Genomic DNA, 71,903 nt, shown 5'->3' with positions numbered 1-71,903 from the left:
GTTTAAATAGTTTTTTATTAGATTTGTTGGTTTCTTACTTTTCATCTTCTTTAACTCTGTTTATATGCACCATGTACACCAAGACAAATTCCTTGTATGTGTTACTTACTAATAAACCTGTTTCTTATTCTGATTCTTTCTGAAGTGGTTAGCTCGATAGCATACAGCATTCATTGTAAACAATCGTAAAGACTGCAGCTCCTTCTCCAGAATACGAGAAGAATATGCTCCAAAAGAGAAAGTGACCCAGAGAATTTAGGTATTTTAAACAGTGTGGTACCAGTGAGCTGTGACCCTCAGAGTGCAGGTTTAAGAATGTGTCTGGACACTTTGCACCCCTAGGAGATGTCTGCACAAAGTAATTACTTTAACCAAGTCGCTGTCAGCTTGGCGCGAAGGAAATTATTTATTTGCAATTTGTTTAACTATCTATCAAATGTAAGGAAAATGTAGTCTGGTAATATGGGGATTATTGATATGTGTATTAACAGAATAAATGATTGGAAGAACTGAGCGTGAAGATTAGTTACTCCGTCAATTAGTTGTACCTGTCTATCTCCAGCCCCCCCACTCCATCCACGAACAGGTGGATGCTGTTGAAAATCGCAAAGAGCGAACACAAACACACAGAGAGAGGACAAGAGCCAGAGCTGTCATCCTGACTTTCAGATGAAGTGGGGGATTAGGATGGAGGTGAAAGCATGCTGAGGACCATGGTGACAGCAGATGAAGGGAGATAGCGCAAACTCTCGTGGAATTCACAAGCATTCATAGGCAGAGTTTGGGGGTTGGGGGGCTTGAGGGGTTGCTACGAGAGAGCCGGAGCATTTGAGGTACCGTACATTTCATCACAAAATGTCAATAGTAATGATTGAGTAAGTTTTCGCTGCAGAGAAAATTGCATTTTGGAAAAGATCTGAAAGGTTAAATATGCTTTTCAGATGACAAAGTCCTCCAGGGAGCATAACAGATTGTTGACAATCCCTCTCTGTTTTGAACTGTTATGAAATGCACAGCATGTGTGTGTGTGTGTGTGTGTGTGTGTGTGTGTGTGTGTGTGTGTGTGTGTGTGTGTGCGTGTGCGTGCGTCTGTGTGCGCGTGTGTGGGACCTGAAACCAGGAACTCCACCAGTCACCACCACTGACAACACTGATATTAATACCAAAAATGATGTCTTACAAATTACAGCTTGTGCTCAGGGTATTCTTGTGTGTACGCATGTGTGTGCGTCTCATATGTCTTTGGGGTGTTATGGCTGTGCAGGAATGTGCTTCTCAGTGTGTTTCTTCTCCTGCCGGGTCTAGCTGCGGTGGTCCCGCGACACCAGCCATTCGTCCTTCCACAGACACGCTGACTAGGCCAGCCTGGGCTCAGGTATCTCCACTAACCTCTCCTTTGTCCTGCCTTAAAATAGGCTCTTTTGTCTGCTGTTTTCTGCAGGTCATTGTGAGGAGCGCTTCTTAGTGTCAGCTTTAATTCACACTGTAACCTTAGCCGAGATGCCTCCCAACTATCCACGCTGCCTGCCTGGAATTCAGCTGCTCCTTGGAGAGCTGAGGCAGCATTAACCCCCCTTCCAATAACTGCACCCAAGGGATGACTTGCAAACTTTGTTGCTTAAATAATTTAAATAGCCCTTTAATTGACATCCGTCGGACCTCACCCAGAGCTCCAGCCTCATAGGAGCTCTGTGAACATAAGAGAACATGCTGGTGCTGTAAAGATTTGAATATAGTACTTGTTTTCCCAGGTCCCCACAGATCAAATAACCAAAGCTATAATTGATCACTTCAAATTGATCTGTGTTGGTTTGGTTGCAGTGCTTCTGTCTTCTCTTTGAGGCAATTTTTTAAATGGCAGCAGGAAGAAAAGTGAGCTTGTTTTCAGTCAAGCAGGTCGATTTTGTTACCTCTGAATGACACTGACTGCAGCTAAGCAGCTTGCATCGACAGTGTTTTTATAACCCCCGACCTTAGAATGAACTGACGTCAAAAATGGCTTTAATTAAAGGAACCTCAGTGCAAATTACAACAACAAAGCCATGTGATGGGAATCGTCCAGTGGGTAATGTGAAATAGAGTTGCACATGAAGGAAATGCACCAAAAAAGTCAACATCGTGGTATTTTTCACTTCGGAGCTTAACCCAAGGTCTCAGCTGGGGAGATGCAGCCCCTGGGCTCTGTCTGCCTGTCTACTCTGGAGAGGAGGAGAAACAACAGGAGCAAAGGAAAAAGAGACTCATGTTAAAACAGCAAACATCATAACCTGATATCGACACTCAGCTGGGGTCCGCTTCACTTCTGCAGTCTCTGTTTATCTCTCCTGGGAGGGTGCAATCTATCTATAAGGGCTTCCTTAAACTATCTCCATGGCTAAAAATAAATCAGAAATACAGTATAGATGCTGTCAGGAAGTTTAAAAAGTGATCCGGTGAAAATTATATCCTTGTTTTTCAGATTTCAGTAAGAAACATGATAAGCTAGCTTTCTGGCCGAGTACCTATTTAGTGATGCAAAGTTGCAAAGGGAAATATCTAACGGGAAAACATTAAATGTTAACGTTGATCAGCTCACTGTAAATGTTGCCTGCAAAGCAATGTCCCACAATGTCAACCCTGTGTGACATCTATACTAATAAGACATTATAGTCAAAATATGATCAACTATTATTCATGTCAATATTAACTAGAGTCAATTTCAACTTGGTGGTCACATGTGCCACTTATCAGTCTCAAGGGATGAGTCTTGCAATTATCTAAATTATTGTCAGAAAAAAATCCCATCACAAGACCAAAAGCCAACAAAGCATTACTCTGTATCTCATTTGTTTCTATCTGTCAGTATATAGCCAAATGTTTACAACAGGCTGAGTAATGTCGTTAAACAGCTGGATCACGAAGTAACGGTAAACAAATCTGAGTATATTATGCATTTGTTGGGCACTATTGGCCGCTGCGGATTAAAACACACAATCTGAGGCCTCTAATGAGGCCGATGCATTACAGTGGCCGTGTTCTTTGTAAATGAAGAACCATGTCACCTAAAGTGCATAATAGTATTTCAACGCAATAGAGTGTATGGCAGAAATGTACAAGTTGCAGCCTTTTACTAAAGATACCTAGGATACGTTTACTGTTGGTGTTGGTCATTTTGGTTTTGTCACAATACTTATACTGCAAATACCAAACAACAACTCTGGCCAGCTTTAACCTAGGACCAGCTGAATTCTTGCCACCGTACATATTTCTTCTTTTTTTTTCTTTACCTAAAATATACAAACACTACCAAGTCAGGACATATTCAGCTGATTTTAAATGTGCACCAATTGTGACAAGATAGTAGATTTAGATGTAAATCAGGTCCCAGTAAGAAACCACAGCGAGGTAGAGTTTCCCCCTGACAAGCGAGAGCGGAGATGTCTTGAAGAATGGAGTGGAGGTTTGTGGGAGCCCGTCTCGGCCCAGTTCCCCTGCTCAGCTCACATTCTCCGGGTGAACCCGTGTCCCGGGGCCAGTTGGGCGGCACAGTCTCATGTCTCAAGTCCTCACAGTTCACTGGGCCCTTTAAAGTGAGCACACCCACCAGGGGCCCTCAGGACCACAAAAACTACAAACACTGGGCTGTCCAGGCTCCTATCTAAGGCACACAGATGCACACTTGCACACACACACACACACACACACACACACACACACACACACACACACACACACACACACACACACACACACACACACACACACACACACACACACACACACACACACACACACACACACACACACACACACACACACACACACACACACACACACACACACACACACACACACACACACAGACACACACACACACACACACACACACACACGCACGCACGCACGCACGCACGCACGCACGCACGCACGCACGCACGCACGCACGCACGCACGCACGCACGCACGCACGCACGCACGCACGCACGCACGCACGCACACACACACACACACACACACACACACACACACACACACACACACACACACACACACACACACACACACCAACTGTTAACAGCCTATTTATCTTAGATACAATGGAGAGACAATAGCAAAGACAAAGATATTATCTGCATCGGTTGTTAGCAGCATGGGTTTGTATGTTTGCCCTGAAGTGGAAGTCAGTTTTCGGCTATATTTATCTTATATTTTTTACGACATTTCTTTTGAGAAGAGATCCTGAGATGGTTATGCGAGAGAAATGTCAGAGAGCGGATCAGTTTACAGACACGGCACACTCCGGTGAACATACGCACTGAGATCAAAGCAACCTCTTTGCCTACCGCAGTGCATCCCCAACAGATCTGACAAAGTGCCCCCATTGTGTGACCCTGACCCATTACTGATAATGGATCGCCTCCAGAACCTTCCCCTCGGAGGCCGAACTGGTCCAGCACACGGAGCTGCGGTCGGCGCTCCGAGGAGAGCACATTGATGAACACACATGATATGACTTGTCAACTTTCATGCACTATGACAGCCTCAAACAGACTGGGAGTTTTTCTTTCTCTTCAGCATCCCTCTAAAAGAATGTGACTCTTAGATCTCAACGTGTGTGAATCAGACTCCTTCCATCATGATTCATTTCTAAAACTCTGTAGTTATTTGAACACTTCAAAGACAAAGAACAATTGCCAAGTTTTTGATATTTATGCTACAGCAGCAATGCACAGGATTTGGCTTCTGTCCGAGCTATTTCGTCCACTTGCTACAAAAGAAACCCACTAATCTGTGACCGCTCAGTTGTTTGAAATTTATTTTTTTCATTTAGTTAGTCAGCAAATTGTTCCAAATGCCAAATGTGGTGTCACTATGTGTCATTATGGCGTATGTAACCTAACTAGTTGTACTTGAACTAATTAGTCATCAGTTTAAGTGTGAAATATGTACATTAAGTGGTGTGCTTGGGTGTTGTGTTTGTTAAGACAGCAATTATAGGCACACACCCATTCTCATGTATACATATTTACACAAACACATTGTGTTCCTCTATTCTGCCATGCCCATAGCCTCAGGCATGTTCTCAGTACCTCCCTCCCTCATAATTACTTTGGTGATCAAGGTTAGAGCAGTGGTAGAGCACACTAACCCTTTAACCTTCTGTGAACTCTCCCATTAGTCCACCTTGGAAGCCGATGCACGGTGTCAAACACTGTCGCCCACAACAAGACGCTGAATTAGTCTTGGCATGAATCTAAGAGACATCTCCAAAGGGCCGCCTGGGCCTCCACGTGAATCAGACGCTGCGGCATGAGACAGCGGGAGCGTTAGGGGGTCAAAAATGCAGCGTTATCAAACAACCCCCACTTTCCTCTGACCCCCTGCCTGGGCTTACAGAAACAGGACAGACTCCCACAACGCACCCTGCCATTCTGCCAGCCCGAGGGCTCGTCCAGACAGCTCAGGAATTCAAGGAGAGGGATCCAACAAGGTCTACAGCTGGGAGGAGAATTTCTACCATCCTCTGTTTTGGCCCTCTTATTGTCTGGCACTGGCATCCCGGTGTTCCCTGTCTGGCTTTGTTGTCCTCCCAGAGCAGTGTTTTGATATTGTTTTTGCTCAAGGGCAGCGGTCATGTGTGACATCTGAGTTCGACAGAAAATGATCATCATAAAAGTTCAATCTGAAAACTGTCTGACAAACAAAGGGATGGAAGGGACCTCTGTTATTAGAAAGTGTGCTAATCATAATGATATCACACACTGTTATTAAAGATATAACCACAGTTTAGCTTTTATAGTGTGGTTTAGCAGCTGTCCTAGCATCACTGTTTCCTAAAATGTACTTAATCTACATTGCATGGCCAGAACTTCTCTGGAGGCTTTGGGAGAACTAAGTGATCAGTCCAGGGGGCTACCATCTTTTACATCCTGTTCCAGCTTTGTTCCAGGTACTACACTGAATATTTTCCAGGGGGCACTATTGAGCTAAGAGAGAGACACACATGAGCCAGAGAGAAACACTTAAGAAGGTTGAACATGGAGGTTAAACGTAAATAATCAAAACCCTATTGATAATTTTCAGCATGTATATATATTTTAAACATTTATACTATTTCGGCAGCTGAAATTAGTATTGGAATCCGCTTACTCACATCATAGCCTTCATCATTTCACTAAAACAACTTTGCTGAGATATAAGCTTGGCTTTCTTCGATAGAGCAGAGTGAAGAAGTTTGATAAGTAAAACGCTTGGGTGCGACTGTATGTATCTGGGAGCACTGATCAGATCCAGCACACTTATAACGCAATAAAGTCACACCTAATTGTTGCTTAGCTTAAGAACATAATTGCTCAATTGACAAGCATGACAAGTCTCTTAAAGATACATTTTTGGAAGAGCTATAAATGATTTGACATCTCTACTCTTTTAAGTTGTAATGGGTTAAGAGAAAAGGGCAGGGGGGGGGGTTGATGTGATGGAGCTTTTATAATAAATTATATGAAAGAAAATTAAAAACCCAACAACAAAATTAGACAGCAAATATTAGTTTTTGTCTAGGGGACATTCAAATGGGCCTTGCTGGAAAAACCTGTTTAAATCACAATCTGAGGAGAGATAAAAGATTGAACCAATCATTGTCACTGCTGCATCTGAAAATCAGCTCGGCAGCAGCTCGGTGACACGATGAAAGGAGAGTCCACAGCTGAGGCCATAGTGTTGCCGTCACACAGACTTTAGGCTGCCTGATGGACAGATCAGATGGACTGGGAAGATATTAGGAGTGGGAGTAGGATATGACTGGGATACAGATGAGGCTTGTCAGAGCGGGGGTGGTGGTTGAAGTGGAGATGGGGGGTGGGGGTTCATATCCAGGGAGACTGGGCGAGCAGCAGTATGCAGGTGGTGGCTGGCTGGTGCTCCTCAGCTGGGCCTGCCGCCAGCTTGGCCCCTGGGTGCCCCGCTTTGAATTCAGTCCTTTGTGCTGCCCTGGGGAGGTCAGACAAATTCACGTCTCATCATACACTGAGATAGCAATGATACAGGGTAATGACTCAGCTGCAATTTCAACCCTGTCGCCTCGGCAGTAGAAAATATTCATCAAAACAGCTTATCTGATGTGTGAACAGCTTATAGATTTTTTCTTAAATAAATATTCTTATGTATTTTAGATGACCTTATTTGCATGTTTTTAATATGAGTTGAAATCACCAGCAACATCTTTGTATGTCGTCACCAAAAGCATATATTTTAATACAGAGACAATGTGTGTTACATGTGATATTTCATATAATGTAGACAATTTCAGCCTTTCGAATCAATTTATTGCTGCTCAGCTTGGTCAATTGAATTAACAAATGGATATTTTTGTAAGAAACCAGTCAAATATTTCCTCATTGTAATGTTGTCACATGCCAAACTGTTTAATTAGTGGAATTACAATTTCAGTAAAATATGCAAGCAAGCATATTAATCTGTCAGTAAATTGAGATTTCTTTTTTAATCTGATTTAAACGCTGACATCTTCTTCACTGATAAACTTGCTCGGATACTCCTACAGGCAGACTGCACACATACACACACAAAGTATTTTATACGTTTTTTTTTTTTGAGGGGCAGTGCGTCAGTGGCCTGGGTGGCGGCCTATTTAGACCCAAGTCAGACTAGTGGACAGGCTCTAATGAGAAGCAGGAGCAGTGAGGTGGGAGTGGGACTGGCTCTAAGGGAGGGTCACACGGGGTTAACTATCAAAGATGAGTGCAAACCTATCCCTGTGGAAAAGACTCAGAAGAAAACATCACCCTGCACATGCTAAGCTCCCCAAACTGGGAGTTCCTCAGTTTAATTAATCCAAGACACAACCCCCCCCTCACCCCCATGAACCGAAAAAATATGTTTGCTTTCCTCAACAGAGGAGTGAATGCTTACACACTTTAATGTCATGGTCACTTAACTTGAAGACATTTCTTAGCCCATGCTGTTCATTTCGATAAACTTTGATTGTGCCAGATAGAAAACAGCAAACAAACTTTAAAGTAATCACATTATTAGCTGATCATCACTGGTTTCACTAAAAGAAAGGAAACATATTTGTGTATAAATATTGAATGAAAAAATATCTCGAAGAAAGACTAAAGTACATGATTAACATCAGAATTTTTTTTTTTGTATCATTGGAGTTGGAAAGATTTGTGTGGGTATATTGAGAAACACCCAGCACATTTTGGGAAACCACATTGTGATAGACAGTTAAAAACCCCATTGAAAAATAAAGACAGATGTGGAAGTTAAGAATTAGGTTTGTAAGAAACAGTGCCTACAATGAAGTTGTCTAGACGGCTAATTTTTATGATGAAAAACGGTCCACTGTACAATACGCAACACAGTGAATCCTACCAAGTTTACCCCAATTTGTCATATACGTATAGTGCAAGAATCCTGCAGTAATTTAACCTTTCGTTTTGATTAACATGTAATTCCTAATTAAGCTAGAAGCTGTCAACACAAGGCTGATTGTTGCTACTGTTTAAATCTTTATTCTCAAACACTTTCATCAAGACATTGAAATAATTTAAATTAAATCTATGCATCATGTTCATTAGCATTGTAGATGTTTCTGCAGCTCCATATTTATGTAAGACTTGAGCAAGAATACAGCTGTTGACACAATACTGGTTAAACTACAGCATTTCAGATTACATTTATTAGCCAATTGCATCACACCTAAAAAACTATTTTCAAATGTTTTAATGATGAGAATACAGGCCGTAGCTACACATGTGCTAACCTCATAGCCGCTATCTTAATTTGCAATTGATCCTATCTCCCCTGTTAGCCTCTTGCTGCAACCCTCGCAATGAGAACCCTTCGTCACAGTAACACATTAGTTTCCCTCCACTTGTCCAGACAAGGATTTCACTGGTAATGGCCCTGTAATGGCCTACAGGTCCTTGGGCATTGGCTTTAAAGCTACATTATTGAACAGTCACTTCTTGACTGACAATTTGTGTACAGCTGATGAAATTGCAAAGCGGCAACTGGAACTGTCCGCTCAATCAGCCAAATTGAACCCAGGAACCGCCAAGAATGAGACTGATGAAAGAGAGAGTAAAAGCCGTGCAAGAAGACATGTCAGAAGGCCAGAATCAGTTCAACAGACAGGACTCTGTCAGCTATCACGATCTGGAACAGGCTAGCTTTCAGTTCCCCCGGAGCAAACACAAAGCTTTCTGTCCAGACATGCAGAATGTTTTTCGCACAGGTTCATAACAAATATAACAGACAATAATCATTAACTGATTAGATTCGTAAGAAGACAATTAAGGACAATGCTTTCGGTGTTCAATTCTACGATACAAATTAGGAACCCCTCATAAAAACGTGGCTTAGTTTTGACAGTTTACAACATTCTTACTGATCTAGACACGTAAACACTCCAACAAATCCGCTCAGATTACTTTATTGTTATAGACCGGGGCTCCTCCTGCTGAGATAATTTACTGTTTTGGATTGTTTTCTGCAGGAGTCATGCTGAAATTCAAGCTCCCAGGCATCATGTATTAATCCGGTTTGATCACTGTGATGCCATTTGCTGGAGGATCTTTGTCGTGCACACTAAAGATGGCTGGCACCTGTCTCTGCAGATGCAGCCACTTCAGCGGCACCCCACGTACTTTGCATATTTATGTTTTAATTGTATTACAACCCGCATAGTCTATTAATGTTGTTCTGTTCCAATTGCTGGAGTGACACAAATATGCCATGTTTCCCGTCAGCTCTGGTTTGTTTCTGTTTGCTCAAACATGCAGCATAGAGAATGTAAAAGGCTGTTGTGCTATTCTGCAAATTGGAATAAATAAAACTGTGAAACTGTAAAAAGTGCCTTGCAGTGTTAAAATAAATAATATCCGTGTGAATTGTAAATCATAGGCTCACCTCAAGACGTCAAACCAGAATGAGGGGAAGCCAGACTCATACGTTTCTTTTTGGAATGGTTCATATTGACTTTGAAGATGAATCACTTTGCACCTCCCTTGAATGACATTGAAGTGGTGTATATCTATTATCTCCTGCATCATCCCAGACAGTTTGAACACAAAGTGTGGACCAAGAGGATGGAATCCAATGAACCCAAGGCAAGTTGATGAGAAAACGTCAAGAAGAGACACGTACACCATCAAAGGGCAAGCCACAGGCAAGGGTTTGTGGGTAGGTTTCTGCTGTGTACAATGGCAGCTCTCTGTCAGGGCTTGCTGCCTCCTCCTGAGCCTCCAGTTCCAAAACAGCCGAAGAAGAAAATCAGGGTCAATCCTTCAATCTGAAGCCTGACACCACTGCTGCATGGCTCAAAATGCTCTTTTTGAGTTTGGAGTTATGAAATAATGAAACCATTCTATCAACATTTTTATAGACATACAGAACAACAACTTAAAGCAATATTCTGTCCTTTTGAGGTAAAGCTTATTCACTTTCTTGCAGAGAGTTAGTTGCCGTAAATTGATACTCCTCACGTGTTTTCATTAACTTTAAGGCCACTGTAAAGATTACACTGCAGATTAAACTAGAAATATTGCTTTAAAACGTAATATTTAGATGCACTGGAAAGAGGATTTTAGTACCTTTGGAAAAAACAAGGCTAACTCTTTTCCTTTGTTTTCAGTCTTTATGCTAAGCTATGCTAACTGGTTGTTGGCGGTTACCTTTTATTTACCTTTAAGAAACGTTGTAATCTTCTTGTTTAACTCTTGACGTGTACCAAAACAAGACTATTTCTAAATATGTTGAAATATTATTTTAAACATGCTCAACAAATGATTCATGCTCATACGCATACAAATCAAACAACACTACTCGATTTCAAAAAGGGCTTTTTTTATACAGAAACCCACAGTATTAAGCTATGAATTTGGCAATGAAAGTATTTCATAACAGAGTTGAACTTATTCTATTCTAATGCCCTGCTCAGTGGTTAGCGCTCAACGCCATAGAGCTGGTCGCATCTCGCTTGTCAGCAGAGGAAGTCAACAGAGAGGCTTCGTTGAGGCGGGCACCGTTGGTCTGATGACATGTATGAAGGTGGGGGCGAGGAACATATGAAGTCAGATACTGCCGTACCATCATGGGAGTCAGCCAGTCGGTGCCCGGAGGAAGCCCGGCGGAAGCCCGGAGGAAGCCCGGAGGAAGCCCAAAACACGAGGACCCGGAGATTCAGATGCCTATTCAGACACGCCACAGCCAACGTCTGGCTGTACCAAGCAGGAGCTCTGAGAAACCCGAGCCCAGCGCAGAGACGCACATGCTGATATGCACAGCAGAGAGGAGTGCACCGGCTGTGGCGAGGGCAGGGCTGAAGCTGGGATTAGGCCAGATATTACTCCTTTCAAAAAACTCCACAGTACACGGCTGTGTTCAGCTCTGGTGGCTCCACTTAGCTGACTGACTGTAGTGTAATCAATATTTACTCATAACGGCCACACTGGGAGGTCACGACCTTTGGTGTTCGTGACTGGTTGTAATCTTGAGTTAGAGCTCATAGATCTATCAAAGAGAAGAAAAACATTACTCTCTCTGTACAATTACAATAGAGCGTTTAATTACAACGAGAACAAAATGTCTATTGCTCGTAAGATATATAGCTCCACTCCACTTAAATTCACAATCAGTGAAAACCTGTTTGCATTTTATTTATCTGTTCAAACCGTCAGTGAGTTCTTCTACTGGTGGCAAGGCCTTAAAGGTCACGCTGTCTTTATTACACCCTACAATTCATCTCTAAATCCATCTTCATTAAACACAGAGCAGGGACAATGGCCTTCCTTGCACTTTCAACACTTAACCTCACCATGCACAACAATATTGTAAAAGTGCAAATCTCTCTCCAAAATGGCCCCACAGTTAATAATTAAGCCGTGACATTTGGGAGAGACACCAAAAAATCCATATGGTGAAATGTACTAACCTTTTGAAAAGCTAGCCAGAGGAGGCTGTTCATCTGCAGGTTTATTTGGGTCGTTTTAGTCCTTATAATAAAACTGTCAAAACCACAGCAAAAGGCCGGTCTGTTGGACAAAGGATGATTGCCTGCTGTTAACTGGAGGACAGCACGAAGCTAATCAATGCACTCCAAATCAAAGCTCTATTAAGGGAGCTCCATGTCTCTTGGGGGGGATTGGACAGAACGGCACAACTGACAAATGATATTCATATGTAACATTATGGATTATAATTGTCGTGATGAACTGGTAATCATGTTGGTTCTTGCTACAATAAAAAAGGTCACAACAGGGCAGAGTAGCACAGACCGCTGTCTTCTGAAAACACTGATTATCAAGTTAGAACGGGTCATGCAGGAGGTCAAATGTGGCCCAGCGGTCATTAGATGATCTCTGTGCAATAGCACTCACTAGATACTGATTTACAGTTTTATAAAGATCGCTGGGATTGGGAATCACTAGATTGGATCTCATTTATATAAACAAAAAAAAAGTATAGACTTCATTTATAAATTGCAACCTGAAGGTCAAGCTTTATTTTCAGAGCATGTCTTATAAGTCGTTAATGGCCTCCAGAAAGTCTCTCATTTGAGTCATTAGAGGAATATAATAAATAGGGCATACATGACAGGAAATGTGCCAAATACAGAATTCCTAGCAGTTTGGTTAAGCCCTCACTGGCTGTTGACTTTCAGATTTACTGTCCACACTGAACCCTCAGCGTACACTGCCGGTGATTTATAGCCTCACAGGTGAGTTCTGTCGAAACATCCAGGGCTTAAATGTACAGCTCAGGGCTCACCTTGTCCTGCACCGTGTCCCACATCCAGAGCTAATGTTTTTAAGCCATGGGTGAGCCAGAACAGACTGCCTCCTCTCCTCTTCAAGTTAATCCAGAAACAGAAAGAAGGAGTTACTGTGAATTCAAACAAGCTTTCAGATTATACTGATAAAATTCTCTTTTAAATGCAAAAATGTTTTGGGGAGAGAGGAGTGTAACATAAATGGGGAACTTTATTGACACGATTAAATTGCTGAGTAACCTGAACTGCATTGCGCACTCTCGTCCAGCTCTTGTGGTTAATATGATTGCTATACTTTTATCTGCCTCAGTGACAGATTGAATTATTTCCTCTGGTTTGACATTTGCACACCCATGCTACACACTGATGAATACAAGTTGATGTTGTTCATTTGCCAGAAGGTAACTTAAGTCAAGGAGTAGTTTTAAGCAAGCAGGTATCAGGTTAATGTGCATGTCATGAAGTGTACACATGTCAGTACTAATTACAAATCACCCTTTGTTCTGATTGCTCTGTGCTGTCATTGAGTCCCTTATACAAGAGGAATTGCATGTGAGCATACATGATTAATTTAACTACGCAGTATTACACCATTGCCAACCTGGAGCTGATATACTGGTTATAACGACAGGATGTGTGCTTGAACTAACATTTTTGAGAGCTTTATAGGACCTAATATCACTTTGCTATTTGCTAAAATACTGAACCAAGGACTGATCAAATAAACACCCTATTTACGTTTTTGTTTTCTATATTTTTTAAGCCATACTTGGATGACATGTCAGTAGGCTATGTCAGACCACAACTTTAGTCCACACTGAAATATCTTAAGAAATAGCCTATGGGATGGATTTCCATAAAGCTTCCTACAGACATTAATAGTTCCCAGATAATTTATGCCCTGACTTTTCCTCCACCGCTGCCATAAAGTTCACATTTGTGGTTTTGAATGTAATTTCTCCATTCATATGGAATGGCTTGTCATTAGCACCAACCCTCTTGCCCCTGTCAGACTGAGTGATGCAAAATTAAATCAACATTAATAGCGCAATGCTCCGATCAGAATTTTACCATGCAAGACTCTCCCATTAGCTTCAGCTGTGCATTATGTTGGATGCTAATTTACAAAAATTAGCATGCTAACACGCTTAACTAAGATGGTCATCATGGGGAACAGTATAGCTAAACATCAGCATGTTAGCATGCTAATATTAGCATTTAGCAGAGCTGCTTGGATATTTTATTGATTTCAATGCTACATACAATTTTACCATGTCGTATTTTAGTGGAAATGGGAGGAAGCAAGTAGTGTTTGCTAAAACCTATCAAACCAACGAAACATAACGTTGTTTTATTTTAGGAATTTAAGTTTTTCTTGGAAAGATATTATACACGTGTGTAATTATTTTCATCTTTGATTTGATTATTAGACTTGAAATGTTTAGTTTGTAGCACACTGTTATACCTACATATGATAACATATCATGACATTGCTCAATTGCCAGATGAAATGGCAAATTCAAAGTCTGTGGCGTCTTAGGTAGAAGAGAGTGCAGGACTTGGATTCCAACATCAAGGGAGAGGCTCCTGGAGGTTAGGAGTGCTGGCTTGTGTTAGACCTTAAGGTCATCATTCCTTCGACTAATGCCCCTGGCATCACCTTCCTTCTTGACTTCAAACACCCTGGCTGCATTCCTAGACCATGTACCAATAAGCACTAATAATGCAGAAAAATGAAAACCAAAACAGATGGGTTCCAATAGTGGTTGGGATTACTGAGCCCTATCCAGGGCTCTATCTGCACCCCCTGGGCACTGAGAGGTGAATCTCATACCATCTTTTTCTCAGAACGGGAACAGAGGTAGGAGGTGGAAGAAACTGTTGCAATATGTTTACATATACCAAACAAATTATACGGAGAGGTTCAAATAGTCACTGGAATACATATTGGATCTGAAAAATTCCTTGATTTTGGGTTTTCTTTGCATTTTTATGAATGACAAGATTTTGTTTGTTACTATTCCACTCTATAAGCAGTGTCCAAAAGTCTTTATCAATTGTGGTATTTCATGAAAATAGTTTCCTTCTGTGGGATCAATAATGTAACAGTAGACCACTGTTACTACATCTATGTTGGACAAACAATGCCTCATACCATGGCAGCCGTGTTTTGTACTGCTGACTGACACAATAAAGCAGCGCACTGCTGAAAGGACATGCTTATTTGGCCGCGAACCCTCTCTATGGTCTAAACCGCAGCATAGTCTGTCATTTGATTATGCACAAGCCCTCAAGGCTCAAAGAATATGTGTCAGACGTTGGTTAAAAGTCTCCCTTAACAATTAACCACACACCATGGAAAATGCCCAACGAAAACACCCAAAACGCTCCCCCCGCTGCCACTGGGGACTAGCTGTGAACTCCTGTGAACTCTGTGAAATCATGAGAAGAAATCTAGACTGTACTGAACCCACAAACGTCTGAGTGTCTTTGGCCCTTCCAAAGCAGCAATTAATTGGGCTTGGTTTGTTCAAAAATGTAATATTGGTCTGTTGTAAATGTGATGTTGAGAAATGACAATTGGGATAGGCAATTACATGAACAGTAAATTCAAAACAATGGGTTTCAAAATAAAAGTGTGTCTCTTAATGAGTCACTCCCTGATTGATTTGGTGTGGAGTGATGTTGCTTTCTCCTCTGCTACTGTCTAAGATTATTCATTTAGGTCATGCTGTGCTTTTATGGGGCGTCTGGTGAGAATTTTGCTTTAAATTACCCCGAATAACAAATCAGGCTCCCTATGTTTTTCATGGGCAGGGCAGGAGAAGCGAACAGTTAAGAGAGAAAATGAATCACAAACCTCCAATTGTGTCTCAGGTGGAACATTTCAGGATTTTGGTTATCTAATGAAAATATTGTCACTAGACTCATTTCCTATGCGGTGCCAGAACGGCAGAAGAGTAAATGTGTGAACAGTTTACTGAAGGTCGACTCTTAACTCGCTGTGAGTTTGTGTGTGTGTGTGTGTGTGTGTGTGCAGCTCGGGTTTCGGCACGACTGTTTTTCTACCGAGGCCACACTTACCTCAACCTCTAAGTGTCGTCTTTGGCCGATCCACGTCCAAGTGCCAGAGAACAAGCAGTGACATATTCACTTATTGGCTCCTTTTAGATTGGCAAATGTAAGGTTTTAATCAGAAAAAGTGGACAGGAGGTGAGAAAAAGTCAGGGAGGGCACACAGGCGTAGAGTGTGGTATAAATGGTGAGTAAAATGCATCCAGGAAGATTATCTTTTACAATGTCTACTCCATGTGATGCTGTGTAAGAGCCTGAGTCGAGTCAAAGCCTGGATATGTTGGGAACATGTATGTACACGGAAATCAAATATATATTATAAATAATTCAATAGCTCCATGTTTGGAACAAATGTTATGTTGACGGCACCTCTGGTGGGGAAGGTAAGTGTTTTTTCCAACATGTCCAAGCGTGATTAATGATACTGTATGTGATGTGTTTTTTTTTATCTTATCAGACATTTTTGTAATTATACAACATAGTTTAACTTATAAGTTATAACCTTGGTTTGTTTTTCTCTTTGTTACTACTTTGTTAACAACTCTAAAACTACAGATACAGTTTTCATGAAACTTATGTGACAAATGTTTCATTTATGGGAAGGCCTTCGCTGAGGTCTGTGCCCTCTCAGTGCCACTCTTTTTCCTTTTAGAGTTAGGTTTCCATGGTGGTGATCAAAACATTATTATAAAAATAACTGTGTTGTCAGACTTGATGATATGCCATCTTCCCTGTTTCTCCTTTCACTAATGAAGATCATCTTGATTTTTTATCCTGGACAATTTCATGTTATCTCAACTGAGTGACTACACTTATATTTACTTTACCTATTGTATTACAAACAACACCATATTTATATACAACTCTGGCAATCATGGGTATGTAAACAAATTATATATATTTTCGCAAACTCATCATATGAGAGGATTTATAGTTTTCAGTGTTAATTATCACATTTCCACTACGATGTCAGCAGCAGCACCTTCTGTCCTCGTATAAACCGAAACACCTCTCTGTAAGCTCACCTGGCCTGCACTGAAAAGGGAGGGGTTCAAACAAATTGTACTGTCTATTCCGTGCAAACACAATGTGTGTGGAGCAGCCCCATCCATGTTTACTGTAAATGAGAGCCTTTGTCATGTCTGTTTACTCTGTCTTTCAAACTTTAATCCACTGTATACTAGAAACCTGGTGCAAAACCATTCATTGTCCACATAAGTCTGAATTAAAGTTACACACATATGCACACAGACAGGCAGACAGATAGTGAGTGTTCACCATGAAATGCTCTTCTTACACCTCCTACGAGGTGACATGAGATAATGAGGGCAAGGTAATAACAGTCACAAGCACTTTTTTTTTATTATTGTTGGGTTTGATCCATTTTTTTTATTATTTTGCAGACTCAAAAAAATCGTATCCAATCGTCTTCCTGACTAAAATGATGTCACTGCGCAGTGCTTCAGGGGATATTCGCCTACTGGTGTGACAAGTTAAGATAAATGGCAGTGTAACCTTGCCAACAAGTCCAACACCTGGCTGTCAGATTGAAGACTTGATAGCAGAGATATATGTCCCAGGCTGCGCTCACAGATATGACAATTTACTGCGCTCCTTCTGCGCAGCCAAGGTGATTAAACCCTTCGATGAGACTGACATTAGGACTATAGTGAGTCATAGTAACAGAACTTCATAAATGCACTGTTTATCTGCATGGGCATGTGACTATGCAGACAGTGGGCGGAAGCTTGCCTGGCCACATTTAGGAGCTGTCAGAGAGATGAAGGAGCACCCAGATGGTACTTCCAAGCAGCCGCCTGACAGGCCCTCGGGTTGTAGGTGGGGTTTGCTCTGTAGTCGTGCAGCTGTATTGGTATGTCACCTGAACTTCTCCCCGACTTTACCCTCACTACATGTACATGTTTCTGCCTTGGTGTTCTCTTACACACTCGTCATTCCTTGGAACGGTTACAAGTTTTTAATTATTATGAGTTCAACTGTTGTAGTTACAAAATGTGCTGCATGCTAATGGTTATATAAGGCTAAATGAACTTGCAGCTCAAGGCTAAAAACAACAGTGCTAACATGCTATAATGTCAACCCAGTCTCACGGCATTTCGTGTTATAGTCACGACATTTAATCTATTGATTCGTGTTCACCAACACGATTTTCCTCTTTTTTCCGTGTCACAGAACGATTTTAAAAGCAATGTATTTCTGGGTCATTCCAGAATTGGAGGACATTTCATGTCCCCATATAAAAAATCTAATAATCCATGCCCCAAAAGCTAAAACATGCACTTGTTGTGTTAAATATACTTGTCTTGAGACAAGATGCATATACAATTGTAGAAAAAGTGGTTTCAAAATATTATTTAAAATATCAAATAGCTCTCGAACACCCCCTAAAATGGCCCTTTTCTCGCAGCTTCTTGGTGACCAACTTGCATGTCAAATATAACATTTCAAATAGGGTTTTTATTTACTTTTGTTGGTATTATTCTATTGATATATGTCTCTTGTAACGATAAAATCAATTTGTTAAATCATAAACACATTTTAAATAACAGTAATCTTGCACAGAAGGTGTGTCCCTCAACATGCGCGCAATCCTGTTACCGAAACCTTTTTAGCTTGGCAGAGGAAGTGAAAAAACTGGGTAGACCAAAACTAAGTCCTCTCTTTTATTTGTAATATTTCCAATCTTGTCACTCTTGAAGGAGTGTGGCAATCATACAAACGCAACCCTGTTACTCACATTATGAGATTAAAACAAATTAATTTCAAATGTATCTTTCTTTAGTTAGATATGTGTCCATTCCTTGACAATAGCATTACACTGTGCATCTAGCACTAATTCCTGAGGTAAAAGCTAAAATTAGCATTGATTTGCAACCCTGTTACTATAATTAGAGTAACAGGGGTAATTCGTCATTGTAAAATATACATTTGATGCCTTAGCTGGGCAAATCACTTTTTTTGATGGTTTATTATCTGTTTTTCTAAATACATAACACAAAATAATAAGATAAAAGGTTAATTTTTCAAAGATGTTGATGTCTAAATTGTCCTCCAATTCTGGAATGACCCTTCTATTGGTAGCGTGTTTCGTGCCTGCAACACGTCTTTTTGTCCGGTCGGGTCTTGGAAGACCGGAAGATGTGTGGTTCATAAAAACATGTTCTTTATATATACAGTCTATGGTTCTTACTCAATATCAAGCCACGATTGTTGTTTTTTATTTTAAATCGTATAATGTAGGACTTTTTTTGCCGTCAGTGAGGAAAATAAATGGGGCTCAGAGCCTCAGAATACTGAAATCTGTATTTTTTTAAATCTTTTTTTCCTTCTAATTTGTTATTCTTTTCTAAATAACACACTGTTATTTACTCAACACACAATTATCCTTGTTTTTATTTATTTGTTTAATTCCATAATCTCGGGCTTTTTTGCCGGCTTTTTTTAACCGGAAACAGATACACAACCGCTGAACTGATTACCCAAGATCCTCAGCTATGGTTTAAGCTCGGTGATTGGACTGTTTAGCCACAATGCACGTTGGGATTTGGTGTTTATGCGATATGAAATCCGAAAAACATTTTTAAAAAAAGAAGAAAATAATATTTTATTCCGAGTGTGCTTGCTTGTCTCTTTAAAAGTCATCACATAACGGCATTGTAATACATGGTTCGGCTGCATTAAATATGACACATCTGGCGTAGTTCTCTATTTATAGAGCCCTGATTAGAAGACTTCTAGACAAACTGGAAGAAATGCCACTGAAACTGAATATGTGACATGAATCATAAATATATCAGCATTTAAATAACATCTTCAATTTCTCTTCACACAATACGTCTCCTTGCAGTATCAACATTAATTCGGCTGACTTTTATATTTGATCCAATTTGTAGATAGGTTATATTTACACCATAATGGTGCACAGCTGATAGAAAAGGACTTGTAGTTTTTAAAGATATTACTGATTTTCTTTTAATATAAAAATGTAAATACTGAGTCTGAAATAATATAGCAATATGCTGTAGAATTATGTGAAAACATGAATAAAACTACACATCTTCAGATGTTGTACATACATAAGTGTCCTACACTAATAATACAAAGTTATTATGGCTGTGTGTACCTTGTGTGCACCACCTAGTGGTTAAAGCACGTTATTGAATTATTGTTTTAATGTGTTATATTTGATGAAAAAAATATTAAGAGTACATACTTTCATAGGGGGAAAGTACAAGGTCAATGATAGAAATATAGAATATCAAAAATCAAGAAGATACTATAAGTGATCTCTACAATAAAACAGTTTGTGCAGGATGTACAAATATATTAATAGGTGGATGTGCAAAACAGAACATCGAATTAACCTTTATATAAACATTAAATAATACTTTAGATTAAGGTCTTCTTTTAAATAAGAAAAAGGCTTTGGGGGTATCTACAGATACATATTAAGCCTGACAAAGTACTTAACGTCTACTATATTACTTTCCTGTAATGTTAACTATGTTGAAGCACTTATTTTAACTGATATTATACATATTAATTATACTCTTATGTATGTAGAAAGTATAAGAACTGTACAGAATATGACAGTTTAATGGTGGAGGTATACACACATATTGATAGATGGGTCATCCCAGAATTGGAGCACATTTCATGGCCCCCATATAAAATCTAATAATCCATGCCCAAGATGCTAAAACATGCACTTGTTGTGTTAAACATACTTGTATTGAGACAAAATGTATACAAAGTTGTAGAAAAAGTGGTTTCAAAATATTATTTAAATGATCAAATAGCTCTCGAACATCCCCTAAAATGGCATTTTTCTCTTGTCCACCCTTCTTGGTGACCAACTTGCATGTCAAATATAATATTTAAAATAGGGATTTTATTTACTTTTTTTGGTATTATTCTATTGATATATGTCTCTTGTAATGGTAAAATCAATTTGTTAAATCATAAACATATTTTAGATAACAGTAATTTTGCACAGAAGGTGTGTCCCTCAACATGCGTTCAACCCTGTTACCCAGCACCATATAGACTGAGAGTTACGTCATCTCCGTTCACTCCAATGGACCACTTTTTTACAGCAATGGCGGATCGTGGAGCCTCTCAATCGTTCCCCGGAAGTTAGCGCCAAGGCTAGCAGAGCTGTAGAGTTGCAGCAAAATAGACCGTTCGTGACGGACTTTTAAAAGTAAGAAGAAGTTTAAAGATTTATATTGCGGATATTATCAGTACATCTGATTCAAATTAACATGTGTATTAAAGGATGTCAGTGGATTATCCCTAAATTAGTAGATTTAGGGAACGTTTACAGATAACAGATTAAGCTAGGATACCGAAGCAAGTTAGCAACACACGTTGAACAGCCTTTTAATTGTAAATTCCGTTCTCTTAATGTCATTTCGTCCAACGTTGTTGAATTAGAGAAGAGGGGCTTCTAAACGGGATTGTATGCGGGGGTGGAGGGAGTTAAATATGAGATAAATATAACTTTGGTGCATGTAAGAGTGAGTGTTTTTAGCAGAGCCATATTGTGTCCTTGTGATTATGTTGATTATTACCTGTCTGTATTATGTTGCAGCTCAGCTGATTTTGGATTGATGGCAAAGGGAGAGGGACTTAAGTGAGAGTGAAAACACAAGGTAAGTTTAATACTACTGTTTTATATAAGTAAACATCTTATCTCCCCAAGGCAATTTCCCATCCAATAGGTGTGCTATATAGGTGTGTATAACCCTTTCTCCTGTCTGTTACTCCCTCTTTCAGCACAAGAACCAGAGGGGGATTCAATGGAGCCTGAATACCTGCACTGAGACCCTCACCCTGCACCCTGAGTCTCAACTCTGTGTTTTTCAAGCCTTTCCCTGTTTTTTTGTATTAAACAAAACATTAAGCTTTCCCAATGGTGTGGTTTTCGTTTTGTGAAAAAGTGCAAATGCAGTGTTTGTATATAATTACATCACATATTTTGTTGCTGTTGGTCGTGAAATTGCTCCTGCTGACTTGAGCCAGCCATTTTTTCCTCCGCTCTGTGTCAGTGGGGAAGCCGTACATTCGTACTCCTTTCTCGGAGCGATTTGAGCATCCCCAGGCAGCACAGCAAACCATGGTGGCGACTAGGAGGCAGCACAGCAAACCAGGACAACACGGAGGAAAAGACACAGACAACTGCATGATATGCTATTCAATGTTTATTGAATTCCATGTATTTGCAATGGATGTTCCTAAAACAACACATTTAACATCATCATCATGCTGCTGCTGCTGCTAGTCCTTTGATAGTCACCTGTCGGTCTCCTGTCCTTTCTGAAAGCCATAAAGATGACATTAGTCATTTAGATAACTTGTGTCCTCAATTACCATGGGATTGCTGAAACTACCATGAATTTAAGAAAATGGTGGAAATTAATCTAATCTGAATTGTAAAGCATTACTTTAGATCCCCTCCCTCTAAATATATCAATACACATTACAAAGTGATGCTCCTGACTACCATACAAGTTTAAGAAGATAATATTGGTTTTAAAGAATTCAAAGCTATAAATAAACAGCAACAGGCTCTTTAACCAAGGCACTGAACGGCCCCTACACAAGGCGGCGTGCGTTGCCGCTTGGCGGTGGGCGTGTCTTGAGCTTGGGGAGTCAACGCGAGCAACCCGACCAACAACCAACCACATGAATGTCCCGCCCCGGACATACAAAGCAAAGCATTCATGCTACATCCATGCTGGCTAAATATACTGTCTATGCTTGCTAGCTGTCCATTCAAACGAAATACACTGGATTTAAACTCCCCAAACAAGCGAAAACCTACCAGTTTCCCCCACTGTCTTTGCCACCTCCCCCCATGCCTGGCTCCTCCGGTTTGTATCCCTGTATGTTCCCTACCGCCACGATCATTTTCTCCTCCTTTTGTTGACATATGGGAAATAACTGCGGTCTGGCTCTCCCAACATACACCCGGTTTGATTGGCTACTGCTTGTACTGTCAGATTTACATACGAGGGATTTGATTGACTGACGCCTCCGTCGAGGCGGCAAAAGTAGAACATTGCTCTACTTTTGCAGCGAGCACCTCGAGAGAAGCTACGCTTTGCTCCCACAATGCAGTTCGGCGAATCGTGACGTCACCCCATTCAAAGTGAATGGGCAGAAGCGTTGAAGCGGCAACGCACGCCGCCGTGTGTAGGGGCCGTTAACCTAACATGTAAACTAGTTGTTCACACTAATCCTAATATTATCACTTAATATTAGCAAATTCTATTTTATAGATTGGCACAGGAAGTGAAAAAACTGTAAATCAGATGACACAGTGGAAGTAACATCAGCAAGCCATGTGCTAGTGCCATGGGTAGACCAAAACTAAGTCCTCTCTTTTATTTTTCATATTTTTACAATCTTTTCAGTCTTAAAAGAGTGTGGCACTCTGACCCACTCAACCCTGTTACTCATATTATCAGAATAAAGCATATTCATTTAAAAGTTATCTTTCTTGCATTAGATATCCAAGTTTGTCATTGCCTTGAAAGTAGCATTACTGTTACTTTCAACCCTGTTACTATAATTAGAGTAACAGGGGTAATTCTTCATTGGAAAATATTAATTTGATGCCTAGCTGGGCAAATCATTTTTTTGATGGTTTATTATCTGTTTTTCCTAAATACATAAAATTTTTTTTCAAAAATGTTGGTGTCTAAATTGTCCTCCAATTCTGGAATGACCCAGATGTCTTGTAATGCACTGTTGAGGAACCTGCGACCCAAGTTTTTCATTAATTGCATAACTACACCATAGTTGTGTATATGATATGTCAATAAACCTTAGAAAATCTTGAAAGGGATGTGTTAGTAGAGAATAAGGAGTAATGAATATACTTTATAGGGATCTGCAGATAACTGTTTAGTCTTCTCAAGCACCAACTAACAAATATCTCGCCTGATTGTTGGCACTTGACAATCACCTTCCCTGAATTTTACTCAGGTCACGTGTAGCTAAAGTCTGATTTAAGGGTTGTTTATATTTCACATCATTAATCAAAATCTGCAAAGTAACTAAAATAAATGTAGTGGAGTAGTGGTGAATGCCGTGGTTTCGTTCCATTTCAAAGCCGGCCCGGCTAAAATAATTGGATGGCCATACCTGCCTGTCAGCATTCCATCTCGTGCACAAAATTATCTCGGGCCCTCATTATTCATGTGCGCTTTCGTGTGTGTTGGAGGAGGGGCTCTTTAAGGAAGTCTGAAGGAAGGGGCAGATTTTTTTTCGGTTGCTAGTTTCAAATTCTAGCGCACTCGAGCTGGTTTCTCCATTCTTACCTACCCTACCTTTAAGTGTAACAGCATAGTCTGTAGTTGGTGGTGCTTGATATGGAAGTGTTTGCCGCACTGTTAAAGGTTACTAAAGGTATGTGTTTTACATAATCTGGAAATTTAAACCAAACAAACACGGCAGCCAGTTGGAAACTTTGTCTTATATTTCACAAATATGTTTGTAAAACATTTAGCCATGCAATTGCTGAATCTGTCTTCATTTCCGATTGACTATGTTAGTTTAAACCTTTTTCTTGGGCTTCCCCGAGGCGGTGAGTGCCATTTAAAATGGTTTATGAGATAGATAAATTGACTCTTAAAATAATTATGTACTCAGTCTTGTACTTTAAAAATTTGTTTTGCTCCGAATATAATGTTTATTGGTCATGATACCTCTCATAGCTATTTAGATCAGTTTCATATTTAAAATTCTTTTGAGAAACAAATATTAGTATTTGTATACATTAGTATTAATCAATTGAGGTACAATAGCGCTAAACACATGGCACAGCGTTTAGTATTGTGCTGTTGCCCATTCTCTTGGCACCATGAATGTCTGTTCCTTCATTTCATAGTAATCCATCCAATACTGACCCACAGACTGACATTGTAATCCCTAAAGCCATGTTGTAAGAATGGCAAACAAATCCATAAGCATTGATTTGAGAATACATGTAAGCAGGTGATATTTATGGGTTCCAAATGTTCCCATATGAATTATGAATGAACCACTCAATGCCATATTTAATGTTATCAGGAGAAAGACATTGTTTATTCATCAAACCAGTCAACTTTGGTCAATTAGCAACTTTAACATTTTGAGAATGCACATATGACAGTGACAACAAAAGGTTTATGGTCTGTACGAAATAAATAGCAACATTGCTCATTTACAGCTTGGCTGAAGAAAAAACAAAACAAAAGGGTTAATCTTCATATTAAAAAGGCATACAGATGAGTTGTAACACTCATGATCTCACTAATTGCTCAACAAAAAAATGCTCTCCTTTTTAAATAAAGCTTTTCAGTTTTAATATGCACCTTCAAGAGCCTGTTATAGTTAAATAAATAGAATGCTTTCCATCTTGTATCATGCACATCCAATTTGCCTGGGGAAAGTATTTACACTTCACTGATCCTACATGTCCAACCAATTCTCCACTTTTTTCTCCTAAACTATTCTGCCTCTCCGCAAACTCTCATACATACACAAATATACAGTCACTCTTGCAGACATGCTGCACCTATTTACTATTAACACAATATCTAAGCCTATGGAAAGTGATCAAAATGCTAACAGTGAACATGGGAATCCATGTAGTGTAAAGAAGAAACAGTCCAAATACCACATCTTTACCGGGGGCTTACAAAAAGATTTAGTTTACAACTGATCATGCACTGTATAAATTCACTGTGTTATTTGGTTTTGAGAGTGTGTAATCAGTGGCTTCAATATCTACTTGTTTTCTTTAAGTGAACAAAGAAAAGACCTCCTGTGAAAGATAAGCTCTCCTACCGAATAATCTAACAATATTTTTAGTCTTTTCCCCCCAGGAATCGTCACCGTCCTACAACAAGTGGTTTTACTATCTTTGAGTAAGCTTCAGCACATAACCAGGAGCTACTGCAGGGTTTTTTCTGTCGTGTCCATGTTGGTGTAGAAACTCCTGGCCATCGCGCTTCAGGGTTGAGATGGGCAGTTTATTCTGTGCTGATGGGTTTCACTCTTCTATTTCATGACGCAAAGTAAGAGTTCTGCATGGAGTAGAGGCGGTCGATGGGGTTCCCCGCGCGGGCCTGCATGGAGTTGACGTCCGACGAGGCCATGAAGCAGTCACTGAGGCTGGTTAAAGACGTGTCGCTGTCTATGTCATGGAATGCAGAATCGTTACCTGCGGACACACACAGATAGCTGTCAGGCTGGTGGCAGAGGCGTCATTCAAAGAAACACAACAACACCCCGCTCTCACTGGAAAATCAATGCAATCTCGTATTTCAGATTTATAGCAGCGTTGGGAAATTATAATTTCTAATAGTCACTTTGAGAAATGGCTGTTGTGTGTCATCACAATTTGGAGTGCGGTTTTGTTCGATATCAAAGCTCACTTTTTGCTGCCCTCGATGGGACAATTGCGGTCTATGAGGGAGCATGTAAACAAGGGGCATCCTCCTAAAATATCTGGTTAATAGCAACTGCTTCCACCTTTCATAAAACCTCAACATGTTATTTCTCTGGAGGGAATAGTTAACTTTATTACACTCTGGATCTTAATGATAGTGTGCACAAAATGGGGACAGTGTTTTGAGACATTTCTTTTAATGCCTTGCCAATATTGTTCTTTTCCCCAAACCAAAGGAGTGATGAGACTGGGGATTTGGGCTCTTACTACCGAGATGAACTAAATGGAGGCAAATTATAAGGAAGTTATGAACTACAGGAAATGGTCCCTCTGGGGCTTGTTGAGGACATCGCTCAGAAATGTGTTATTCCAGTTACATCCTGTGGACTAACACTTCGATTGACTGATTCTCCCTCGCCTCTTTTGCATTTTAATTATTACACGGAAATCAGAGACTTGTTGTTGTCCCATTAGCTCACACAACCCTTAATCATCATCTGGATTGCACTTTATCTCAAGCTGTCCACACTGACCACATGTTTTTACCACCATTGGAAAACATCAGCAGTAACAGAGCATGTCTCAGAAGTGGAGGCGGGGAGTTAAAACCATATTAAACATATTGGAAAATGAACTTCAAAACCCACTAGCTTATGAGTATGCTTGTGTTATCTCATGTGGGAGGAGAAGCTGCTCGTAGGGCTCTGTGATCGGCTTAAATCAGGGGAGCTGCGGCCTGAGCACATGTCCCACACTGGGGAGCTATGAGGTTGATCAAGGGACAGGCATGTGTGTGATTTTTAGAGCAGGAGTGGGTGTTTCTTTCTTTTTGTGTTGGTAGAGGGGGGTTAGAGTTGGTTGGATGCTCACCATATGGGTTCATGTGGTCCCCGGGCATCTGGGGGGGGGTGAGCCCCTGTTGGAACGGGTCTGTGCTGTAACCGTTCTGATCCATGGCGACCAGCTGCTGCTGCGGAGCCAGCGGTGTGAAGGAGTTCATCATCCCCTCCATCCGATTGGACATTACCTCTGCAAGGCAAAGATGGGGAAAATATTAGAAAAAAAACCTTGGATGAGTCTGCAAATATAAAATGCAGCTACGCACAATGGGCAAAAAAACAAGGGGGAAAACTTGAGGACAGCATTTTCAGCATGGACATGTTTTTCTTCATGCCTGGGAATTAAATATCTTCAAATGCACCTAAATCTGAGTTTCTGTTTTGCTCTTTTCTGGTCCGAGATAGCCATAACACCCTCCAAATACCTGGCTTGCTTGCCTGTGTCTGTTAGTATTTCCATGGAAACCTACAGTAGTCTTTCCTGTGGCTTCTCCCATAATTCCTTTAACAAACACAGCTCTTGGAGAAGGACACAACACTCTTGTGGTTTCATCACTGGAGCCCATCCCCCGCCCTGCGCTTTCCTTTGCAGTGGCTTTGCAAAATGACGTCCGCCATTTATTTATGTTGGCTTCTGGACAGAATTTATGACTTGTTTTTGTTATAAAGTGTTCTTGTTTACACAGTGACATATTTGTAATGTGTCATTCAGTGTAATTATTCAATTTCGGAGCGCTCTTTTCCCACAACACATTTGACAACACTGCAAATGAACACAAGGAATAGAAGAAGCTCTTATTGTTGCTATCAGTGTCTTCCATGTTAATGCTGTTTAGCAGTCACCAGAAAAAGCACAACTGTCAATATTTAAAACGATATATTGCATTGATACAAGAAAAAGTGTACCGTAAGACATGTTTATGAAATATTAAAATGCTATGGTTTACATTCAATCTGAATCTAAAACGTTTATTTCTTACAAAAAAGGTAAGCATTCTGGGCAAAAATAATTAATGCCATAACCCATGAATGTCTCCACATCACATTGCATACTTGACAACCATTGGCTTCCACTTGTGACATCCCAAAATGTGCTCAAACTCAGATTTAAAATGAGCACAGATGCACTTTCTTCCTTACAATAATCAAATAAACTGAGAAAAGGGGGACTTTAAAATTGTGAAAAGATAAAAAAGTTTCCCAGAGAAGGAGATTTGAGACAATGAGCCTCCGTTGTGTGTGCAGGGTAAGTACAGTGTTGTACCTTGGCCAAGTCTCTGCGAATTCTGTTGTTCTTGTTGTTGCTGCTGTCTTCTGGCCAACTTCTTCATCTGAAACGGAGGAGTTAGAATTGTAAGGAACCCCCAAAACTAACATGCGCTCTTTAATTTAAAAAGGATGCTCCTCTCTGTTCACCCTCGAATGAACCGTACCAAATCTGTATCTGAGTGCACTTCATTGTCAAGTATCAAAGGTTTTCACAAGATAATAATCAGAAAAGAGGAGGGCCTAGACATTTAATGCGAGTGAGTGAAATTTGCAACTCCTTTTTTTACATTTGAAAAGGAATGCAGTGATACGTTTAACACACACAGTTGTGGTGATTTATTAGCTGGGCTCTGAGATGGAACAAGGCTGTTGTATCTAATTCCTCCCATGTTAGCAGCCCTCACCTTAGCTCTCTGGTTCTGAAACCACACCTGCACCACCCGAACGCTGAGTCCTGTCTCTGCAGCCAGCGTCTCCCTCACCTGAAAGCATCAAGAGAAAAGATTTCCAGCATCACACGAGAAAACAAACCCCTCCACAACACACTGAAATACTTTGCCTCCTTAACATCTATTCCACATTTCCCCGATCAGCCTCTTTGATTTGCTTTGATTTCATTGAAGGTTGAATGAATGCAGTGGTCTTATGGACCTCTTGGTTATTGCCTCTTCAAAGCCTTGGACCGGGTGCAGTGCCTGTTTCAGGGCCCGGGCTTTGGAGGCAGCTCTCCTATCTCAGTATGACATTTGGTGCAGGCGGTCTGCGTTACACCAGCCTGCCTCGGCTAACACAGAACAGAATGCTGCTCGCCACTTCAAAGCGCAGCTCTGAGGTGGGGGAGATTTTTTTAATTGGAGAATTTTATTTGTGAAACTACTGTTGGGCTTGTGGTCGGCATCTAAACCTCCATTACCCTAAATTCAGACCATGCAGACATTTTTTTATATCTTCTTGATGGGATTATTTGAGCTTTTTCTTACCTTTCTGCAGGGTTTTGAGGACACCTCGAAGGAAGCCTTGAAGGCCCGTCTCTGTTGAGTGGTCAGGATGGTTCGTGGTCTTTTGGGCCTCCTGGGATCCTTCCCATCATCCGACTTGCTCTGGCTTCCTATGCCTTTCTCCTGCTTGATGTCCAACTCCTCATCGTCACTTTTCTCTGCAGAGAGTCATTTTTCCATGTCATGAGTACAAGCTGGAACCGACTACACCCTTTCAGTCAGTGACAGTCTGCTGATAAATATATTCTCGCTTTACGCTATTTCAAGGAGATTCACACACCACAAGTGCATAATCAAAGGAGACATGTGTTTTTGATACTTTGTTATCAATTTATTACAAAACGGAAAAGGCTGTATGTACGATTAACCTTACAGAAGTCTTGGAGAGCCAAATGAAATATGCACATTTGTCACTGAGCCAGACTGTGCGCCACGTGTAATTTATTGCCCTCAGCTTTGTCTGATTTACACTAAATCAATCTCTGATAAGAATACTACATCAAGTGCAACATGAAAAAGGCAATGCTAGTACATGTGGGAAATGTATCTCCCATGAAACAGCAAGAAAACCCATTTTTTAAATTATATTTCAGACGTTAAAATAATGACAACTTTCAATGGCTAGATTTTGACTGTCAGCAGCAGGATATTACAGTTTTGGGTAGTAAAGAATAGTAATCTTAAATCTTTGTCCTTTGTATGCCGCTATCCTACAACGTGCCATTAAAACATAATAATAACTTGGTGTTGTTGGATTTCTGTTATTAAAACAATTACTGTTAGTTTATTTGTATACATTAAAGTTAGCTTGCCTCACTGAAGCTATTACATCTAATAAATATAATGCTCTCCCAGAACAACTCATTAATTTAAGAGTTATTCTTAAGTGAATACACTGATTCTGTGTTTTGATTAGGAGTAAAAAGAGTACGAAAACAATATGTTACTTGTTACACACTGCAGCTCGAGAAAGGGGAGTATTCTTAAATATCTTTGCTTCCAATCAAATTGTTTGTGACGTGCCATAGTTTGAAATACATCACTTAGTTCCGCATTAGTAGTGGGCAAATGCATCACTGTGTCAGTTGCCACAAAAGCCACAAAGTTATGTAAACATAACATCAAAAATATTCAAAGATCCATAAAAAGGGTCTCTAAATAAATCTAACCCAGCAGTGTTGTTGATGAATCCTAATGATCCTTTGGGGTCTGGGGGCTGTAAGGAGAGGCACACATGATGGCTCAGTGTCTCCGGTTATCTGGTTCTGATAAGTATCTGTATTTCTCGTCCAAAACCTACATTTCGTCTGCGGCATGCCGGGGGTTAACCACTGTTCATGTCAACATTTTTAAATCTGGAGACATGCACAAAAGAGATGGCTGCGATGCACGGGGACACAACATAACGAAGAAGACGCAGAGCAAATATTCCCACAAGTTGACAAAAGTTGACACAGGCACAGATGTATTTGACAAATTCCCCCCGCTTTTGTGCATGTTTAAATGTGAGCCAGATGGTAGTGAACAGTGAGGCTTGGCGAGATGCCTCATTGTGTGTGGAGGCTATAGGCGAGGAACACTAGAGCTGATAAGAGCCGAGGCGCGGGCTTTCTGCAGAAAGGCCCCAAATCCCTCTGTCACTCACCGTGATACAGTGATTTAATTCTTTCCAGCACCAGATCCTGCCCACGCATGGAGAGCCATTAATACAGGGTGGCTCGACTCTGTCCTGTTTCCACTTCCTACTGTATCATAAACCCACGCTCCCCCTACAAAATCTGCCATTGAAAAGCTGCAGATGGAGCCATGTTTTAGAAGTTTTGACTGCCTGGTCTGCCTGGGAGATCTCTTTTTAACTTATTATTTATTGTCCTCTTTTGTCAACATATGGACTTTGCTCAAAATAACTATTAACGAACAAAGTTCTTTTAAGATACAGTTTAAATAATCTAAAACTAAGAAACATGCCTTAATTAAATCTAAAATCTGTTTTCAATTTATTTTTAAATACAAGATAAATAAAAAATGAACGAAATAACAAGTCCAAATCATTATCAAAAATAATGTAAAACTCAATTAAAGGTGGGGTAGGTAAGTTTGAGAAACCGGCTCGTAACATCCCGATAGCAATGAATATCTTAAGTGCTTTGACAAAAAATCCATAGAAAAATGTCATCTGTGGAAGCCGTAGTACTGTAAAAAGCACGACCAATCATTTTAGCCGGCCCAGCTAAAATGACTGGATGGCCTAACTGCCTGTCAGCCTTCCATCTGTGCACAAACTTATCTCGTGCCCTCATTGGTCATGTGCGCGTTCGTCTGTGTTGGAGGAGGGGCTCTGTAAGGAAGTGGCAGATTTTCTCCGGCTGTGTATTTTCAAATTCTAGTGCACTCGAGCCGGTTTCTCCAAAATTACCTACCCGACCTTTAAATATGAGTCACATCAAAAAGGGATGGATACTATTTTAATAAAAAAAAATAAACAGATAAAATAAATGTGAGATCTATGAATAATCTCAAATATTAAGCAATTGAACAACTAGCTTAGGGAAATACAAATGTCTCACCTCTTTAAGTATTACTAACTAAAATCAGTCACAGTTTAGATACATGATGGTGCATGTCTATGTTGGCCCCCACTGAGATGGTGCAGAGCATACAGAATACAACACGCGGGTGCCATATGATGGTGGCACCCCGGTGTTGTTCTCACTCTTGTGTGAGAGGGTGCAGAGCGCTCACCTGAGTCTGAGTCATCGGGGCTAACCGAGCTGAGTAAGTCCTTCTCCCTCTCGTAGTCGATCTTGCACAGCAGCTGGCCCTCCTTCAGGACAAACTCATCGCCCTTCCTCAGCTGCCGGTCGCACACGCAGCAGCAGAAGCAGTTCAGGTGGTACACGCACTCCAGGGCGCGCATCACAAACTCTGTAGGGGCGATTTTCTCCAGGCAGCCGCTGCACTTGGTCGCAAACAACCTATTGAACAAGAGAAAAAGAGGATTAGAGCTTTCATCATTTTGTAATTGTAAAGTTAGGTTAAAGAAATAAAATGCATCGTTGTTCAGTTCAGTACACTAAGGGTTTTGTTGCTTAAGCTTTCCTTGGTGTGTTTTGACCACTAGCTAATGGTTTCTAGATAGATAATACCATGCAGCTACTGAAACTCTACTCTTCATGTGCCTCTATCACAGTCTAGCATTTGTCACTAGCCTACAATTGCTTAATGTGGCCATTGGCTGCTGTTCACCTAACGTTACTGCTAAAGTAACTGTAGCTTTGATTGGTTATTTCACAATTTCAGATTTTCACTAAATAATTATTATGGCCAAAATAATTCACGATGACTAGACTTTTTCAATATCTATAAAAAAATGTAGAAATATAATTATAAGGGGCATCGGGGGAGGGAGACAGAGCTGAAATGAAAGGACACAGACAATAAACAAGCTTAAATATAGATGATAGATTTTCTAATGTTAAGTGCATCTTAACATTATATAAATATATGCTTTTTAAAATATCCCAGTAATTAACTATCTGTATCACGACACAGAACAGAAATAAAAAGCCATATGATGCATCATTCCTGTGGCTTTATTTTGAGTTACCCATCGAGGGTTTTTGACAAAGAGTCAAATTGGCTCGCCCAGCCTGTGGGCAGCCAGGGAGGTGACTCCTTTTGGCAGCAGCTCATCTGTTAAAATGTTCTAGGGTGGGCCTGACACCACGTCATTCCAAAAGAGCCCAGTCATAGACACCCAAACCCCCTCACTAGTATAAAAAAGAGTCTGGATCGTGTTTCATTGCAGTAATCACTGAAACCTGATGATCCCAATCAAGCCTTTGCTGACAATGTACATGTTTCTTTCATATCCACAACACTCTAAATGCATCAGATATCATATTGGAGACTGTGATTCATTGCTGACTACTGGGCTGCCCTGGGCTGCGTTCATATTTCATCTTACTGTCTGAAATCGTGCCCCCATGGCGCAAGACTGCCTTTATCACCATTTCCTAGACAACACCTCCATCTTCTTTTATATCCTTTCAGGAAGATGTTTGCATTGTTTTATTGGCGACTGAGAGGCATTTAATTTGTTCCGTGTTGTTCAGAAGAAGCCACATTAAGTGGAGCAAGAAGGCAGGTTGATCTTGTCCAGCCGTAAAGCTGGATTTATTAGCGGCCTCTTTGTTTGCCCTGGTCTGGAAGACAGCTGGCAACCGCCTATCTATTTGTGGTGAACATCTATTTCATTGTGCAAGGCAGTGAGGCAGCGAGAGGAGCAATTGACATCATGTGCTGGTTCGGGACAGGGATGAGCGATAGTGAAGAATATAATGTGTAAATATGAGCGGAGGGAAACCAAAGGTTGGTTTTGTTATGGTAATGTTGTTATAGGTGCTGATTGAGTACTGATATGGTGTGTGCGTGCGTGTGTGTTCACACGTGTGTATGAGCAGCTGTATGCATGCTGGAAACAAGACAGTGTGGCTTTTGTTGTTGTCTATGCTTTCTAAAATGATGACTCATCCGATCAGCAAATAATGTCATGTTATCTGAATTACGTCACATCAATTGATATGATCACCACCTGTATCTGCTGCAGAATAAACGGCAGTTATAGCCTCCAATTTTCTTTTTTAACCATCACAAAGCGGCATAATAACAGAGATATCAAAAGCTAGCACCCCTCAGGGTTCACACAATCCTTTAATCTTTCATTTATTACAATACGTTAAGGCGATTATTATTACTAACTATGGAAACACCTCAAGGATAATCCCTTGAAAACAGAACATTTGGCATGTTTCTCAAACAAGCAGCGTTCTAGTTTAAGTGACCTGCCAACTTGGATCTGTCTTCAAAACAAACTTCCAAGTTTGGACGCCAAAAAACTAAAGTCAAGAACAACACTTACTCATAAAATGTATCTGACCCAAATTTAAAAAAGGAAATCATACATGGACACACTCATGTAAAGATAATATTCAGGGACTTGTTTCCTAGTTTTTAGAGGGATTAGTGTGCTACATGCTGGGATCAGGGGAAAGAGGTGATGAATCTGTCAAGACGAGTTCCCAGCTCTAACTCTTATGTTTAGCTCATGATTGCCGGCTTAGGACTAAGAAAGAGAGCAAAAGTTGAGGAAATGACTTGTTAGCGCGGGTTTGATACGTCCAGGGCTCCGCATTCACCTACGACCGCTCTCTCAAATCTTCTCATCTAGATGAAAACATTCTCATTCAGCCCTTTTTCCTTTCTTCTTTCTCGTCGCCGCGTCTAATCTTGTAAGCCATTATTTTTCTATTTCCCCTCTCTGTCACTTTGCATTATTTTTGGTGCTGTAATTCCTATTCGTCCCTTCTGGAATCTTCCTGTCCTGCTTTGTCCTCGGGTCTAATCCGGACTTTCTGCCTGTTTTCAGTCCCCGGTCCCCATTCTCCGCGGGGTTCAGATGGAATAGCCATGCATGACGCCCCTTCTATGGCAACCACACCTCCACAGGAAGGCAACGGCGACTTTTCGGATGGGCAGAGAAGGCCTTTGAGAAGCTGGCAGCAGAAGTAAATCCTTCTCTAAGGAACAAGGAGAATTAGCAGGGAGCAGTGGACTAGGGATTTAACCCTACCCCTCTCCTTTGAAAGGCACAGTCAGTCCCACTCCTGCGGCTAGCCACAATCAAACAGAGGAGGAGTGGGGAGGTGGCAGTGGGGAGAGGAGAACACAAACTCCCTGAATGACACAAGCAGTGGATTGTGGAGGAGCCTAATCCCACTTTAATACCTTTCCAAGTTCAGCTGCTAAAGAATGCTCTTTAAAACAACACCACTGTGTGAGCAGTGAAGGTTGACCAGGGGGAGGCAAGCCATTCAGCCTCCCGAACATTACCTGATTAGTGGTTTGAGCACTGGGCCTGTGCGCAAGATGTAAATGATTATTTTATATATAGAAACACATAACGTTAGTGGAAAAGGAGACTTCACAGCTCTCTGTAAAGCTCCACTGGGATATTACAGATATCAAAGTGCTGTAGGTGTGAGTGGAATAAGACTTAAAGTGATTTAGGTGAGCCTTTACCACGTTCTGACTCTACTTGATCCCAGTGACCCATCACACTAAGACCTGTATTCACCTAAAATCCACTTTCTGGACATTCAGCTCTTTGGGTAACATGACTCCCGGTGTCGCAGAGGCAGGCTCAAAGACACCACAAAGAAGACCACCAGCGGGACAACCCACGTCCCTCGCTTTTTCCTCCTCCCACACCTGAGCGCACAGATCAAGTGATGAGACTCTTCCTGTGTGGATCAATGGCCGCATCTCAAGCAGAGAGAAGTGTCAATATTTACCCTGGGCCTCCCCACAACTGGACTCATAAACGTAGGGAAAAAGCCAATCTCAGCACATACCTCCCTCCCAGAGGAATCATTACGTCGCTCTTTTTAATCCTGTGTCCACATACCTGTAATCCCTTGCTGTTCTTTCTCGCGTTATCTGGTTCTCTCTTCCTCTCAGTGACAGATTATCACACTGTTGAGGCTCGTAAAGCTACAAGCTGTGTTTGTAGCAAATGCATTCAAAAAACACAGACAAAAAGGAATAAAAACGCATTATGAAGGAGACAAAAGCCAACAGAGACCGACGGTTATTTTGTCCGATGAACATTTCACCCAGGCCAAGTGCAGCTGAGAGACTTCAACCTCTCTGCTCTTCTTCTTACCTCTCTTTTTCAGGCACTTTTGAGAACTATGCACTCTCCCTTTGAACAGATTATGGGCAACTTAAAGTGTGACAACATCTTAAGCTCTCACCACATGTTGCCAATGATTTCCCTTCAGACATTACATTTAATGCTTCTGCCGCAGTGATAAGCATCAGGAGGACTGGGCGGGATAAAAGAAACCCAGAAGAAGAAGGAGAGAAGAAGAAGAAGGGGGGGAGGAGTGGGGAGAGTATGGAGCTGCTTATGGCTCTCGATAATCATGCTACATTTAGCAACACGTGCAACAGTCTCACCTACTCCCCTTTTGCTATTGAACAACACTCGGAGAAACACTATAACAATTAAGGGAAGAATAGCTCGGGCTATTATGTCACCGCATCCCTTCAAAGACAGAGGGGATGAGGATTATCCCGGCAGCAGCTGTAAACTATTACTTTGAAGATAGGATCTCGTGTTTGAGCAGGAAACCTGTGGCCATGCCAATCACGGCCGAGGTGAGAGATGAGGGCTGGGAGGCAGGTCAGACGAGGGCCTCCGGGCAGGACGAAGGGCATGTGGAGCACTTGGTCAACCGCATACGCCTGATACTTCGAATCAGGCCTTTCCTAGCATTTGAGCATCGGTGATTTTGACGTCTTTACAGAGTAGTTGGAAGTTGGAGGAAAATAGTTGATCACAATCCTTGCATTTATATTGTGTGTAAAAACCTTAAAGTAGTGGTGAATGCACTTTTTTGCCGGGATTTATAATTAAAAGTTTGTAACCACTCATATTTATTCGATAGTCAGTTAGCTTAGCTTAGCATAAAGACTGGAAGATAACTCGAGCTAACTAAATAACCAGCATGGCACATTACCACCATTGGCCCTTTTTACACTTAGACTTTTCTACGGATTACACAAATGAGATAAAGCACTTTAAAATAAATCTTTGTAGGGCTGTTTCCCAGTTTCCCGTCTTTATGCTAAGCTACGCTAACTGTCTGCTGTCTGTAGCTTTATATATTCTAAACAGATGTAAGAGTGGTATTGATCTTCTCCTCTATTTTAAGGCAACAAAGCCTCTTTCTTAAGATCCCAAATATTCTGATATGTGACTACATTTGAATGAATAGCTTATTTTTCGTTCCAACATTTCAGGTAGGATCTTGTTCTCTGGAAAGACAACAAACAAATCCATCTCAAAGAGGCAGAAAAAGGTCTCTGAATTGTTAAACAGCCACTTCTCAGCTCCTCGTGAGACACGCCTCGTGTGTGAAATCTTAGAATCAGCATCAAGAGCTTCAGCTTTAGAGGAAAACATTTGATGCCCAGATGTTGGAGGCAACCTTTTAAACTCTAACATCATGAAAAGTACTTTGTTATGTATGGTCCTGCTGTCCTCTAGAAGCAGCCGACACTATAGACGCTGAACACACTGGTCTAAACATAGCAACCTGAATTTAGCTAATACAAGTGTTTGATTGCTTGCAGAGGGACAGATGATAACAGGACTCTCCAAAAGTTTTACTTCATCACAGTGAAAAAGCTTTCATTCTCTTTTCGCAATGAACTTTCAGTCCAGGTGAAAAGCCCAGTACGGAGAAGTGGGGCAGATAATGCTGTCTCTGTAAATGATCTCAGTAGCTGACCTTGTTTCATAGTAGCAGCATTTCTCTTTGGAGCAAAGATTCATGGAGAGTAATGAAGCCAAATAAAAAGTGCCATCCTTCTGCTCCCAAGGGCCAGCTCCAGTCAGCTCTAAAAGCTGCTTAATCACCATCCCGTGCTTACTACATTAGCATAATAATGGCCTTTAAATTGAGGCTCTTTGTTTTTTAATTAAACTCCCAGCAGGTAAAAGTAAAACACATTAACGGGAGATGTGTACACCACTAATGGCCCAAAGGTGCCTTCTTCATCACACGGCTCTGGCTACAGGGTTCTGCTTGTTCCCCGCACTGAAGCGCAGCAATGGGCTGCCTGCGAGCTCACAGGGGAGGAATGAGACGAGCAGATTGCACTTGGCATAGCAAAGATAATAGCGGAGACGTGTTCGATATGTTAGTGTATGCATACGCACCTGCCTTACATCTCAGAGGGAGCGCAGTTAGTACAAGCTGCTGAGCAGAGTTATAGTGAACACTGGGTTACAGTTAGTCTGGAGTGAGGTGTTTCCAGGATCGTCTATCCCACACGTCCGCTATTGTGAAAATAAATATGGCCACTTTATTTCTATGGCAGCATGAGCTCCTATGCGCTGGAATGTGCGGCTCCTCAGACGAGTCCCCGGCCAGACAGACATCCCAGGCATATCTGTACATAACGCCATACCGCACAGCTGCACAAAGAAATCCTAGCCCTTAAGTCGTTATTCAAATGATCTCATTCCAGGAGGCTGTGTTTCCCAGATTACTCAACAGTTGAAATACAGTTTGGAGAGGATGAGGTGCTCATGAGTATCCTAACTGACTCAAGAGCCTAAAACACATAGTGTGCAGATATCTCATGATTTCAAAGCAAATGTGTGAAGGTTTAAATTACACTGCTGTCAAACTAAATGAAATATGGGGAATATACTGTGTATGATAATGCTACCCATAACAACACAGTCCAAACGGCATGTTCTTGCAAAGCTCCAGGAGCGACAGAGGTATGCCAAGAATTGTCTTGCAGCTTCAAGCGACCCAAACGCTTCTCCTTTACATGTATCTGCTAATGAGCCACTAGGAAAACAGCGTGTAAATAATCCTCCCCAGCCACACAGGTAGAACAAAGCTCATGGAGTGAAAGGGACAGTGTATTGGGCAGCAGAGGAGGCTAAGTACACAGCTAAATACAAGAGTAAGCAGGCAGGCACACATGATGCTGTTTGGACAGCTGCTGTTCCTGAGTATGTAAAATGAGTGCAACATCGCATTTAGGCTCAGCTTTTAGAGCTCACAACAAACAATACTCCGAGCTACAGCATCAGTGACTGGAAAGATGTATGTTTTTTTGCATTCTGCTTATTTATTTTTTTACCTGTTCCCAAAGTGGAGTTGATCCCTAAACAAATAAATGACAGGACTGTGAATTACAAGGCTGTTATAAAGTGCTCAGCTCTGCATTTTGTCACTCCAGTAAGTGAAGCAGTTTGTAAGGGCCATCACCGCTAGAGACGTGACATGTTTACAATGCGGTGCCTCTAAAAAGCAAGACGCCAAGAACAGAGCTAAAAAAAAATCCCCCGTTAAGCACCCGTAAACTCTTCTGTAAAATCATCTGCACCCATTTTATATATTTCTTTACAATTCTATCGCTGGGCCTCCCTTTGCTTTGCCCTTTCCTAGCTAATCTGCGTGAGGTGAAGCAGAGCCCAACATCGACAAACCACTGCGAGTGATTGCCGCTTCAGAAAGAGCTGGGAGAGCTGAGAGAGTGATGGCTACAATAAGTGTAATGGCTATCACATGTTACAGAGCTACGGCGGACTGTAACTGCCCACAGATACACAACATTTATCCTTATTTTTCCTAATGGGACTCAGGACTACAAATTCTCTTGAGGATATAAAAACAATTATGATCTCATGTCTAAATAACTAGTTCTTAAAGGGTTCATTGTGAAATAAGTAATGCTAAGATACTTTACTTTCTTTATTGTAAGAAAATAAATGGACTCATTTTACTAGATTCAGAGCTGGAACGGTTAAAAAACAACATTTGGATTGGAGGGCTTTATAATTACTATTGACCTAGAGGTTCTGGGTCTAAGAAATAAAACAAACAGTAATATGAGGTGTTCTAAAGCACAAGTCTGCAAATATGCAAAGACAGGGTCTGGTGGAGAGCATCACGCTTTGGCTTCTTTTCTCCGCTCCTAATCTGTGGGCCTACACAATATTAAGACGGCTTTGGAGCCACTTGTGACCCAGCTGTGCACTAATGAAAAATTCCACAGCTCTGTGCAGAGGCCAATGGAGCTTGACCCCTTTCCACCCTGAACCAAGCAATGTCCATCTTGAGGAGTTTACCAGGGCTGAAAGATACTGGATTAATAGGTAGCAAAGGAGAAAGAGAGACAATCTGGGAAAGACTGAAAAAAGAGCCCTTGTGTGTTTCCCCCTTCTTCTCTTCCTCCAATCTTTAGTATATTGGTGTGAAGTAAAGTGTTTGCCCAGGTTTTAATGGGCGAGAGATGATCTGGAGATCATTGTGATGGAGGCTGGTTGTATGAGAGGGCTCTATTTATTTAACAGAGATTCAGTCTAAGCCCAAAATTAGTTTGCAGGGGGAACAGAATGAGAGGCGACCGGGAATTAGAGGATGTTCACAAGATCCGGATTCATGTGTCTGTGATCCCGCTCCCCTTGATTCTCTGTCTCTGCGTCTTAACCGAGACAAAAGAAAGAAGACCCGGCTGAAGTCTGCCGACTGGATGAGGATATACAGTGAGCAATTATAGAGTAATGTACACCATGTTAACTACTCACATAGGTCAATAAACAGTGGTCGTTTTTACAAGGAAGTATATGTTTTGGTCTGGTATGTCTTTCATTATCTGTTCCTTTTTAGTTTTTTGCATTTATGTATCCGCATCAAAACATAATTTAATGAACACCACATCTCAGACACAGTCATGCAGATAACATCTAAGAAAATAGCAAAGAAATTTAGAGGAAGATACACAACATTTATAATGGAAATGGTGCAAATAAAATGCCTTTTTGATGACACTGTCCCATTTTAAGGGAAATAATGAGGAAAAGTTTAAAAAATAAGACATCACATCTCAAAATAAGATAATGTTGGCATTTGAAAGACTGCGTCAATTGAGCAGGATCAATACCGATCATTTCACCTAGGCCAATCTTAACTGCAAACTTAAACCCTCATCAAAACAAATGATAATAATCCTCGTCTATAGGAGCATCCAAATAATTAAAGCTCTTGAATGGCCACATACTTTAAAAGATGAGTCCATCTTTGATACCCCTGAGGGAATAGAATACAGAGCTAAATAAGGGATGGGGAGGGCGGGGGTGGTAGAAAATGAAAAAGGGAAAGCAAATGAAAAATAAACATTGTTATTGAAAGACAGGATGCTTTAAGACCCGGGGGCCAGGGATTAACATTCAGATTAGCATTCAAATAATATATTTGAATTTGTGATCAGCAGTCCTCTTCAAAGAGCTAAACCCCAAGATTAGCAGGTGTTATGCTAAAAAGCTGTGTTTTTTTGTCAGGAACGTAGCTACACTAGCCAAACAAATATGTCTTTCAGTGAGAGGGGGCTGGCATGGATGTATGGCTGTAACCATGGCGACGGACTGGTAGTTAGGAGCCTTGGAGAGGGTGCAGTGTTGGAATGTGTCAAACAGACAGAGGGGCGCACAGACGCCGCAGAGCAAACCAAAAACCTGCTGTTTCACTAAAGACCATCCGCTACATTACGGAGACCACCTACAAATTCCAGGGTTCTTTGGGTCAGCCGGGAGAGAAAGGTCATTTTGCATCAGTATTATTATTTCTTTTTTAATATAGGCTTTCCCACTTGGTATGATTTAAGAGTGCCTGGCTCAGGGAGTCAAACATAAAAGTGATGAATGTCTATTAGATGACTACAAAATGATAAAGCTCTGCTAAAAGAATCTCATTGTGTTCAACAAAATGCCAAATGCTCCTCGTTGTATCTACCCTATCTCTCTTAGTTACTTAAATTAACGTAGAAATGTTTTAAAATATACTGGAAACAAGAGAAAAATCTAACACATTCTGTAAACATGTTGTTAAAAATAAATCCAATTACATTTATCTGATATCCTGTTTAAGGTATATTCATTTATTTACATGTATTTTTTATTACATGTAGACACTTATTTATATTAAAGGATTATGGCTTAATCTACTTTATTTACATAGACAAACAGATACCTACAAACAATATTTGTGATATCTGAAATACATATATTAAAAAAATATATTATTTAAACTCTCCCTTGTCTAAGTAGAGTAAAATGCTTCTAATTATTAGAAAATATAATATATATATAAAAATACAATAGTATTATCTTATTATAACAATCATATAATAAGATAATAACATCTAGGAATATGAGTACTTGTATGTGTTTATAAATACTTAAAACGTGTTCAATTGCACTCAAGTGGAATAGTTCGTGCAGAAAAATATATCTATTTAATTTTCACTATCGCTATTTTTACTTAAGTATTGTATCTAAATATCTTTATCACTGGCCAAAGCAGACAAATTAAATAAAGGTATACTTGAACATTAACTGCAGACTCATGCCTCCTTCATTTATATTTCTGTTGCTACTTGTCATATATTTGTATTCTTTTTATGGTTATGCATACTCACAGATTAAAATCATAAACTTGTTTAGTTTTGTCCCCTTGTGTTATCTTTGAAGAACCACCTGCAGCAATGAATCTGTTACATTGTTACCTACAATATGCACCCTCGGTGCAAAGAGCCCTATAAGAACAATCAAATAATTGTGTAGACTTGTTGCAACCTGCATTGTGTACGTGGGTATTTGTGTGTTAAATCTTGAAAGGGAAATTCTCTCACAATCTCAGCAGCTAATGTTACTATGGAACTATTTTGTTCATGTCTTTTGCCCGAGGAGGTCTGGCACAGTCGCCAGTAACCTTTTTTGCTCTTTCTCTCTGCTTTCCACACAGCCGTTCACACCGCATGTCTCTGTCATGTGGTTGGTGGAGTGTAAAATCTTATCTCTCCAACTGGAAAAGAACAGGTTCGCCAAAATTCCCTTTTCTCCGCGTAGAGCCTTTAAGGCACAGAATGGAGAAGCATGGCACGGCACGTCTGGTCTCTCCACAAACCCAACCGACAGTATCTGCATGGCCCTGCGGCGCTAACTTCCAGACAACTCACACCCTTTAGTGACTGCATTATGACCCCTAACAGAGCACTGACAGGGTTTGTGTTCCCTTTGCTTTATAAAGGGCGGGACTCAATTGATTGACATTGTCGTGAAGCCCGCAGAGATACAGGTGCCTCGACTCGGATGATTCAAACATATAAAGCCTGGTTAACCGGCATGATATGAATTCTCCAGAGAGCGTGATGCAGCTGTAGTTATGCATATCTCGCCTATCTCACTGGTGCCCCTGCCACTCATTGTGCACATGATCGGGCCGATATGGATGCGTATTTGTCTTTAGATGTGATGACAAAGTCCCCCGCAGCAGTGACACCCGTGGCCAGCCCCCTCAGAAAAAGGAAAAAGGTTTGTATTCACCCTCCGATTTTACACTCTCTTTAGCCCACGGAGGGTCTTTGTGTGGCGGGGAGCAGCCCCATTCTCTGTGGCTGTCTGAAAAAGCAGCTGTTTCTATAATGCTGTGGCAGCACTTTATGTCGCAGAATGATAAATGAAGGGGAAGAGGCAGATCTGAGGTGCAGCTGAAGCGCACACACGCAGAAACAATGGCATAGGAGGGCCTGTGCACTACATGGATATGCTCTCTACCGCCTCTCTCTTTCCACCCACACACACACACACACACACACACACACACACACACACACACACACACACACACACACACACACACACACACACACACACACACACACACACACACACACACACACACACACACACACACACACACACACACACACACACACACACACACACACACACACACACACACACACACACACACACACACACACACACACACACACACACACACACACACACACACACACACACACACACACACACACACACACACACACACACTAGGTTAGACTCCTGGAGCTAACTCTTAGCTAGAGGTTATGAGAGCGTGTTGAAACAGGGGGGGCTAACCGACTGACACGTCCCACCAGTCCCAGTCAGACCCAGGGGACAGAGAGGTTGTGGTCCCCGTCCCACCGGGACCAGTCGCTCCTCTGGCCTCGGGGCAGTCATCTTCCTCTCCGCCACCGACCTAATGACAGAGCCTGCAGGCCTCATCACTCCACCCCCTGCTCCACGCTCCTCTCGCCCCGTTGTCCTACCCAGGTGCCTGTCAGAGGGGTGCCTGCTCCGTGACTGGTGTAGCCGTTCACATAAAGCCCCCCCCCCCCTCCTCCTCCTCCCGCCGTGCCTCTTCCCCATAGCCCCGGGCTCAGCCTTTCATTTTGAAGTGGCGCAGGCCAGCTCTGCACCAGCCTGGGCCCTCGGCCTGCAGCCTGCTCCATTGTTTGGCCTCAGAGAAAGACTATTATTTCAACTCAATTTACTGTGAGTAAACACTGAGCGATAAGGCCCCCTGTCCTATCACACACACACACACACACACACACACACACACACACACACACACACACACACACACACACACACACACACACACACACACACACACACACACACACACACACACACACACACACACACACACACACACACACACACACACACACACACACACACACACACACACACACACACACACACACACACACACACACACACACACACACACACACACACACACACACACACACACACACACACACACACACACACACTTCTCTGATCCCTCCCTCCCTCCCTGACCGTGGGCTATAATATACACTGCCAACAAATCACTGCTCTCTGCCCATTGCTATCACTGGCTTTAGAATGGAGCTTACTAATTCACTTTCCAACACAGACCAGAGGACAGGCCTCATGTGTTGCAGAATATGGCTCCACCACCGCGTGGCATTTAAAGGGGCTTGTGACCCTATGGTGGGCTGTTATCAATTCTAAAAAGCAGCATTCTCACATCTTTACTAGACTATTCACATGCTAAACCTATTCAGAGACACATATGCAAGGATCCAAACTGGGATTCAGTGCCGTGAGAGTTTATTAAAACACAGCATTTTAATCAGTCGGCATCAGTAATATCAAAGACGAGCCGTTTGATGAATGATCAGATGAATAATCATTTTGTGTTTCGAAGACAATGGACATGGAGTTACTCACAGCTGCAGGAATAAGACATGGTGGCCAAGTGTATAGTGAATTAGACTTAGAGGTAAATTCTTTACAGATAAATGTGACCTTGGTGTAATGTTTCAGTCTGTAGCACCTCTTCTGCTTTGAACAAAACCCCTGTTTGTTTGTTTCCATTGTTTCACCACAGAAAAGCCCTCGATCCCACTTCAGTGTGAGAACCTGTACTATGTCTTAATTATACAGAATTATCAGGCAGCTTTAAATAGTAGTCGTTTGCACTGTCTCCGCCTTATGTGGCTAATATAATTATTGGGAGCCTACTTTATCTTAGGCAGAAAGAGGCTGACACAGTAGCACAAACTAATGTGATAAAAGCTTAGCATATCATGGCTTGATTCGAGGATTTTAAAGGTAAGTGTTTATGACAAGGTAATAATGCCTCATGCAAAAGGCTGGCCTGTAAATTGGTTAGTTAAGGCATGATGGATGAGGGGGAGCCTAACCTTATTTCCAATAGAGCCTCTTGATTTCTAGAGCTGTGGATAATGAATTTGATTTAATTAGACCATCCCTCATCTAATTAAAAGTGGGAGAAATCTGACCCTGTGTGTAGTCTTAAAACGGGCCATTCTTCCAACCATATGGACATAACGGTGCAAATTCAGCATTTAAAAAAAAAAAAAAAAAGCTTTGTTAAAGATTCATCACATTAGCACATAACTATTTATCCAACCCATCCATTATGAAATAAGTATCACAACATAATAAATAAAAGAATATGATTATTGTGTGAAATAAAAACAAACTACCAACCAATTAAGAATGGAGTTGAGAAGATGGTACTAGGGATTAGGCAACAGCTATAAAGGTCCAATTAAAGTAGTGATTCATCATCAGATTATTAATGAAGCTGGTGAGGGTCCTCCGCAGTATTGGTAATGGGCTGCTTGGCCTATCTTCCGCCTAAACCCTCTGGGTAGACCTGCTCCTTCCACGGCCAAGGTAATCTCTTTAAAGGCCAAGGAGACCCCGCCCACCCGGCCCCCACAGGCTCCCTCCAGTTGCTCCCACCGCCTGCTATACTCTGCGTTTCACCTCACAGGCTTGACAACTCTCATTATGACTCCAACTTTTCTAGGCTTCACCTTGGAGAAGAAACACAAACTCTCTCAACTTGATCATTCTGACAGCCCCGGGTGTTGTATTTGTCATCCTTCGACTAACTGGACGTGCTCGCGAGAGCCGGGGATTCTGAGGAGAAATTATGTAAAAGTTCAAATATCCAAAGCCAGCTCTGATTCGCTTCTGGCTCAGATGATGTCAACGGGTGGGTGGGAGGATAATATCCCTATTAAAAACTGTTTGCGTATACTGGAAATCCTTACAATACTTATCATTGACAGTCCATCCCCTAATGCCCCTTGTCGGCTGAAGAACCACAACACACTACCCCATAGATGCTTAGGTAGCCAACAACACTGCAGATCCAATTACCTGTAATACACACTTCAGTTTATCTCAGTCCCAGTCATTATCTAAATTGCCGACATATTATTAGGGTACCTGCTTGAGAAGTGTGTGTGTTTCTCTTTGTCTCCTAATAGGGCCCAAAGGGAGGGTTGTTTTGAATGTAACCCTCAGCAGGCTATAAAGAAATAGGCTTTATAACTGTTTTTCCAAAACAAAGGCATGCGGGAAGCACAGAACACTTCACCATTATGCACCCAACACAAACGTATCTGTCATGACATGGTGAGTGGTGGAATCAGGAGATTAATTATGTGATTGTGTAGAAAGGAGCCGGGCCCTCAGTTGGAGTAGTCCCTCATTACATTACTGCGGGCCTCCAGAGGCACCCAATTGACTTCGGAGGCACACAGCTCCTCCATGTAAGACCTGCACTGATTGAGGAGTGTGACAACTATTAAAGGTTGATTTTGCATGCCCTTATAATCGTGCAACTCTAGCGTAATACGTGCAGGTGAGAACCAAACCCTTGAGGTTAAAAGCCCTTATTTTGTGCTCATTTGGCAGTCACTCTGAATTTAATTTGATTGACACTAAATCCTTATTCTGTTAATTATAACCACTCTGCGGTTTACATTTTTTCTTCGTGAGATTAAGTTTTTTCAAAGTCAACGTGGGCTAAAAGAAAAAGCTAAATTCCTTTGAAACCATAAATAATTCTGGAGCATTATATATCAAATGCAATTTATTTTTAAATCAGCAGATTGCATTGCTTTTAACCGCCAACATTCCTCTTCAGATTATAGATATTAAGAACAAATAATACTCCAAGAGGAAAGAACCTCAAACCGCCATCACGTGTTGGTTGCATCAAGAGTTAGTAGAACATACTTTCCTTCTCTCTTTGTTTACCAGTCACTATCTTTTGTTCAATGTTGGCATGTATTTAATGAGCAGGCCAGTGCTGAGACTGTCACAAGCCCACCAAGAGAGAACCGAAGGCCGATCGCACCTCGCATCATTCAAATCACGTCCATGCAAGTGAGATGTACTCCTGACACTGTCCGCTCCTCGGAGAGCGATATATGCAATTGCAGAAAAGCTGCGGCTAGAAAATGTCTCATCCATAGGGACGCTCACAAGCAATAACACACCATATGAGAGACAGACAGCTAGATTGAATAGAGAGACAGCTAGACAGGCAGAGATCAAGTCCAATCCCGCTCCCGTCATCTGGCTGTACGCTCACAGGTCAGGCTTAGATAATCTAATTCCTGGGCTTTTCCCACAAAAAGCCAAGTGCCACTCAGGAGAAGTGGCAGGGAGAGAGAGAGGGCTTTTGGGAAGTGGCTGTGGAGAGGGTGGTGGTGGTGGTGGTGGGCTTGAATAATTATGAATCAGGGAGCTTAACCTTCTGGGGAGTTAATTTGAAGAGCACTGGGGATAGGGGAGTGGGACTCTTTATTTCCCTGGGGTGCCCCTAATGCCATTGTGAGGGAATGGAGAGATCAGGACACGCAGCAATATCGTGTCTGTTAGCCACCATATGACGAGCTGACCCCGGAGCCGCGCTGCACAATCACACCTGCCGTCGTCAGGGCTAATTTGTTAAACATATCAATAGCGCTCTGCTGGTCTTTCATCTGCCACACCGGACCATTGATTCAGCCGCCGCAGTGAGTGACAACACCCGACTCCCCTTTGACTTCACCGCCTCATCCTCTCCGCCTACACACACATCAAACCACTTTTGATTTTTCTTTTTGGGCAAGAGAAAAAAAGTTGGATGATAATCAAAGCACAGATAAATAAATCAATTTAATATCCATTTGCTTGCCAATCGGCAGAGATACTACCTACTAAAAGCCTATTTACATCACCTTTTTGTTCCCAGCCCAAATGCACAGTAAGCAGTGAGAGACACAAAATAAAAGAACGAGGGAAGACAAAGAGAGGATAGAGACACAGAGCGAGGGTTAGATAAATCACAGCATGCAGAGAAATGATACTTTGCAGCCCTTGGCTTTGCGAGAGCTGGAATTCCTTTATTTGGAGAGGGGGCCTCTGTCCCGGGCTCTCACCAGGAGAGTCTCCTGTCATGTTTGCAAGCATGGAGGTTGAGAGATCGGTTGGCTCGCTGCTGGCTGGCAGAAAGAGCCTGTTGTGTGGCAGCAGCAGCAGCAGCAGCCTATGGCAGCACAGAGCTCCACATCTGGATCCAGTTTGCAGGGAGCACACTCACACAGGCCTGACTCTGCCAAGGGGAATCTCAACCCTTTGATTCCTACTCCCATGGCCCGCTCTAATTGTCATCCCTCATTATTTAGTCAAAGGTGGAGGGATGAATCATAAACTATTACAGAGAAATGACATTTCCTGCTCCGAGAGAAACCCTCCTCAGCCTCACTCCCCCTCTCATCCCAGCTGATAAGGACAATGCATTTCAAACACGGCTGGAGTGCAAACATCTCTCAGCTCTGCTCATATCATTCATTCGGCCGAGAGGGTCTGCGTTATTCTGAAACCACAAGTGATGCAAGAAGGGAAGAGGTGAAAGTCGATTGATTTGAAGACAGTCAATTTGAGAGGGGATGTTCGCTGTCAGGAAAAATCCAAAAAGTCCAAAATAAAAGCTTGTGTTGAAATGGGCACTCACAGTAGCAATCATTGGGATTAGTGGGAATAAAAGCAATATGTTTTCTGCTGCATATAGCAATACAATAAATGAGGACTTCATAAAGATTTGTCCTGCATCAGAAATCGTAACCGTGTCTGCATTACAACGCTCATAATTTATAGCAAGTACAGACAAAATAAATGCAGAGTTTATGTATGGAGCATCTTTGCATGGCTTGAAATAATTCTCGTATTCTATAAAGGTTATCATAAATGTAACCAGCACTATAACTTTCAAATATCTGTTCAGAATACTCATTCAAGTCTGCCCCAACAAATAAATCATCATCTAAATTCCAAAAACGTGTCATTCATCGTTTGGAGACACACCAAATAGATTGTTCAATTGACAAAGAGTAAGATAAACCAATAACCCCCAAAAATATTGGAGTATCACAAACACACAACAATGCTATGCTCTCGTCACGGCAACAGACTAGTAAAGCTGATAATCTGGCCAGTAATGCCAAGTATGTGTCTGAGAGCACAGGGCCAAATGTGATCGGAAAGTACGCCACACTACCGCTGTCTTTGAAGTGTGTCATTGTTTGTTTTGGAAACTCAATTATGCGTGAATGTGTCACATGTTTGCAGGTGTTTGAGTGTGAGACGTGCCCTGTGCTTTACCTCTGGAGCGGAATGTCTACTTCTGTGACACATGACAGCATCTGTCTGTCATTCAGCCTCTCAGCCACAGAGAACTGTAGTGACGACGGATCATTTAATCCTTTTCAAGATCATTTAATCTGAAATGGATAGGAAGTCGTGGGATAAAGTTCCTCAAATAAAGCTCTCCTCTATCGGTGCTTGCTCTACCATGACCAGGTTTCAGCATAATGTACTAACTACTGTACACTGAATGAGGGAGATGTGTATCTTCTCTCTCACACTGCTTTGACTCTTATTTTATAGCGGCCATCATTCACTCATCACCGGCTAGATGAGCCATTATTCCTAGTGAATGTTAAGCCTACCATCAGATTAAGCAGTCTCTGATTTCAGTACTAATTGTGCACGTCCACTTAAGAAGCTGACAGCTTGGCGAATGAGGAGGCTTGCAGGCCTCGGCGGCACGACACTCATCCATCACAGCCTAACCGATTGCATCCCTCTGAAGGCTCAACACGCTAACACCATTAGCTCTACTGCTGGGCATCTAACTAGCACATCACTCACACGGCTACATGCTAACAGCATTACGGCTAATGCTGCCCCTCTAACTAACACATCCGTCATAGGGCTAGAAATCCTACGGCTCTACAGAAACACGTGGAGCCTCTCTCCGAGACAATCGCCCGCATTATTTTCCCTATGTTACTTCTCTTGCTCTGCTGCTAATACGCTCATTTGTCTCTGAAGACGCTGAATGCCACTGAAAGAAAGTCGTTTTGATTCGGGTTTCATCCTGCCCACAACATATATGGGCGTATGGTGAGAATACGCATGCCTCTGTGAAGGGAGCCATTCAAATCCGATTATGATTTCATATTTCACTAAAACAGTACCACGAGGATGATTTTTAATTAGAACCAGAATCAGTAAAAAGAATGGGGCATGGAGACAATAAAATGAAGAATGCATTCATCCATGCAATGATTCTCTAGCTTTATTTAAGATCTGTGCCAATGTGCTAACAGCATTAATGAAGTTATAAAGAATTATGAGGGGAAATCAAATTTGCCTCGCCACTTGAGCGCCACTAAAATGCCAAACAATAAACTACCAGATTGCAAATTAGATCAGTAAAAATATCAAACACATTGCGGTGCAGGAAAATCCATAATTGCATTTAGTGCCTGGCCTCTCCTGGGGGAAGAGACACTAAAGATCATCAGCAGGCTACACGGGAGCCGCTATTGACAGAGCGGTAAAAATCGACAGGCTAACTAAATAAACACTCCAGGCTCCATTAAATATTCAACGGCTGAGATTTGACAGTCTAGCGTGCCTGCCTCTCCCCATCGCCTCCATTGGCTTCTCTCTGCAGCACATCTTCTCCCTGTCTCCCCTCCTCCTCCTCCTCCTCCATCCCCCCTCTCCTCTTCCCCCTCCTCTCCCCTGTGACTCCTGACAGCAATAAATGATGCGGTGCCTGAGGGCGCTGCTCCAGTGGGAGACCTGGAAGGATAGAGCAGGAGAGCAAAAGAAATAAAAGGGTAGACAGCCTATGACCAATGGCCATTAAGCAAGGACTGAGACAGGGCCCTATGACATCCGCTGACACCCCACCCCCTCCACACACTCTCATTCTCTCACACACACTGCTACAAACCTGATACACCACAGCCTGCTCTCTCCATTTTGTTGTTTATGTTCTAATACCACAAAGACAGCTGAGCCAGAAAGCCGTAAAGCTGTATACATAGAACAGTACGAAGGTGGTTTCCTCTTTCATTCTGCTAACTTAATCACAGTTTATCCCGCATGTTTGAAACAAAAGTGGCGCCTAGAAGGAGGTGAAAATCCCCTCCACTCACATGCCATCTAACCTCCTGCAGCCCCCCCGAAAAGATCATATGCATTCATCTGGCGAGCCGAGCCGACGTTATGCAAATGAGAGAAGACAGTGTTATTGTGTGAGGAATATCAATGGAGTAATTACTGTTCCATGTCGGGCTATTGGCCCTCCGCTGCCGCGCCCAGCCAGCTCGCTTCATCTCTCAGCCGCTTTCTCAGGGGAGAGATGAGCGGCGTGCTCTGGAGAGCAGAGCTAATAATGGCAGCACGGATACAGGCAGGGCTTAGACGAGCCCCGGGGTCCTGAGCCGCAGACTGCTAAACGTTGCAGGGGTCTCAGGAGAGCCCCCCAGCAAAGATGAAATGATTAAAAAACCACCCAACCTGACTGACAAGCTGACCGGCCACCTATAACTCTTCATGGGTTGGGTCAAACCACCAGCGCTCGCTTCAATCATAACAGCAGGCGACCTTTTTGGACATTAGCTGGCTGCCTCACAATGATTCTTAATAGACAGGAGAAGGAAAAAAAGCAATATTGGCAGATGAGGAAATGTTCCAGTTAGCTAACCAGCAGAAATGTGCTCACACACAACAAGTTTAATAACAAATCAAATGGATTAAAGGGATTTGTAAATGAAAGGAATTGATGGAGATAAATACAGAATGATTATGTATGTACTTTGCTTTCACTGTGAGTCATAATTATCTGTTCTGCCTTCTTTTAAGTGTCTTGGCAGCCGTCCAATGAAAAAACTCCTCCGGCAGGTAGGTGTCATTGATTTTAAAGCTCAAATTTGTTGGGGTGTTAGACAAAGCACTCCCCTCAACATGTGGAAGTGTCAACTGCCTGTAACATGTCAACGTTATCCTCTTTTACATGTGAGGGATTGTCTAATAAATAAAAATGCTAAGAGGCCACAAGTTCACCTGACGGGGAGAAGGCAGCGCAAAGCGGAACTTCAAAGCATGACGGCTGGTACAGGCCCTGGAGCTGAGAATTAACATACCAAGCAGGAGGAATGTGTCTCCCACACACCTTAGCAACCTAATCACTTTTGTTTTCCAAAAAAAAAGAAGAAAAAAATCTCAAATTCCTTTACTGCGTATTTATTTGCAATTCACCTGAAGAAAATCAAGTTTTGTGACATGAGCACAGAATTCCATGTGCATTAAGCGAAGCTGAATTTACTGAATGATTTCACTTGAAAGAAAAAGTAAACTAATAGCTTTTTTTCCTTCTTTTTGTTGATATGATGTTATATTCCTTTATTACTCTTATTTAAAATGTTAAAGTTAAATGTTAGGGATATGGCAATGAATCTGATTTGTTATCCAGATGTACACATACTTTAATAATATTTCAAGATTTTACAGGGACAATGGCCATTGCCATTTCACATCAATATTAGGGTCCAAATAAAAATAAAAACGCCTACCTTTCTTATTTAAAGAGTGAAACTTAAGGCTCCACCTTCATCTCCACACTAATTACTTGTAGCCAGTCCATTTGTTGTGCTACAATGGGCAAATGCTGATGTGTTAACCTAAACCAGATAACATCTTAAAATCAAAAACACATCTGTCTGCACTTTCTAAAAACTGTCATGATTTGGGGCGTTGTGTTACATGACAGGGGCCGGATGAAAAAGGAGGCTCTTGTGCTGCACTTGTACCTTCACGCCATTTCCAGGTCAGGTGCACCACACACCTCATTCATCTTAGCAGGCAAGGACCAGCTTATCTCCATACTTATATTCAAAGTAATAATTCCAACTTAAAGCTGTAGCCTCCAGCAAATGACTGGATAGGACGGTCCCGGGTGGTACACCACTCCCACTCCCACACACACTTCACTGGAAATAAAACATGTCTGACCACTTTAGAAGGTGCTCATGAAATGGCCTAACCTGATTTGAATGTGACCACATAAGAAAATAAACATAAATCAAACATGAATCATCTTCCCTAAGGTCTGAGATTAAAAAGGGATTAATTATGTAATCTGGCTCTGAAGTCGGGGATTCAGGGTTGTTTTTGAACCTCACTAAAACAGTGGAGAAGCACCAGAGAGAAGCCAAACTGAGCACAAAGCTCTCGTATGCGGCAACATGCTTTCTTCTTAGGAAACACAGATAAGCATTTTACCAACAAACCAAGACATTTTACTGACAATGAAAAACACAATTTTCATCTAAGATAATAAAAGGTCAACATACTGTAGAGTGCACACAAAAAGATATACTTAACATTTGTAATGTGAAATTCATCTCTATCTTTATCGCATGTATTGTTCTCATAACTTAAATGTTCCGTTTCTCCCAGTGATAAAGAGCAGCCCAACCTACCTACCTCTCCATGACATGATTTCTGCATCTCATAAATCTAATTGTATGACTAACTGGCTCTTTTGTTTATTATTCCTGCTTCTTTGCCTAACGTCCTTTCAACAGAGCTTTGATCCTGCAAACCTTAAGGATCCTCACCATAAACACTTACCTTCCAAAGACATTTTTATTACCCCAAAGCTCGATGTCCGGCATCTGCGCGGAAGTTCAGCAACAGATAAAACTTGCCAGTTACCAGCAAGGGCAAAGAGTACAAGATACTCTTTGGAGGAATGTTTTTAAACTCCTCCATCACCCTCTGGTTATGGCTTTGGACTGTTGTGGTCTGTAGATTTAGCATGCAGAGACATAATGCATGGCTTTGTATCTATTCTGCTATTTAAACATGTGACTATCTTACCATAGTAAACTAAAATCACCACAAACCCCCATGTTTTGGATTGCAAATGACCACTCTGATGTCTTCCAAGACCATAAGAACATCAAATTATTCCATTTCAAGCTTCAAATGGAGCTGATATCCAACCAGATAAGTCAAAATGCATGCTATTTTCGGTAAGATACTGATTATCAAGATCTAATATGTAAACAGAAAAGCATACAAACCCTGCATGTCTGAGCATACAAACACATGAACCACCCGTGAACACTAGATCGCTGCCAGTGATGTTTCTTTGAGCTGGAGACCACAGGAATTGTTTATCACTGTGGATCAGAGTGACTAATCAGAAGCAGGCTTTTCTTCGTGAACCTGTTCGAGGTCGAGATGTTTCCTCATCTCACACTGAGAGACGTACGTGCCACGGCATGACCTATCCTCCTCCTCCTCCTCCTCCTCCTCCTCCTCCTCCTCCTCCTCCTCCTCCTCCTCCTCCTCCTCGCCTCACATCCAAAGGGACACTCTGTGATGTTATGCTATCCCAGCAAGACTACAAACATCCCTGCTGTGGGGATGTAGAACGCAGGGAACCGTGGCTTACTCGAGACAAATGTTCCCTTTCGTTCTGGTTTATTAATCCGGAGTTCAAACTTAGGTATATCAAAGACACAAACGAATAATTAGGGGGGAATACAAAAATGAGCAAAGGGAACGTAATGTGATTGCTAGGCAAAGTAAGAGTTTCCATTAGCTTTTGCCAAAGTACCATTAAATGTTATGGGCTCATGAAGGCCCACAGAGCATGTTGGTCAGCACAGTGGGAGTATGACATCTTACACTGTGCAGGGCCTCATTCTGGACCATGCAGACAGCTTCAAAAGAACTTCACCGTCAGGAAAAACAGTCAGTAGGCCATAACCACACGGCAAAAAGCACAACTCACAACAACATAAAGGTAAACTGACTTAGCCTCGGGGACAACGTCGATGTATTAAAGTTTGTCTGGCACATTTCTTTGATACAAACGACAACAAGATAATCATAATATCCAGACGAGACTAAGTGCTGTTAACAGAGAGAAACATACTGACTCCCACAGAAATAACGATACAGAGCCAAAGTGATAGAAGTGATGGACCTCTGTTACCCATGAGGGATGTTTCAAAGCCACTCGAAGGCTTGTCAGTGCAGTTTATTACTTCCTTGAAATATCTGTAAAAGAGGAACCATTGAGCAAAAGAAAACTGTTTAAGAGCTGGGGGTGTAAATCTTTTTTTATGCTGCTGATCCCAGTGTTAGTGCCGCTTCCAGAAACCGCTCGCTGTTTCTCTTTCCCTACGGTTCCCTCATTACGCATCGTCTAGGAGAAATGGCTACCTTTTGTCTTTGCCTTCTCAAATATTGCAAAGTACAAGTGGTTTTCGAAGTTATAACTGCACGGGCTGTGTCTGCCAAGAGTCTGTCGCCCCCCTCCACCCTTCTTTATTTCTGTGGCTGCTGGTGAAGAGAAGCCATGTCACAAAGCCAAAGTTGTGACATACAGAGGCATGCTGTTGTAGTATAAACTTGATATGGATATTTGTGATACCGCAAGAACAGCTTACAGTGGGTTGTGATGGCTACTGCATGACTAACGCTCCTAGTCAACGTTGATCAAGGAATCTTCATTCTGATGAGGAAACCTTTTTCTTCTCTCTGTATTTTCCTCCAGTAAGGATAGAGTTTGACAAGAGTACTGAAGCCCTCAATTCTCCCCCAGGTTAGGTTAGTTCCTGGTGGGATGTTTTTGTGAGGAGAGGCCACTTCTCTTTCTTATCTTCCCTGTCATCTCTGTGGGACGGCAGGGCACGACTCCTTCTCTGGCTCCAGAACCACAGGCTTCCCCTGGACACCAAACCGCCGCTCCACACTGGATGTAGTCTCCGAGAGGCGGGTTGTTTAGGGTGTGTCAAAGCTTATTAGCACCACAATGTGTGAAAAAACCAGAGCTGGGCGAAACACTATTGCGAAATAGGTTTTTATGGGTTGTTTCGTTGGTCTTAAGTGCCAGCAGCGCAGGGTTTACCACACGAGGCAGAACATTTTGGACAATGACAAGGAAGTATGTGAAGGTTTTTTTGTGATAGACGGCTTACCTAAAAGTATCTTAATTTTTCTGTTCTGGTGAACCACATCCCACCGCTATTTGGATTGGATAAAATAAATGACACTAAACAAACTTGATACAACCGTTATTCTGGGGAAGAAGTTGGTGCTTGTGTGTAAGGCTATCATATTACCAACCCCTAAATCAGTGGTTCTTAAAACTCGCACAGCACCTTCAGATGAACTCTTGTACCCCCTCAGTGACATTACCCATCATGCTTCAAATGTGTTCTTATGAATACATTTGAAATGTTATAATATTCAACTATTAATGATACAGAAGTGGGTATAATAATGGCTGAAACCTTTATTTTTCACATTATTGAGCGGTTTGTGATTTGGTTGATTTAGTTAAGTAGGCCCATAAACATCATTCAATAATTGTTATATAACTTTTAGCTAACACATTCTAGAGTTTTTCCATTAGGTTCAGTTATTCATCTTAGTACATTGCTTTTAGCTAACTATTTGACTGGTTTATACAGTACTTTTAGCTATTTATTTAACAGTTGAAACATTATTTTTAGCTAAGTACTTCAAGCCAACTTTTCTCACTGTTTTTGTAATGCTTATAGATAATCATTTTAACTGCTTAACCATTACTTTCAGCAAAACGTTTCAGCTTCTCTGCAACTAGTTTTCACAAAATGTGGTGTTAAAATGTTGTATTTTCTAAATATATGGATATAGAAATTGTAATTATCTGTATTTATTTATTTTAATTGCATGAGCTAACAATCTTTCCACAAACCCTCTGGTAACTGTTGAAGTATCCCCTGGGTTGGGAATCACTGATCTAAAGCACCAAGACATAACACTTAACACTGTTTACTGCCAGTAATGATGACACTTTAGAAGCCCTATACACCTTATAATCACTATTATACAAGCAAAACGAAGTATATGTAGTTAAATAGAGATTAGACAATTTGAAAAGAAAGACAGAAAGCATAACTCGTTCCTATGTACGAGTTGTGGTTAAGCTAAAACCTATAATAAAATCATGAATGGCAGCGTGTGTGTAGATAGTCCCTCACATAGACATACTTGTGGGTAATAAGAAAAACATACAGTGCGTACTGAGGCGCAAAACCTGCATGCAGTGTGGAGAATGTTAATAAGGATTATGGCTAATGTACTTATAATATTCTTCTCAAAGGCCAAGGGTATTTTACCACTGTCTTTGAAGAGGCCAAGGCTTCTGCCAAGCAACACCAACTTTCATGTTGATGTTGTGGGAAAAAATATTCTCTGTGTCAAATTTAAAATTCGGAAACCTCTAAGAGGCACAGATAGAAATTCCTTCCCTGTCAGACAGAATGAGGCTGAAAGTGCTGTAATAATTTTCGAACATGTATGCCATAAAGAAGAGGGTGATGCCAGAGAACGTGCTTTGACCCTGCCGACCTTGCGCCTGCTGCCTGGCCTCTGGTTAGTGCAAGCAGCATCCACCTGAAAGCTACCAGAGGCCTTCATGTGTGTATGTGAAGTTTCCATGGAGAGATGGACCAATTAATCTGATTATAGTCACAAATCCTCCGACATGTGTAAGCTTGTCTGCAACCATGTGCCGTACAGATGTGTGTCCATGTGTGTGTCCATGTGTGTGTTGGCATGTTTGTATCTGTGTGTGTATCAGATAATTGGATCCACACATGGTGAGTCAAGGTATGGCGCCATGTACTGTATATGCACGATATCAGAATGTTGGCAGAACAAATATATCACCCACAAGATTAAAAAAATTACTTGAGTGACATTTTCAAACATTCATCAATATGATAAATGGGAATTGGGCTTTCCAGTAAGAAACGGTTGCAAGGGCGCTGTAACTGAATGCAAAGACGCGTTGTGGCTGAGTAGCCGCTCCTCGGAAGTCGGAAAGCGACAGTTAAAAGTACCTGAAATGAAATACTGGGTGTAATAGTAAACCATCTGTCAAAGCTTTCGCGGTCTGTTTAAAAACACAACACCCGAGCACTTAAGGGTTTTAAACAGCCCCTTTTCATTGGCATGGTTATGAATATGCCTATTCTGAGAGTGATCCTTTCATTTTCAGACAAGGGATCTGAGTCAGTCACAGCTCGGCGTATGTTTGTGCCACTGACTGCAGCCTGCGCGGAGGGGCGGGTGGAAGTAGAACGAGGAGCTGACAGACAGGTCCTGATACTGCACTTCCACCACAGGCCAATCCCCAGCTAACCCCTGTGCTGACAGCCAGGATGTAGCACTCATCCACAGGCCACAGCCCAAGCTCTGGGGCCCAGGAAAAGGAGAGCACGGAGAGCAGGGAGAAGGCCGGTCTGCTGATGATAGAAAGAGGGGGCGGCCGGTGGTTTGGGTGGCACGCACTGCTTTCTGCCTCCGGAGCAGCACGACCAAGAGGAGAATCCACAGACTGCGTCGCCTGCCAAAAGCATGTCCAATGCTTGGCCGAGTGTCAGACCCACTACACACACGCAAGTGGGCACGCTACACACACACATATGGCTGCACACATGCAGGCACATTCACACAGGAATGCTAAAAAACATGATTAAATGCTTAGCGGTGCTATAAGATACCATTGGATAAATTGTATTCAGAAACTGCAGAAAAAAAGACACAAAGACACATTCACACCACAAACACTCAAAGTGACAATGTTCCTAAAACCAGATTTTCTGGTTACTTAAAAGTGAGACGATCCAGCTTAGACATAACATATGACTTCGCATTTCAAAGAGTGCTATTACTGACAGTACGAGTCATCTAAAACATTCATCTAGTTAAAAGTGCGCAGGCAGTCCTAAGATACTGTGTAGTTTAGCCTCCCGAGATGTAATTGATAACATGACCCCATCAAAACTTCAGCTCTCTGATATTTGTTGCGAGTCTTAGAAGAACCCGAAGACTGCAGGTCAATAAATAATGTAGTCCTAGGCCGTGCTGCGCAGGAGCACAGAGGAGTGATGAAGGTTGAGAGGCCACCGGTGACCCCGGCTGCACGCTGCGAGAGGGTCCGCTCAGAGCCAGGGCTGTCTCTCCAGCTGGGATCACAACACAACGTTGGAGCTCTGGTTTCAGAGCACGACTCCGGCCTGGGGCTGGCGCTCCCCTGTGAGGCCGGGCATGCAGGGCCAACGTTCAGGCAGACAGACACGCTAGGGGTCAGTCCACTCACCCACTCTCAGGAGGAGGCAGCGACAAGCTCAGAGGCGAGCAAAGACTGATTGACCAAAGCTTTGCTGTTTTAACTGCTGAGTTTGGGTTTGCATGAAGCCTCAGTCATGCTGCAGCTATTTCTGTTCAATGGGGTTTCCAGCCAACTGGCCCAAGAGGCAGATTCTGTGCATGAATGATGTGCTATGAGGCCATGAGGTGGAATAACACAATACTACACTCGAGGAGAACATTTAGATGAATGGAGCAAACAACTGAGCCTTCACCTGCAGCAACACATTTTTCTTATCAAAGCAACCGAATAGAAATCTCCATTTTGAGAGCGCTGTGAAATGCACCAAAACCACTGAGAAAAAACTTTACGTTTTATTCCCTTATTCATCCCTTTCATAGACACCTGATCATTTTGAGTCGTGGAATTTCCAAAGAAGACGTATTGTACCAAGACGTATTGTACAAACCGGCAGAGGAAAGACAAAGGGAGACGAGAAGGGATCAGGGGGGGTACAGCAGGGGGGTGAGGTACAGACGATCAGTATCAGGGCACGGTACCTGATGATAAAAGGCCTTTTCTATTGCAACACTTTCCAACCCCCCTTTGCCACCGGTTTATGCTGAACATGACGTGTGTGTTACAGCTGTCCTGCGGGACTTTAGTGGTGGGTGTCGGGATAAGACCCTAGGATGGACAGTCATCTTCTCTGCACACACTCCCCTGTCATCACGGCTGCACTGCACATTCTCCACATCTGCCTTGCCTTACACCTCTCAGCCCTGCACTTACCAAGCCCCCATCATATCTGCCTCCCTCCCACGTCTCCACTCCCCCATCAGGATCATCCAAATATTTCCCCTCGCTGCTTTTTGAAGCTTCCATAGGTCACGGGACCTCATGCACAAATCACGCTGGCTGGCCGTGGGGGGGCCGGTCAGAGAGGAGGAGAGTGAGTCCAACGCATAGAAACCCAATCCGTACTGTTTTCATTCGGGGGTTATTTTTCTTGCCAAGACAGCCATCACCAATCAGCGGCAGGTTTCTAACAGCGAGTTTAGGGAGCTCTCGCTGTGGATGCTGGTCCTGGCAGCTGATTCCAACCATATTCCCCAGCCACGCCAGGGGGAAGAGACGGAGAGTAAATTCAGAGAGCCTGACAGCCTGCAACGGTTTAACATGGGGGTTAGCCCCAAATACATAGCTCTGGGTTTATGTTGATGGATGGATAACCAAATCCATCTCATTGTTTGCAATAAAACATAGATGTTAGTTTTTACACTGTGCAACCACACTTGCCATGGTGCGGAATTACGATCGGGGACAAAATTCTGCCAGCCACCAGTTTTGGAGCTTGTATATTTCAGATGAATAATAACAAACTCAAATACACGAGGATAATAAAAGACTCAAGTCAGCTCTACAGTGTGTGGGCACAGGAGGTTCAATAACTAATGCAGAATGTTCGTAAGCCCTCCAACCAAGCCGGTAAACAGGACAGACAGAGTGGGATGAGCCAGTGAAGACCTTCCCTCCCTCCCTCCCACCTGCAGAGCACACCAGCTCAGGGTGAGAGGAGAATGCTGGGCAGGAATCTGCAAGTGCTGGTTAAAGTAATCACATTGGTTTCACTGCATCTGATCTGCAGTCTAACAGACTTCCAAACAGTTGAATGAGTAAATAAAGTGCCCCAGGGGACTCCCGCTGGAGATGGATTACCACAAGGGTGCACACACAAAAGGAGCTGAAGCCCCACAACCCAATGTGAGCCGCAGACAAAAGCCTAGCGTTGGACCTCGACCAGGGAACCGGCAAACTTTATTAATCTCATCCTAGACTGAACCTCCTGCTATTGCAGTCCCATGCACTCGCAGACCTGCTCTGCTGTGGGCAGGTACACACTCTGAAATACATGGGTGTGTGGTTGGGCGCGTAAGTGGCAGAACATATGTATTTGTACATGAGATGGTGTAGTCATGATTGTGTGCATTTGCTTGAACAAACATTTCAACATACTGTAGATGCACAAATGTGGGTCTGTGTGCGCATGAGTGTGTATGCGTCCGCTCAAGTGCAAAGACCACATAGGATGAGTCTCATGCTCACTTGGCTATGGAGGCCGGGTCTGGAGGGGACTAAGGGCCGTGGCATTCTGCAGTCCCATCCCACCCGGCCCCATTCTTCCCTTTTTCTGGGCCTGACACAAATGAAAGGATTAGGAGCCCCCGTTTCCGTCAGACCCTCCATTGAAGACAAAGCTCTGACCAGCTTAGTGTCACACTTAATGATAAAAGTGCAAATCTCTGTCAGTCACTTTGGGCAGGAATACCGGTATTTGGGGGCTAATCTCATTTGATGAAGATTAAAAGGGGTGAAAAAAAGACAAAGAATTGTGGTTTGACTTATCTGTACAAGAATCTATACTGCTGAAATGCAGACATGCAGCAACTAAGATGAGGTGCTGAAATGTATCATTAAAATGAGGCATTGGAAAAAGGCTTATATTAGAGACAAAGAAAGAAAGGAGCAGAGAGAGGAAGCAAGTGTACACACACACACACACACACACACACACACACGCACATAAACATGCGCCCACACCCTCACAGAAAGCTGGGGTGTATGTAGACAAACAGCACAGCTCTGCCCATTCCCAAGTACAGCTAGAATGTGTGACGTGAGTGTGAGAGTAAGCCTTGGGCACACAACAGTCTGAATGCAGCACTTGCCACTATGATGCCAGTCCTCTCTAGTGTATCTGTGAAAAGCCTACGTGTTGGAAAAACATTCCAGAGTGGGATCCCATATACACAGTGGGGGCCAGCAGCGATACTGCGAGCCAGCAGCAGAGGCCATGTCTCAATTTCTCATGCACGTTCGACCAGGCTGCCTGGAGGAACAAGTGTGGGCCGTTTCCAAACCATAGAAGTAGAATGAGGAGAACAGATATGAAATGTGATCAAAATCCTGGGAATGTGCGCAATTATTATTCAAACGTTTTATTGGACACACCGTAAATGATATTCGGAATGAATAATTTCATCGCAGCAGAAATCCAACCAGTAAAAAATGAAAAGTGATTTAAACATGTAATCTGGCAAATTGAATTTGAAAACATTTGCTGAGTGTGTGTATTCCTCAGCTGGCTACTTTAAGACAGCTTTTACAGTATTTCACAGATTTAGCCAAAATCTAATTTGTAAATTGCATTTAATGGTTTGTGGTTGCCTTCCCTTTTTTGTTATGAAGAGTTGTCATGCTGTGAAAATAAACCTGAAGGCTCGTGGACTTGGTGCCGGTAATGAAAATCACTACATTGCCGAGCCGAGGGCTTTCTCTCCACCGTCACTGATTAGCATTCCCGGTTGACTGACATGTCCCACTGGCTGCCTAACAGCCGGCTTTAGGAGATGAGGTTCAATTGTGGCTACAAACAAATTGCATGCTTGAGTTCCTCTGCTATCATCCAGTGTAATGTGAGCACACCAGGCAGATCCCTGAGCAGATCCTTCTCCTCCCCTGCACTACAGCCCCCCGCACAAAGCCACAGAGACCTCTTTCCACATCCCTCGCCACCAGTCCGGCCTCTAAAGTGGTGATGGGCATTACCGTGGCTGAGGCTCTGTGGCTTCCCAGAGCATCCTGCAAAGTGCTTTCTGTTCCAACTGCGGCTACATTGAACACACACACACACACACACACACACACACACACACACACACACACACACACACACACACACACACACACACACACACACACACACACACACACACACACACACACACACACACACACACACACACACACACACACACACACACACACACACACACACACACACACACACACACACACACACACACACACACACACATCTAATAAAACATACGGCAGAAAATAATACAACATAAAACTTGATGATATCACCTAATTTCATAACATGATATTTCACTTGAATAAAAATCATTAAGTGAATGCAAACAGAAGTCTTTTGAAGCGGGTATAGATGTAGCTGGTGTACATTTTATAACGGCACCATTCATACACACAAGCATTGGTGTAAAACGATATGTTTAGATCAAATATTTATTACTCAAAGAGCTATTTGTGGGAACCGGAAATGACAAAAAACGGAGAATCCAAGATGCGGCTAGTGATGCAAATAAATAGCACTCTAACAGGTCCGTTAAGGGTCTAAATATGCTGGGGAGGGGGGACAGTTAGCAAACCATGAGATGACAGATGATGCATCCTAGTACGCTGCTGGGACAGGCCGAGCCATGTTGACATAAAACCCAATACTTCCTTACCGAGGAACGGGGCCAGCTTCAGCTAGCTCCTTGCCTCGCACTAAAGATCCCAGCAAGCTGAAGCAATATTATCCGGCTTAATGTTTCTAACAATAGATTTGTCTCTCTGTAGAGGTCCTTCTTTTATTCACCCAAGAGAAGTTGCTAAAGACACATTTTTATCCTTTTTAGGGAGAATAAAAAGAAGAAAGAAAGAAAGGATAGCTGAAAGTATAGCACAAAGGAACATACTCCCGAGTCCAGAGCTGCTTCTGAATACTTTAGCAGGACTGAGGACACTCTTTAATTAACTGCAAAACTACCCGGGTGCATTGACAACACAAAGTACATCCTTTTTTTATTTATATTTTACTTCGGTGTGCGTATGAGCGTTCACAAAGTACCAGGCCACACGGGAGTGCCCTAGAGAGAGTAAAACACACACTCGTTGAGCTAACACAGAAACCCAGCCGTCAGCATCTATGTGGTACACACTGCTGCAGAGTCCCAAGCACAGCTAATTAAAAAACAACAATTTCACAGGAGGGCACTCCAAACAGTTCTAAAAAGCACCTCTCAGCACACCGGGGGATCGTCCCGCATACACCGGAGGTGAAACAGGTTCTGGGAGATCAGCTTTTTATGGCTTCATCACACTGGCTTTTTTCTACTACTCACACTACCGTGACCTGAATTTTAATTTTGCTTACGGCATGTGAATTAAGAAATGTAGAACAATCTCCATGCTGACTTGTTTGGATTCTAAAATCACATTTTACAAGACAGGAAAGCAAATACAAATGAAACAGGTGTGGAATGTGAGGTTTTTATGCATAATGTAGTTTAGTTAATGTTATGTTTTGTAGATGGAGCCCATGGCATTTTCTAACAAGCAGTCCATTAAAGGGGTGTTGTCGAACACTTTGGTCCAATGATAGGCCTTATTACATGGCTCCTTTCAAAGCATCGGCTTGGTTAGAGGAAAGGTCTCCCTGAGGAAAGGATCTCCCTCCTCCTAATGATGTATAATTGACCTCCCAACACCAGGGCACAACAAACTCTCTCAGGGTGGTGTAATTCCACTCTACCTTTTACATACCGCCCGTCTCGTTGGAGCTTGTTCCTCCTCTACTGCTATGGCTCCCGTCCAACTGACAGCTCTGCCTATTTGCCTTCAAATCTATATGACTTGTTCTCAAATACTCATGCAAATGCAGCATAATATTTGTATATTTCTCCTCTTCTAAAATATATTGAATTCTATTTCCTCCTATATATATATATATATATATATATATATATATATATATATAAAAAAAAACATTCCATTTTTTATCCCTTAATCTTCAAACCATCTAAATTATTCCTTTTTGCAAATTCACATAACGACAGAGAGGATAAACAAAGGTCATTAGGGGGGAAAACGCTGAAGACACTATAATCCAATCTTGTTACTATATAATTGCACTGTATGGAGCGAGATGCGTTAAACTGTGTTGGTGGGAGTTTTAATAACACAGTACACAATTGTTTCCCCTGTCTGCACTTAAACCTGTTCCAAAGGTGCGAGAAAAAACACTGCTTGCCAATTCCTTGATTTATTATAGCTAGTGAGAGCTGATTACGGGGCATGAATCAGCTGCTGTAGGAATGTAATTAGGCACGGAGACCTCTGTAAGGGTAGGAGCTCTCCTCACAGCCCAGAGCAGTTTGTGGGCTGACAAATGCATCTTAAATGGGTGTCATAAAAGTCAAAAAGGTGCCAATTACATCTTTAAGTATCCCATCAATGCAAATAGAATAAACAAGAAAAAAGGGGATACTTGTGTCTGTGTGATGGAGAGATCCTGCAGCGAGCATTTAACCTGGGAGGGGTAGAAGAAGAAAAAAGAAGTAGGGGGAAGGAGGGTGAAGAATTAAAAGATGTGATGAATAACAGTGTGTGAAGCAGGACGTCGCCCAGCAGGTTGTTGTGTTTGGCTGGCCTGATCGCACTTGCCACACACAAGCTCACAGCATTTAAAATAAAGCAGAGAAAATGGTCAGTTATATGCCAAATATGGCACTGTAAAAGCACATCAGAAATAGCAGGAAAGAGTGGAAGAAAAAAAGATCTCTGTATGTTTATGTCCTCTCTTTTCAAACTCCAAACTAATTAAAAAAGAAAACTACAAATGGAGAGAGCAGTAACAGGCATGAGGAAGAGATCCTTCCCTCTGCCGGACTGTCTCAGCTTCCAGCCACCTCTGAGCCGTGACGCCGAGGCTCTGGTATCCCATAGTTACTGCTATGAATTTTCCATTGTTATCAGCCGACTACACTCCTGTCACAAAGCTGGATGAATGGCACGCATGGCAATAGATGTAACTCTTTGTTGCGTGCAAGGTATCTAGCAGAGAGCCATAATGTCCCGGTAATCGAAGTAGAATTGTTAAAAAGGCCGGACACAAAAAGCTGAAAATGTAGTGACAAGCATGAAAAGCGCTCATGCAATGAGAAACACAAAGCACCCCAGGGCCCCTCAAGGGCCCAAACAGCAACCCTCAGCATTGTTGTTCTTTTATATAGCCTCAATATTTGCCTCACTATATCTGCCATATATGCAGGTTTTATGTGATCATTTAATAATTCAATTGACTAATTTATGTTACTCCATGGCTAATGCCTAATGCTTCTCCATATTTAATTCATTTTTGTGATTTCCTATAAACAAAAATCACAAGGGTATAATTTCTACTTTATTGTTATTTATCTATAATTTATGGAATTATTATTTTAGTGACTGTATTAATAATGTTTTATTTATTGTGTTGAAATAGAAGAAAGGATCAAACTGACAATATTCACCTGAACACATTGCAATCATCACACTCCAGCAATTTAACACAAAATAAGTTTAATTATCTTTAAATGTTTTCAAACTGTGAAGCTTACATTTTAAATTGAATTATGAATGCCTTTGAAATTGTTGTAGTGTGTGTGTGTGTGTGTTGCGGTCAGTCGCGCGTGCAAATTCCTAAACTTCCAATTGTTTTATTTTTTTTTAATTCAAAATAAATCTCCGTTTGCGTATTTTGCTCGCAGGTACATTTAACTAAAATGCAGTAAAAAGCGCAACATGTTTTTCATTAAGCCATTCAATTGTTGCCATGTCTTTTATGCCGCACGTAAAACCATCTCTTAACCAATACAATAAATAAGCCTGAAACACAGATAAAAAAACAGCATGAAAGGAAATAAAAAAAAAGATGCCCAAAACCAAATGAAAAACACGATAAAATGACAACGGTAAAATAAGTTAAGCAAACTCAAAACAATTAGCATTCAAGGCAAATAAAGGCATCGGATTTTTATAATTTGGATTGATGGGGAAAATAAATCTAAATAAAATACGCTGTAAGCACCATGAATAACAGAAATGAAGTTTCCATATTTTTGAAACAATCGAAAACGGATGATGGTGATGGGGGAAGGCCACAGAGGCTAATGCAACCAGGAAATACCGGACAGAGGGCGGAATAAGAAAATACAAACCCGAGAATGAACGCCTGCACATTCTCGGGCCTGAGTGGGATCACATCGTTTTGTTAGAAATGTGCTCGTTGCGCAGACACAAATGTGGAAATATCGTGACCATAAGAAAGCATATGACGTTAGTTCATGACTGGTAATGCGAGCGTCCTCCAGCCATGCTGTGTGCTGCAGACATTTCCATATGTCACACTTATTATTCAAAGGGTAACAATGTAAAATAAAAGAAAGCTCAGATTGAATTTCACTTATTTACTGTGACTCTTATTTTTAGGATTTTACAGGAAACTCATATTTAACTCCGACATGGGAAGCAATGTCAACAGGTTATTTATATCATACCTCCATAGATTGTTTTGTTTTGTTTTACACCATTACATCTTGTAAAATAATAATATGACTTCACACTGCATTTTTGCAATGTGAATGACCCACAAGGCCTCCAGGTTAACCAACTAAATCACGTTGTTATGGGGGATTTTTGTTTGTTTTAAATCACTGCACAACAACCAAAGCAATCTGAAGAAATGCAGCAGGAACAGCATGAGATTGTGCTTACTGTTGGTAGTCGTGTTTGCAGTAAAGTTTCCTTTCTCTGAAGTAACAGCTGGTGGTGAGGGGCTGTTGACACACGGTGCACTGCAAACACTCCTCGTGCCATGAGGAATCGTTGACTCTCATCAGGAAGCGGTCGGAGATGGGACGCTGGCACCCTTCACACACGGAGGGATGGTGACAGTCAGTCCCTGGAAAAACGGAAGAGGAGTTTGAGGCCCGTCAGAAAACAGAGAAGGCTTGAATCAAGGACTGTCATTTCGTGATAAAACTCCATAAAGACATGCGTATAAAGAAATACACTAGGATGTATGGTGTCGTATCAAATTAAAAAGCAGGATTTATTGGATGCATTTGAATCGTATTACCAATAAGGGTGCAGATCACAAAACTACTCCAGCCTCTAGATGTCTTTTATAATTCAATTAAAAATAAAACTACAACTTGTTCATCATTATCTGTAGTTTTATCATTTTGCATGCGTAAAAAATAACTTTTCATGATGTCGGGAAACAAAACAGCAGTGGGCATTCATCGTAATGGCTTCCAAACAGTAATAACAGTGTTGCGTTTCACTGTGTATAATTCAGAGTGATTTGCTGAAGTTTAATCAGAGGAAATAAGACTCACCGAGCATGACACCGAGCGTGGCTTGTCCCGATCGCAGAGGATGATCTTCAATTTTTATGCCGTTCAGCATGATGCACGTCTCGGGCGGTTGTCGCGCGGAGAGGCGCTCCAGTGACACCAGACCTGTTGCAATATGATCCATAAGAATACGGTCAGACCTGACAAGAGAAATCCCGGGAACACAAAGCTGTCTGCAGGCACAGAGAAGATGGTGAGGGCTGAAACTTGTTGAAACCGCCTGAGTTTCCGTGTGACACTCAGCTCGGTGGAGGAACAACTAGAAAAGGAGCTTATGAAATGCAAAAACTCGACTGAGATGCTCGCATTAGTTAAAAAGGTGGAGGAAGCGCACAGAAATCCCCGATGTGTCAAAAGAAGCGTGGAGAGACAGAAAGGACACACTTAACGTGGATAAAAACTCTCGACAGTCACCTGTTATGATCAGAGGACTGAGGAAGCTTTATCTGCTCGCCCTCAAGCCGACGGGAGAAAGGAAGCTGCACAATGTCTTCACGGAATAACAGTTTAGTTCAAGGCGAAAAGAAGAAGCAACCAAACTTGACAACAAATCCAAAAATAGGAGAGTGTGTGTATGTAGATGTCCCGGCTGTAACTCTTTGGAAGCAACAGAGGCGGTTGGCTGGTTGTGCCCTGTCGCTGCAAAAGTCTGAGATCGAGATTGAAGCGAGTGGATCCTCCCACTCCTGCATGCATGGCTACACTTTTTTCATTCCCCCATTCACTGCCATTGGGATGCTATTGGAGAAGAGTACAGTGCGCTGCACACAGTCCAATAACAACACACACATGGAGAGAAGCGTAAAAGAAAGAGCAGAGAGAGAAAAGTGATATTGTTTTGGCTCCACATCAAAGCCACAAAGCAATTAAACATGGTAATACGAATAAAAAAAAAGCAACAACTTATAATAACAACACACATAGAATGATTTATTAAGCGAAATGTTTTATTGTAATACATTCTGTAATGGGATGTGATTATTTAGCAAACAATTCACTTAAAACAAATATTGAATTTAGAGGATTTACCTTGTATATTCATCATGAATTAATGGTTATATTTCCGCCACATTGTGACAAACACAGATCGGCATCACATGCCCTGCTTGCTCTTTTGTGTTTCCTGTGAAGGCTGCTGTCCCTTTCAGACGGTGCACCTGGCGATCAGCGGTGATAACAGCACGAGCCAGGGCCATCCATCTTTACGGCAGGAACAAGCATTAATAGTATTACAAACTATTATAGTGATACAAAAATTAATTATAATATCAACAGGCTTTTGCTGTATTTATTTTCGCAGGATACCCGGCAACTAGGCTATAGATTTTATTATGTTGGGAATTTCAAATAAACCCAATGCAAATACAATAAAAACACAATAATAATTTATGTAAGATATTAATATTTATAAACAAATGTATACATATCATTTATCGGCCTTGGAGGTTTAATATATGCATTTTCTAGACGTTTTTAAATGTGCGGAGGAGGGGTGCACTGAGGCCTGTGTGATATCACATCTGTGCGCTGCTGCATGAGAGACACATTGTTATTACAATATATATAAATAGCTATAGACCGAGGGATGGACACCTAGAAGACGGGACATATGAACACAGAAAGCAGTATGATCAGATCACCTCATAACCTTCATTTTAATGCGGCCCAGTTAAAGACAAACGACAGCAACAGTAATTATCCTAATAATAAAAACACATATTATCAATGTTAAATATTATAACAAGATGCTGGACACGATATCAAGAACATTCTTAGTTTTTAGTTATTGTAAGACAGACTTTTGAAAGGAATACACAAATAAATGTATATAATTTTCTTCAGAATTATCCAAAGTGTCTGCGCAGCGTTTACCTCCAAGCCAAAGGCCTTTCTGTTGTTCTTGATGTCTTCTGTGGAGCATCCAGGCGATGACCTGTAGCCCAGTTTGGAAAACACACAGCAGACTGTTGGCGTTGCCCTCTGCCGTTCACTCAGAGAATAGCTGAGGGTATCTACAAGATAAAGAGGAGTCACATGTTCACCTCACCTTTTTAGAATTATATTACTATCACATTAAATCATTAAAAGAAACACTGTTCTGTTAAAATCAGTCCATACCTGCCAGTCATGAAGTCATCCAACCCCGGCTTAGCTGTTTTTCTTCTATTTCCAGCACTTCTATCAGCATGGGGTCAATTACCTCCGCCTCGCACTATATTGGATTATCTTCCCACTAAGAAGCATTATGAGCTGAACACTATCAATACAAAATAATCAATACACTTTTATAAACATATTATGAAACTCGTTTCCCCCCTGTTCTCCTCCCTTCCCCCGTTCATTGTGCAGTTTGCAGCCGGGTCACTGATGTGAATGAGGACATCAAACATTCATTCAATAAATCAATCCGCCAACTTTTAGCCGGTGGTGTTTTAATGAGCCTCTACATGACAGGCCCTCCCTCGCCTGACAAACGTTGCAGCAGGTGTGCAGTACCGAAAGCAATGGTCTGCAAAAGTTAACCAATTTACTTTAAAGTAACCAGAACTGTTGCATCCATCGGAAAGGTAAGAGACCATTATAATGCGCTATTATGGCAATGCACATTCCTGCAACAGGCTGTGATTTAGATTAGTTTCCATAGTGAGTGTGTTTACTCTCGATATTAGGACAGAAATATGAGCTTTTAAATGCAAAAAAAAGTAAATTATTTCGGAAAAGCGAGAATATGATGCTGCATTTGAGCGTAAATTATAATTGCGAACTTTTTACGCAGTTTGACTTGCAAAAAAATCGGATTTTACTAAAGCAGTGCATGTTAAATTGCAAAAAGAAAACGAAGGCATCTACTATCAGTAATGCCTATAGCTATTCATGTTTTAACACAAGTAATTCGCCATTATTAATAAATGTAGGCCTGTTGTGAAAAAAAAAAAAATTATACAACTGAAACTAAATATATTACAACGATAAATACATCCAATTATTAAATGGATTCGTTACTTTTAAATCTCAACCGAACAAACGCATCAATCAAATTGAATGATGTATAAACATAGACAATCTTTCAACTTTAATTACATTAACATCACGCTGTTTATAAGCCACGCAGGATCCATTCATTCTCCAACCCAGAGAACAACTCACACTGTCAGGC

General features: G+C 41.8%; 1 protein-coding gene across 1 annotated transcript; it reads right to left on the bottom strand.

Annotated features, from left to right (window-relative positions):
• Positions 1–24,994: 24,994 nt before the first annotated feature.
• Positions 24,995–68,870, bottom strand: lmx1bb (LIM homeobox transcription factor 1, beta b). The gene is made up of 8 exons (XM_034091638.1): positions 68,729–68,870; positions 68,103–68,289; positions 32,161–32,393; positions 29,401–29,576; positions 28,825–28,902; positions 28,416–28,482; positions 27,183–27,341; positions 24,995–26,084 (listed from the first exon to the last, which is right to left on the bottom strand). Exons 1-8 carry the CDS (start codon positions 68,868–68,870, stop codon positions 25,927–25,929), a joined length of 1,200 nt encoding a protein of 399 aa, XP_033947529.1. The 3' UTR covers positions 24,995–25,926.
• Positions 68,871–71,903: the final 3,033 nt, after the last annotated feature.

Source organism: Pseudochaenichthys georgianus, chromosome 9 (genome assembly GCF_902827115.2).
Source record: "Pseudochaenichthys georgianus chromosome 9, fPseGeo1.2, whole genome shotgun sequence".
In the NCBI taxonomy this organism is placed as follows: Eukaryota; Metazoa; Chordata; class Actinopteri; order Perciformes; family Channichthyidae; genus Pseudochaenichthys; species Pseudochaenichthys georgianus.
This window is presented reverse-complemented; position numbering and strand designations above follow the sequence as displayed.

Bases quoted from the DNA above. Each gene is read 5' to 3' on its own strand.
- lmx1bb (XM_034091638.1), bottom strand. From the start codon at position 68,870: ATGGATCATATTGCAACAGGTCTGGTGTCACTGGAGCGCCTCTCCGCG. The intron at 28,903-29,400 runs GTAAGAAAAAGC...TGATGCTTTCAG, and splicing joins CCTCAAAACCCTGCAGAAAG to GTGAGGGAGACGCTGGCTGC. The intron at 27,342-28,415 runs GTACAACACTGT...TTTGCCTTGCAG, and splicing joins TTCGCAGAGACTTGGCCAAG to AGGTAATGTCCAATCGGATG.